Source organism: Ambystoma mexicanum, chromosome 11, assembly GCF_040938575.1.
Source record: "Ambystoma mexicanum isolate Mex_15411 chromosome 11, UKY_AmexF1_1, whole genome shotgun sequence".
NCBI classification, from domain to species: domain Eukaryota; kingdom Metazoa; phylum Chordata; class Amphibia; order Caudata; family Ambystomatidae; genus Ambystoma; species Ambystoma mexicanum.
In genome coordinates, this window is record NC_090934.1 from 486,177,284 (window position 1) to 486,249,372 (window position 72,089).

At 48.4% G+C, this 72,089-nt stretch overlaps 1 non-coding gene and 1 pseudogene across 1 annotated transcript; both read left to right on the top strand.

The window, feature by feature from the left end:
* The first annotated feature begins 31,475 nt into the window (after positions 1-31,475).
* On the top strand, positions 31,476-31,626 carry LOC138505266 (5.8S ribosomal RNA). Its single transcript, XR_011280091.1, has one exon. It is a non-coding gene; the product is annotated as a 5.8S ribosomal RNA (ribosomal RNA).
* A 462-nt stretch (positions 31,627-32,088) lies between these two features.
* On the top strand, positions 32,089-35,318 carry LOC138505206 (28S ribosomal RNA; annotated as a pseudogene).
* The last annotated feature ends 36,771 nt before the right edge of the window (positions 35,319-72,089 follow it).

Sequence of the window (72,089 nt, forward strand, 5' to 3'; positions counted from 1 at the left end):
CCCTTCATAAAAACCAAAATGTAATCCAGCCTTGAAGTGCAGCCATGTTCCCAGGATCTAAATGTGTAGCCCCGGTCCTGCCTATAGCGATCCCTCCATACATCTATGAGTTCATCTGTCGCACAGATCTGCTGCAACTTATGTGTGGCCCTAGCGGTCCCCCTATTGACTACCCCCGACCTATCCAATGTGGTGCACATGACAGCATTGAAATTCCCTGGCCACAGCACAATATTCGCTGGATGTCTCCCAAGCAGCTCCTCGATAAACTCCAACGTCTACAGCAAGTCAGTTTTGGGGCCATAGTAATTAACTAATGTAAACCCTTCATCTTGTATCAGCCCTGTAAGGGTCAAGGTCCTCCCTTCAGTGTCTCTAACCACCTCCTAGCAGCGGAATCCCAATGTGCCTCTTACAGCTAAAACCCCGCAAGTAGCGAGAGTAGGAGGAGAAGTACCTATGGCAACCCCAGGACTTGGCAAACGCTGACTCCCCAGAAGGTGAAAGGTGCGTCTCTTGCAGGAATTCAATGCCCACATGGTGGCTCTGCATATATAGCAAAGCCTTTCTGGACTTGGAAGCGGAGTTTAACCCTCTTACATTCCATGTCATACATGTGACTCTCGTGTTAGCCATGTGAATTACGGATAAGCATCCCTGAGACAAGAGTGGGGTGGGGACCCAACCATCCCAGTGAACCAGGGCTGCCAGGAGAAGCACCAGCAGCCCTTCCCCATAGCCCAACCCTCTAACCAGCAGCCACACTGGGGCACGCTGCATTTCGCTGGGCGCCCGAGGCCCATCAGCTCAGCCCCCAAACTCCCTCCATGAAATGGTGCATTTATTTTACTACCACAGCAGGGAAGAGATCTTCCCACTTCCCTCCTTATGCCCCCGGGCCTCCCAAGTGAAGATATCTGATCAGAATCCTTAAAGCCAGTGGTATGCCTGCCGTCAAGAGCAACCTAAAAACAACAATGCAACCAAATTCAAAGCCCCCCCTACCGCCTTCTCCACCAGCAGCCCCGACTTGCCAGTTAGACCCCCACCCCCACCGCAATTCCAAAAAAACACTGCGAAAGCATGGGAGCCTCTTGGGGCTTAGTCACCCCTACCCACCATACAGGTCAGTACATGTCTCGACAGAAGGCTACCCCAGCCTATAACAGAAGCCAGCATTTGAAGGAGCACCAGTGCGCTGCAAGAATATTAACCAAGGTTTCTGGTCTGAGGCTTCCCCTGGCCGTTTTGGTTCTTCGCTGTCCCCGCACCGTCATCCATGGAGTCAAAAAATGCACTTGCCTCCTCCGGAGACTAGACAAATAGGGCTTTCCTGTTATGTTCAACTCGCAGTCGCATGAGGAATAGCATGGCATATTTGAGCTCTTTCACCTTGAGTCTCTTCTTCACCTCAGTAAAGTTTTACCTGGACGCGTTCACTCTGTTGGAGAAGTCCGGGAAGAGATGGATTTGGTGACCTTTGTACATGAGGGTGCCTAGTTCCCTTGATCGCTGCAATGCAACGTTTCAGTCTAGATAATTGAGAAGCCTGGCAATGATGGACCTGGTGGAGCATCAGGCCCAGGGGACAATCCTCCCACTATGCAATGGGCCATCTCAACAATGAACACCGACGAGAAGCCAGAATCACTCAGGGCTTCCCTCAATATCGTCTCCATTAGCAGTTCAATGGGCCCTTTGTCAACCTCCTCCGGGACCCCTACAATCCTCGGATTTTTATGGTGGGATATTGATTCTAAGTCATCCTGTTTCTCCATAGCTCCCTGACTGCTTTCTTTAACTGGGCCATTTCACATGAAATTGTCACAGCCTCATCTTCCACAGTGGACAGGCGCTGTTCTGCCTCGTCCAGCCTATCACCATCTTTGTTCAACCTGACCTGCATGTGGTCAACTTTGCAGGTAAGGGTATCCAGTTTGTTACCTCGTGAGTTAATGCCAGCTTGCATCTGTGTTAGTGTGCCCTTAATGTCCTGCAGAGTGTCAGAGGAGGATTCCATCCTTGATTCCACCGCACTGAGCGGCCAACCCCCGTGCCGCCAATGAAGCTGCGGACTGTCAATGACCCCAGGCCTGTGCCTCCAAACTTAGGATCCTTGGGGCAGCACATTAAGCATCCCATGTCAGGGCCTCCTATCTCTGGGAATCTGTGATTGTCTGGTGGATTACCCCCGCCCCCCCTCGGTTCACCATGCCGGTAGGAGCAGGTCCTCCTACGACGCCGGGTACACAATCCCTCAAAGCCTGCTTCTGATGTTTAACTATGGAGGTGGAGAGGCAGGCCCCCGCCACCCCTAGAGATTGCTGAACCCCGGCCAGGCCAGATATTTTGGGGGGGCCCGCCGCCTCCCCGCCGCTCAAAGCACTTTTCCCTTGCTGGGCCACTTACCCACCACTCGGCCGCCTGTGCCTGCCACAGGCCACTGGAGTTCTGATGCCTCAGGTTCACTTAAGAGTGGGGGTTGGCTCAGTCACTGTGCTGTCTGGGCCCCTACCGCCGCTAGGGGTCCTGCCTCTGCCTTCTTCCTCGGCTCTGGTGTTAATGGCAGATGGCTGAGTATTGCAATGTGGCCCACAGGCCTGGACCGCTGACACAGGTCGCAGATGCTGGCAAACTTCAGCCTGCAGCCATCAGATCGGGTGCAGGCCGACCGGTCTACGGATCAAGCTATTCGTCCCGCCTGACCACGACTGTTGCTGTTGCGCTGGGCCAGCATCATCAGCAGGGGCTCCACATTTTTGCCTCGCCCTATGCATGATCCAACCCTAGTCCACAGGATACACTGCTTCCTGCACCGCCCGCACCAGCCCAGCTGACGCGCTTCTCAGGGCACTGTCAGCCGCTAGGAGGCCCCACACCTCCAAGCGGCTCACTCCTCCAAGGTCTGGTGTTCTCCCCTGCCAATGGGAAGTAGCTTGGTTTCTTTAGTGGTTCGCTGGCAGTCATATTATTGGCACTTCTCCAGTAGCTGCCATCCCAATGACCCTTCTCTTCTCCTTCGCCTGGCTGGGACTTGGCTCGGGCTGTTCGGCAGCTCTGCCAGTTCCACAGACTTATCTCCCCAGGCCTAACCGCATACGCGCCGGCTGCTACCAGCACACTGGCGCCCCCCTGGTCACAGGGACTCTAGTAATCAGCCCACCTGCTACTCCGATAACACACCAAGAGCACTGCTGGGTTCTCATCAGTCGATGGCATAGGATATTATCCAAATTTCTGGTGTGTGGTTTGGGGGCTCACATTAAAATGGCCCTCTTGGCGCAGCTCTCGAGTGCTCCCTCTGAAGGTCAATGTTTAAGTAATGAAGTTCTGGCAGGAAGGTACACCAGGTGAAATTGAGACAAGTGTGCAACGTCACATGGCAGAAGTATGTCCAGGTGGAGATTGATAAATGTTTAAGTAATGAAGTCATGTTAAGAAGGTAGACCAGGTGAAGGTGAGACAAGTGTGCAACGTCACCTGGCAGAAGTATGCCCAGGTGGAGATTGATATTAAGAATATTGCAAAGACCTTCAAGGAATTGGTTCAATGAACTATTAGGAAACTATAAAGAGAAGAGGGAAGTACTTAACAGAACTATGAAGTATTAAAGGAAGAGAAAGCTTGGGGAAGGGAGCCAATTCACCACAAGTGTTGAACCACTAAAAGTTAATTTAAGGAGGATACGGAAGAAAGCTAATCCTGCAGGGAAAATAATTGTTCATTAGAAAAGGACTTTCTGTTGAATGGGAACTTTTTGTGTTGAACATGAACATTTGAGCACTTAGAAAAGTAAGGAACCCATTGTTCACGACAAGAGCCTTTTTGTTGGATTGGAACTCTTGTGTTGAACTTGAACATTTGAGCACTTGGAAAAGTCAATAACCCTGTTTACACCTTTACAGTATATTTTGAGTGTGAGGTCCAGAATAGGATTAGGGACTCAGGATGGATCTTTTGTTTGGCCATTTTGATACTGGACAGACTCTGTAGTTTCGATTTGAGGTAGGGCAAATTCCTCCTCGAATAGGGATAATGAGGCATTTTCCAACCACACATATTTTTTTTTAAAACAGTTTTTATTAACTTTTGACAATTCAAACAATACAAACTGGTACGCCCCTAGTGTTAGGTAAAATTTATACAGAGCTGGTAAATCTCCCTTTCCTGGTTCAACCCCAGAACCTTTTGCTTTTCTAGTGGGATATTTTTCATTAATACCTCAGTGAGTGGGAACCTTTTTCCACACTCACCTAATCTTTAGCTCTTTTTATGGGTGTCATTTTTAAGATTTTCCATAGTGTCTTTTTAAAGTTATCATGTTTAACAACTTATTGGCAATAAGTGCCTGTTGTTGCTGGGTTGCCCTAGGGGATCCCCATTTAACTTTCTTGTGCTAACCTTGAGTGAACTACAGTTGCCAAGGGTAGAAAGGATCTTTGGATCCTTCTACATTTGTTAGGTGAAACCAGCACACTCCACCTTATGTGGAATGCTGGGGAGATACAATGTATCCCCTTTCACATTAAAACTGTAACAATTATGTTACAGTGACAAGCTTACCTTTAATGGCTGGTGGCAGTGATACCTTTTACTAATTTAGTGCTCCTTTACCGTGGGCTGTAATCACAGCTGCAGTAAAGGCACCTAAGGGTGCTCATTTTTACCAAAATGGCCCCTGTCTTCTTTTTCTGCCATTTTAGTGTTTCCTGTCGTTTCTTGTTCCTTCCCCTGACATACAGGGTGGGAAATTCCTTTGTGTACGTTTTGTCTTTGGCGGGAGTCCCGTGGACACCCCGCTGAGGCTCCAGTCAGTCTGTAAGCACAGGAAGTGGGGGAGGAGACCAAAACTTCCCCATCCTTTGTCTTACACCTTGCTTCAACTGGGATAAATCCCAGTGGGGGGCAGGCTGCCCTGATAGTCAACCAGACACCCCTTTCTCGTAAAATGCGGGGAGAGAATGCAGAGGTTGTGCTGTAGTTCCTGATAAATACTGGAAACCTGGACGCTGATGTTATGTCAACCACTGGAACAGAAAACCGAAGAGGATGACGAAGGAAAAGCGGTGGAGATGATTTCCAGAGACCGGAGAGCCTGCTGTCTAACCCAAGCCTGCTGCAGTCCTTCCTTCCAATCGACCTGGGGACTCTGAAAATGATGACCTGAACCCAGAGCCTGGTGAGACCCACTTGACTCAAGAAGTCCTACATTTTGCGCCATCCAACGGGTTGCTGCGACCTTGCGTTCTTGCAATACCCCAATACCCTGGGACCTCGAGCCACTGTGCGGTGCACGGTCTTCCGAATCTCGATGAAACTTCGTGGGCATCTTGGTGTATCTCCAGAGACACAAATCAAGTCTGAAAAGTCCCCTCACAAGATTGCTGGACCTTTAAAACGATGAGAATTCAACTGCAATTTTCTGTCTTCTTCTGTGCTCCTTGAAAAGGCGCCAAATCCACAGAACCGCATTCAGCCGCAAGAGAAATCTTGCCTAGAGCCTTTTTTATCGATCCCTGCTGCAAAGCCCCTTCTGAGGTCTTGTGTTCAGACTCCAGGACAAGGAATCCACTGACTGGGTATTTGGCTGCAGTCCCTGAAGTTCTCCTGCTGCAATCTCTTCTTCATTGCTGAGGTACTGTGTTGGCTTGGGTATATACTTACCTTAAGCCTTTTGGGATTTCTGTGTAGTCCTGGGGTGTTTTCTGTGATTGGGAGGTCTCTCGTTCAGTGCACCCAGTGCCACTGATAAAATCCTGCTGGGGTGTCTTCTGTGAAGCCCCTGGACTCTCTTCTAACTCTAAAGTAAAGTACTCACCTGTTTGCTAGTTTTCCTAAAGAAACTCTGACGTTTGCTACTAAAGAACTTATTCTAACACTTCCTGTTGGTCACTAGTCCTAGTGACCCCCTTCTGCCACTGGGAACACTCATGCTTCAAGAATAAGGGAAAGACTCTGAAGGGATTGGGACTTCTGCCTAGAAAAGAAATCAAGTGTTTTACTTACTGGTAAAGATTTGGTTGGTAACTGTAATTCTAAGAGTGAACAGTTACAAACGTTCTTACTAATCTTGAATGTGTGATGCACTATTCTTAAAAGTATGGTTAACATCTGTTCTTCCTTAGCCACTGTTTTGCCTGTCTAATAGAAAGTAGATGTGAAAGTATTTTACTCTCCTGTGATTAGGTTGTGCCTCTTTACAAAAGTAATGTGTTGGTTTCACCAGATTATTCCTGTAGGGTAATTGTATGAGTGTCCTCCAACTGTTGGAATCACCAGGTTAGTACTGCTAGGATAGCTGTTTGAGTGTCCCCCAACTGGGTCTTGCGTCCCCTGACTTGCTGCTAGCCTGTCCTTAATGCATCTACATTAGGTTGTTGCCTACCTAGAATAACTATTCAGTAAAGTGTGACATTGGGTTTTACTTTCCCCTTCACTGAGAAGTTAAAGTATGTGAGTTGTACTTACCTTGTGTTAGCTGTGTGCCATCCAAAACAAGTTACCAGAGTTATTGCTTACCTCAATCTTGGGTTCCCTGATTTCAAAAGCACCTGTAATTGTATATTACATCCTTAGGTTTTACTCACCTCGTATAACTGTGTTTTATGACAAACGTAGTTATAGGTTTTTACTGCACCTAGGATAAGTGTTTCACTATTCACCAAAAGTATATTGTCCAGTTGACTGTTTATGTGATTTGCTCCAAGAGTCACTGTACAACTGGGAGGGACTACTGCCCTTACATTACCAAATGTAATCTGAAAGTAACTGTTGGTCTTTTACTCCCAAAGATTAGGCATCCAAATTGATTTACAGCATGCTTGCTGTTGTGGGCTCCATTAAACCACGATGTCTGCACATCCTGGTAGGATGTCAAAACCTGGTAGGATGTTACTCTGCCTGTTTTGTGCAGACATCGTGGTTTAGTGGAGCCCACAACAGCAAGCATGCTGTAAATCAATTTGGACGCCGCCAGAAGTAATAGACCGGGTGCGATACTACACATCACAGTGTACAGGTGCTGAAGACACCCATGTGGTTGGGACATCATTGCAATCTACTACGATTAGTGAGAAGGCAGAAATATAAACTGGTTTTTGCACCTGTGAAAGAAGAAACATTCATAAAATAATGTCACGGACATAAAGAAGCCGTCAATAATATATGGCATTGGAAGGCACGCTGGAATAATTCCATGGTTGAAACTACCCCTATTATTTTGAAGTGGGAGATATGTGCCAGAAGACACTGTTCACCCATATATTGTTTAGACCAGACCAGAGTTGAAGTCTGTGTTGATCCTGAAGAAGGTTGTGGAACAATGGGTCCTCTATGCAAGGACCGACAAGACAACTGAAACATATGTAGATCTAACGAATAAGCTGTTGAGCTATTTGTTGTATACACACGCATAAACATTGACCACAAGTGTATTTGTAATTGTATATTGGAGTTCGGTGTTGATAAGAAAAAAAATCTTTCGTTGATATATTTTGTGAGTATGAATCAGTAATGGTATGGAATGAATGAGTTGAGATGGGTGAAGATCCTGAAAAAGTGTCCAATAGTTTAGAAGATTAATGTGTAAACAATAATATGAATGTCATTTTGAATTGATTAAAATATATATTTTTTGATAGAATTGAGTGTTCAGTCACCAGATATTGAAATTTTCTAGCCCCGTCACCAGCGTCCATATAAGCCCTTAGTTGGACTTCAGAAAAACTGTCCTAACACCTAGGGCAACAAAATCCCCCCCACCCAACTTCCTTCAGGTATTCACAGAAGAGTCCACTTGAATCCGGTACGGGAACAGTACACATAAAATACGATTAACCAGTTGACCACAAGTTGTATTCCCCACCTCCAAACCGCTAGCAGTCCCGCCCTTCAGGCAACTACAAGAGTACCAACCACATGGGAGCCGGAGGGGGGTTCTCTGGGGTATTCTGGGATGAGATATCGAGTTCTTGGTCCGGTTCCCTGGAGATGTAGCTCCTGAAGGCCGCCCAGTAGTCCTTAGGTCTGTTCCAACCACACATATTTAAATAAAAGTTTAATTTCATTTTTTTATTGTTTGCATATGATTTAATGAGACAAAAAACCTTCACAAACTTTGTTTAAAAGTATCACACAAAAGGCTTCAGATTATTTTTCATATGTAGAATGGCGGATTACATTAAAGCGCTGTTTGGTCCGTAAAATGTACAGTAGATTTTTGATAAATTCAACAACATATTGTGCAAAATAGCAATTTGTGCAAGATAGAAGGCAAGACAATTTTACAGAAGACTTCAGATTATTTTACAAGTGTAGGATAAAATGTTGCATTTAAGCATCGTTTGATCCATAAAATGTACCTGTAGATTTTGAATAGATTCAACAACATATTGTGCAAAATAGCAATTTGTGCAAAATAGAAGGCAAGGCAATTGATCTTCAACTTGATCACATAAAACTGTCTATAAAAACATTGTAAAAAAATGCAATAAGACACCAATAAGTTTTAAAAACACAATTCACTGAGAACTACTCAGAACTGATTAAGAAGAAAATAAATGTAACCTGCCATGATTAAAAAGGAATCCAAATGAACCTATCTCGTTACAGTGTACCTCTATCCAACTTTGTTTTTTTCATATCCCCACAAGACAACATCCACCGTTCGCTACCTGCCATCAAATTTGTATAACCTTAACTGTTACCCAAAATTAATGATAAAAAGCACTGTGTACATATTAAAACACCTTGGATATCAAAACATTATAAACACCTTCCCTGACATAATGATTCATGAATGCAAGTGTTGATCATGAATGTCTGATTTAGTCTTGGCCTTCCTACGATTTTGGTATCACTAACCCACCCCATAATGTTGGGTGCTTCTGCGGTCAATTCAATACATGTAGAATCATCAGATGCAGAGATCAGCGATTCAGATTGAATCTGGCCTTCCAAGCTCACTCCAGGTACTTCTTCAGGATTGGGAACAATTGTCTTAGAGGATTGTGGAATAGTGGTAGCAGGAGGCCCTTTGGGTTGGTTGTGAAATGTGTCCCTCTTATTCAATTCGATGTTACAGTTTACACATGGAGATCCTGAAACTACTTTGAGGGGAGTTAAGGATAAATCTGTGCTGGCGGGTTTTACCTGACCATCACTGATAGGTGTGAAATTAAACTCCTCACCTTTTTATTTCCTGTTGTCAGAAAAATGTGGATAAGGGAAATTGTTTCATACGGCACCACAACAGAGTCAACTAATAGGAAGTTGGCCCCCCTGCCCGTCATATTTGCTGATTGCAGAGGGAGAGTTTTGCTACCCACATTACCTGAGACAGCTAATTTAAGGTCAAGTGGCTTATCAATCGAGCGTGCTGCTTGTTGTGAGCACTTATTACTATCCGCTTTAGATTTAGAGTGGGTTTTTGCAGTAGCCATCTGATTGTTTTTTAAAGACATTTCTGTCTCCTTAATATCGAGTAGTGTCTTAGATTCCTCATTAAGTTGATTCAACTCTAAAAGCTTATCATCATTCAACAGATTGCACAAGTTTTTTATGTTGGAATTGTGACCAATAGTGCTGCTTGCTGTTTGATTTTTAGTTTGTTTTTCAAGATTAGCTTGATTGTTTTTTATATGGTCTACATTTTTGTGCTCTTAGTTCCATGCGCTTCATCTTGCGCCAGAGGTGCGTTTTGAGGCATTTGTAGACACTGGGCCTCATTACGAGGTTGCCGGTTCGGTAACAATGGTACCGGTATGCTTGCTGGTACCGTTGTTACCGGACAGGCAAACTCTGAGTTGTGCCAGAGGTGCCTTTCATTCCGCCAGGTCTGCCCTGGCGGAATGAAAGGCACCCGCGAGCACAGCATGTCTGTAGCACCGGCCCCGTTATGAACGGTGCCGGTGCTACAGGCATCCCCCTTCCCATTGAGCCCTATGGGGCCGAAATGGGAATGGGAATCTACTGGCACCGGCGAAAGGGCAATTACCGGGTCCGGCAGGGTCAGCATACCCCAGTAATTGGCCATTCGCGGGTGCCGGACTTTCATGCCGGTAGCCTCGCCGCTCTTACCGGCAAGGCTACCTCCAACCTCGTAATGAGGCCCACTGTGTCGAAAGAATCAGTAGGACTTGCGCTCACAAACAAGCTTACTTTGTTGTTTTGATCTATAATATCAGTGAGCGCAGTAGGACTGTGTGGAGTCCCTGGATAGCGAAGCAATAACTATTTCATTTGATTCCGTAATTGCTTGGCAATTTTTACATTCATGACATTTAGTGCCTTGGATATTTTAGATTTGACTCATAATGGGGGCAATTTTGTCAATATTCGTTCTCACAGCTTGTAAAATTATCTCTGCAGGTGCATTTTGTTTTACTTCGTCTTTTGGGGGTGCATTTCTTACAACGTCAGCATACGAGTAATTGAGATTAGATGCAAAGGGAGGATCCTTCCTTGTTTGTATGGACTTCATAGATACCCCTATTTTAGTTGAATTAACTGGAGTATTTCTAGAAGTAGCTGTATCACACTCATGATTGTCTGAAGATTTAAGAGATAAAAATGTCTCGTGGGCATAGAGAAAGCCTTCCAGCTTATTAAGTTTGCCTATGATGTCAGAGATTGATGATTTCATCTCACGCATTGCATAGTGGTTGATTTCATGGCAATGTCCAATAAATGAAGGATCTGTGTTAGCACCGGAAACAAATAAGTATCAGGTGCATTGAGATCATTCTATGTCAAGACGGAGGCGAGCATTAAGCTTTCTCTTCTCTTTAATTCACTCTCCAGCAGTTTCAACAAACATCATATTTTGTGAAAAACATTAAGTATATATGTATTTTTTTTTTTTTTTTTAGAAAAACTTCATATCCCATCATTCTCTGTAGTCCTGTCCTCTAGCCTCTGTGCCTTAGTCCTTCCTGTTCCTGTGTTCCTCCTCTTCTTTTCCTGCTCTCCAGATAAGTAACATCGTTTCAGTAGAGCTCCGTAAAGTTTGTGTTGTATATGCATAGATGGCGTGAACTAATGCTAGCTGTAGCAGTGTTTAGTATTAAGCTTTATTTGCTCTATTTGTATAACCAAAGCGCAGCACAAACGCTGTAGTTTAGAGGTGGAAGGACTCGGCAGCCCCGTGCCGCATTACTCGGCTCGTTGGGGGCCTGCCGAGCCTTCCCTTTCGTCAGTCAGCCCGCGGCGCTCGCTAGGGCGATCGGGGCTCGCGGCCCCCACCTTTGGAGGGGCGGGGCCAAATACGCGAGCAGAAAGTTTTTCTTCCCGCTCGCGCTACGAAACTAGTAAAGCCCCACCCTCGCGGAGGGAGGTGAGTCCTCCCCCTCCTGGGAGATTACACGATCACGTGAGCCCACAGACCCATTGGAGCGTAGCGCTCAGCTCCTCAGAGCCCCCCACCCTTGGGGGGGGAGCTAATCACACGGAGCATCGGAGGCCAACTTCGAGAGAATTTTCACCGAGTTCCGCGCCACGTAGCACAGATAAGTCCCGGAAACTAAAGAGAAAGGCACAGTTACCTTAAAAATTTCGGGCAAATAGCCTTATTGAGAAACACTGCACGCAGTACAAAACAATCAGGTGCAGCCTCACAGAGCGGAGCAGTGGACGTGCGCCTACACCTGACAAGGTTTTGAGAGGCACCTATACAGCACAACAATGTCTAACTTCGAATGGAGTGACGAGGAGGAGGCTACCTACCCAGAGGATTTAGCCTACAGCTTTAAAGAAGTGCTGGAAGACTCGCTCACTGAGGCAGTAGCGCAGGGGGTGAGACCCCTGCAAGACAGGCTACATACTATTGAGTTATATCTGAGTACTCAAAATATATGCACCGAAGACAGCACGTCCACCAAGGTCACGATAAAGGACCCCAAGGGGTGTAGCAAGGCCCGGAAGAGCAAAGACTCTTCTGACCCCCCGGGCCACTCAGAGGGGGCAATTACTGAGGCCCCGGAGGCTGTAGACGCTTTTAGTAAGCTCAGAGAAGCGTTCATAAAAAGAACACAGGTGCCAAGCCTCTAGACCCCCTACCCAGGGGATGGCAATATGGGCAACAAGGAAGGAGGTTTTCCCGAGGAGGAGACCCCAGGATCCCCTACCTCCTCGCAAGAAGAGGCGGATAACGAAGGGGACGAGAACGGCCAACCTCCGCCGAGGAAGAGGCTCAGGAAGCTCAATAACCCAGAGGAGGATGAGACATCCGATATGTTTAACCCCGAGGAAATCAGAAATCCGAGATCATCCGAATGGGTGCCATCACCTAGAGTGACAAAATATATGTCGCAGAGACTACGTAAAGCCCTGGAAAAAGAGGTCAGACAAAGAATGAGAGCAGAATGCCCGAAACCAGATTTACCAGGCAGGGTAGCAGAGGCTCCGGAGCTGGACCCGAAAATGTTGCCTTTTGTCTCGAAAGCGAACAAAGACCCAAGAAAAGGTATTGACAGCTCTTGGAAAAGCTGCCAGGAGAAGCTTCTGGACAGACCAGAAATTAGGAGATCTGTCATTTTACGAAGCGGGCGAAGCAGCACAGGGCTTGCTATTTGGGGAAACCTTCGGGAAAGAAATGGGAAGGTTCGTGGGGACATACACGTCCCTGGAAAAGGCACAGGCGTCCATGAAAAAGATCTTTCCAACGCAAATTTTTGGAGGGACCGGTCGCTCTAGAGGCCGTTCGGCCGGTGGCTACCAATCATTCAGGAGGCCTCAAGGAAACTCTGGCAAACTGGGCCCAGAGAGCAGTATGCCTGTTAGGCAATGCAAACTGCGCAATTTCTTCTGAAAGGAATAACTACTGGGATAGCAGACAACCGGATACCTTCTTCCCTCCGAGGGGTCGCACCCCGAGAGGAAGACGTGGCAGAGGACAAGGGAGAGGCCAAAACTTCCCCGCAGGTAAGAGTCACAGACTATCCTCCGGTTGGGGGGAGGACAGCTATTTTCTGGGAAAACTGGCAAGCGCTTTCCAGCGATGCATGGGTGCTGCAGACAGTAAAAGGCATGCTCATAGATTTCATAGAATTTCCCACTCAGAAACAGACACCTCGCCCCCTAGCGAAATCTCAAAAAGAGATAGACCTCCTGCATACAGAACTGCTGCAGTTAGCGAGAAAACAGGCGATAGAGCCTTGCAAGGGCCCGCCCAAGTTTGTGAGCAACATGTTGTTGGTCCACCGGAAGGACAAGGTGCGACCAGTGATAAATCTAAAAGACATGAACAGATGGGTGACTTACAACCATTTCAAAATGGAAGGAACTCATCACCTCAGAGATACACTTCGGCAAGACGATTGGTTAGTGAGGATAGATCTCAAGGACGCCTATCTAACGATACCCGTCCGAGCAGACTTCCGTCCATTCCTAGTGTTTTATTGGGGCGAGCGATTATGGCAGTTTGCCACCATGCCATTCGGCCTAGCATCAGCACCTTGGGCCTTCACAAAAATTATGAAACCAGTAGCGGCAGCGATCAGGGAGAAAGGGATTCGCATGATTATCTATCTGGACGATATCCTTCTGATGGCCAATTGCCGGGAAACCCTCCACTATCAGACCGACTGGGTAGTGAATCTACTGACATCACTAGGGTTCCTAGTGAATCGAGAAAAATCCGAGATGAAGCCAGTCAGGAGAATAGAGTTTCTAGGTTTCGTAGTAGACACCAGATCAGCAACACTAGAACTTCCAAACAAGAAAATACGAGACATAAAAAGAGAGATAAAGACATGTCTCAGCAGTACAGTTATATCACTGCGTGCTCTAGCGCGAGTAGTAGGGCTCCTGGCGGCCTCCATACAAGCCATATTTCCAGGTCCCTACACTATCGGGCCCTTCAGAGACTAAAGATAATGCACCTTCAGCGAGGGCTACAATATCATCAGCTAGTGCACATCGACCAGGAAGCCAGAACAGAGCTTGAATGGTGGTTAGCGAATATGGAAGCGTGGAACGGGAGAGCCATTTTTGGCGACCGGCCGGACCTGATAATAGAGTCAGACGCCAGCAGAGCAGGCTGGGGAGCCCGCTGCGGAAATCTGCAGACAGGAGGGAGGTGGAGTTCGGAAGAGCTCAAGCTTCACATCAATTGCCTAGAATTACTGGCAGGGTCTTTTGCGATCAAGGCGTTTACGAAAGAAAAAGTGAATTCTTGTATTCTGTTGAAAATGGACAACATTTCAGCAGTGAAATATATCAATCATTTAGGAGGAACGAGATCCAAGCTCCTAGCGGAGATAGCCAAAGATTTCTGGCACTCCTGCCTAGAATCTGGGATTTCGGTAGTGGCAGAATATCTGCCAGGAGGGCAAAATGTGATAGCGGACTGGAACTCCAGATACCTCTCGGATTCCAGCGACTGGAAGCTGGACAAAGTAGTGTTCCGACAGCTGGAGGAGCGCTGGGGGCCGATTTATACAGATCTGTTTGCGTCCAGACTGAACGCACAGACGAAGAGGTTCTTCAGTTGGAGGTTAGACCCAGCAGCAGCAGGAGTAGACGCGTTCCTACAAGACTGGAGAGAACAGATCCTTTACGCCTTCCCTCCATTCTTGATGTTGAGCAGAGTGCTAGCGAAAGCGCGCAGGGAAACGGCGAATCTGATACTGATAGCCCCTATATGGAAATCACAAGTCTGGTTTCCAGCACTCATGGAAATGCTAGTAGACTATCCGAGAATGTTACCGCGAAGAGTGGACCTGCTCACGGACCCAGTTGGGTCATTTCACCCTCTGAGAGTGAGGGGGACGCTGCCATTGATGGCGTGCAGGATAGCAGGAGACGCTGGAAACTCCCAGGTATTTCGGCGCAAGCTGCAAGTCTCATCGCCGAATCTTGGGCTCCCTCGACCAGAAGGAGCTACGACGCAGCTTGGAATAAGTGGTCAGCATGGTGCAGAAGGAGAGATCTTCATCCCGTTTCTGCACCTTTAGTCGAGATATTGAATTTTCTGGCAGAACTTCTACAAGATGGCAAAGCGTATAGAACCATTGGAGTCTACAGATCTGCAATTTCGGCAGGGCATGTACCGCTAGACGGCACACCAGTAGGGGAGAATACTGCGGTGATTAGACTTTTGAAAGGAATAAGATTCAGACAACCGCCGCAACCTAAGTACAAAGTACTTTGGGACGTATCCGTAGTGCTGAAACTGCTATCAGACTGGCCCGGCGACAGATATCTGTCTTTAGAACAATTGTCAGGGAAACTGGCCATGTTACTGTGTATGGTGTTGTGCAGGAGAGTAGCAGACGTGAAGGCGCTAGAATTGGATAGGAAAACATAAGGCCCGGAAGGAGTAACCTTTTATCTGGCAGAAAGAACTAAAACAGACTCAGCTACAATCTCATACCCATACATGCAGGACTATCCGAAATGGTGCGTGGCATCATGCATTAAGGAATATGAGAATAGGACAGCAGAAATGAGACCGGTAGGAACTACAGAGCTACTTATAGCGCGCAGGAAGCCGCACAAAGGCGTGGCAGCAGCCACGATAGCTAGATGGGTCAGAGGTATCATGAGTCTAGCAGGTATTGATGTGTCAGCATTCGGGGCACACTCAGTTAGAGGAGCGATGGCATCTAAAGCAATAGGACAAGGCGCGACCTTACAAGATATCATGAAAGCAGCAGATTGGTCTAATGATAAGACCTTTAGGACGTTTTACTTTAGACCAATCAGCACGGTAGCAAGTGCAGTAGCAAGAAGCTTTGAACAAGCTTAATGCTCGCCTCCGTCTTGACATAGAATGAAGATTCCCCCTGCTAATAGCGCAGGGAGCTCTTGATTCTATTAAAGACAAGGAGGCGAGCATTAAATTCCCGACCCAAATACACAGAAAACGGGAAGAATATTGTAATGAAAGATATATGAATTGTGCATAATCATGAGGTCCGATTTTTCTCCTGAAATTAGGGAGTGTATTTCCCAGCCCTAACATATTCCTTTTGTTTTCATTTCTGACACTAGGAGATGACCAAAAGAACGGATGAAAGCTACTGAAGTAACGAATGGTTCCGATCAGATTGCGAGTTCCGAAGCTAGAGGTCGAAGTCTGCAAGAAGCAGAGATAGTGAACTGGTTGAGCCCGTTGGCTAGTTAAGGTTACAAAGGTTTACAGTTAAGCAGTCAAAGAAGAGGAGGAACACAGGAACAGGAAGGACTAAGGCACAGAGGCTAGAGGACTGGACTACAGAGAATGATGGGATATGAAGTTTTTCTAAAAAAAAAAAATACATATACTTAATGTTTTTCACAAAATATGATGTTTGTTGAAACTGCTGGAGAGTGAATTAAAGAGAAGAGAAAGCTTAATGCTCGCCTCCTTGTCTTTAATAGAATCAAGAGCTCCCTGCGCTATTAGCAGGGGGAATCTTCATTCTCATGCTACTGCCTACATCGGACCTAAAAGAATGAAAATTAGGTTGAAGCCCTACATGGTTGTTGTCCTTAATGTTGTGTGCTCTCTCCTTGGGACAACCAGCAATTGGACATGTCAAATGAATGACTAGGAGATGTAGATTGTCCAAATAATTTGCCATGAGAGTGATTATAGAGGCATACTTCATCAACATCAGAGGCAAGCAGAGAGGCAGGTGCTGAAGGGCCAAGTGACACTCTGATGCACTTACCTAGCTCAGCTTTTACTGCAGGGGCTAGCATAGACACATCAGATTGTGGAAATCGATATAATATTGTGACCCCAATCGCATTGTTTGAATGTATGTTGGCCTACGCCAAGTTGTCTAAAGAATACTATGTACATAGGTTCCGCGGCAAGGTCTTGACCTTATTGTATTGTGTAAGCCGCCATCTTGGATCTAGCCGCCATTTTAGGTACTCTTGCAGTGTGGAAGTCACCCTGAATCACAAAATGGAGGCCGAATGACATTTTGAGTAAGACTCCGGCCATGGTGACCTCCGCACACGTGAATAAATAATATGTCCGCAGGCCACTTGTTAGGGTCACGAACTAAGACCTTGTCCTCTCTTTAACCTGTGTGTAAATATATAACTGTATCAGCGGAACTGATCAAATTATGTAAATTGTGTGTTTGACCTGGCTACGAACCCTAGCCACAGTTCCAAGAATGGTTAACTTGCGAGAGGGCTGGCCAATGCAGGACAAAACGTATAAAAACCCAAGCATCCCGATGATCGGTCTCTCCCACTTTCAGTGCGAACCTTACATTGAAGGTTCGCGTGTTAGTCAGAGGGCCGAATAGCTATTCGTATGTCAATTGACTTTGGTAACTTTGTAACTTTGAAATAAAGCGCTTTGTATGTCCTTTGTAACCTGTGTTGGTGTGTTTCCTTTTGGGCTTCCCGGCCTCATATCAATTTCTCTGTTTCCACAGTTGGCGCCCGAATAGGGACCCTCAAGATTGATGCCGGATCATTGAAGGTTGACGCAGACTATCGAATCGGGATCGGACGGTGTGATTCTGCGGGCCCGACCGATCGAGACGCGATACCTCGGCAGCGCTGCACGATCCGATCCTTGGGCGATAGTCGTGCGGTCTGACACGGCATCTTGACGAGGGTCCAAATCCGAGGCGGGCAGATTTGCCGAAACCACCGAACGCAGGTAAAAATTCGTTAGTTGAAGTCCTTTGTAAACCGTACGGTCCTCCTTAGGTTTGGTCAGGTGCAGTCGTGACCCGGCTCTTAATTTAACCCTGACAATTTGAATTTGGCGTATTGTATCTGCAGACACAATTATTGGACCAGGTAACACCAATTCTTTGAGAAATGCCTGGGAAATTGTCTAGCTGCTTTAGGGCTCTGTTCCGCAGCGATCGACAATCTTTTGAATTTAGCCGTCCGGCACCACAGGAGGGGTCGCCGACGTGTACTATGTACTGTAAGTATGGCATTGGTAGTATTGTATTTAATGATATTTGGCACAGACAGACCAGAAATGCCTCCGAATTTCAGTGGCCAATCAATGGTAGTTTTGAGATCCCCCGTATTGAATACTTAGAATCGATCTTGCTTAAGAAAAAGGCTAGGCCAGCAGCCTTTGATGTGTTACAAAATTGGAAAAAGGAAGCATTGCAGCAGCTTAAAAGTAGGGATAAACATGCACGTCGTCATAAAACAAATGCCGAAAAGGCATTGTTGTATGACAAGGAAAAACGATTAGAAGAAGCCCAGAAAATGGATAGAGCTTTCTCGCTCGGGGTCCAGAAAATTTACCCCTCTAAAGATTTCCATGTTTCCGAGGAGTTTATTGAGAAAATATTGAACGAACGGAGGCCTGATTCTTCAGCGCCACCTCCGTATGCTCCTGTTGTGGGCACCTTGCCCGCTCCTGCTATTGTTCCCGTTGCTATTCCTACTCCCCCTGCACAGCCTACTGCTCCTAGCTCTTTGGTTGTCGCTCCTCTGTCTATTACACTGCCTCTCTCCCCTGCACCCTTGTTAAGTCCACCTACACTTTCGATTCCGGGGAGTCCCGTGTTCGTTAAAACAGATCCCGGTGCAGGGTCAACAATTGTGACTCGTAGTACTGTTCCTGCGGGCAGGAAACAGGAACTATTCGCTTGGGCTAAGCATTGCATGGAAAAAGGTGATCAAACTGAAGCATTTTCAACATTATCTAATTTGCTCGATTTTCCCGAGAAAAATGTTTTTATTGAAGGACTGGGGATTCACTTAGGTGTAATGTGGGGTAGATTGCAGACTTCGGATCTCCCACAAGGGGTGAGAGATCTGAATGCTTTGGCACTTTCGAGGGATACGGAGCAGAAAGTATGTGGACATGTTGATAGGTTGTTTGAGTTTAGGAGGGATTTTGAAAAGTTACAAAACGAGGATGATGAGGACGATAGGATATATGTACAGAAACGGTTCCTTTCGTGCCAGAGATCAGCACCTGAGGAAGTACGAATTTGTACCAAAGACGCGATTCGATGTATCTCGGATTCATCGATACCGCCAGATGAGGTGTATGACACATACAGTCAATACACGGTAGAGGTGCAAAGAAAGGTAATCCAAGTGATGGTACAGCACTTACAGGAGGAATGTATAAGGAAGAAGGTTGGTTGCCCCATAGAGTTATTAGGTATTTGTAAAAGAGCTTTTTCGCCCGACACTTCTACAGTTGCTTTACCGCTCGATTTGGCCCTATTGCTCAGTAAGCGGTCGGAGGTCCCTATATCTCAGTTGCCTATGAGAGAGGTCCCTCCAACCCTTGTCCCAAAAGCAGAAATCCCCGCCGACGCGGCGGCTGGTACTCCCGCGGTGGATATCCCTGCACATTACGTATCGCAGTTTGTTCACGTCCCGTTCTCTCGACAGGAAGTGAACACGATTAGACAATCAGTCCCTGATATTAGGAAAAACCCGACAGGGTTTTATAAAGAGATAGAATCCATTTTACAGTCTTCTGTGTTCACCTTAAGTGACATGGACTTATTGTTTCCAGTGCTTTTGCCAGTTGATGTATGGAAACAGGTACGGATAGTAGATGATGTGCCGGGGCTAGGGGATACATGGGTAAATCTGATTAGAATAGATGGGGAACGGCCAGCTGGTGAGAAACCACCCCAGGTAATACTTACCTTACCCGATAGAATAGTTGCTAAACTAAAAACTATAATCCCAGAAAAAAGGATTATTTGGGACAAGCTTACGGCCTGCGTCCAAGGGAAAACTGAAGGTACTACTGAATTCTTTAATAGATTTGAACTGGCTTCAGTGGACAGGATTTAGGCACAGAGTCGGGGAAGAGGTTGTTTGTGGACAAATTTGTACGTGGATTGTTGCCCGACATCCAGTCACAAATTATGTCCTCAGAGAGCGCTTGGCAGGCAAAATCTCAGTCAGAGGTTTTGCATATGGCTCAGTATTATGAGAATCGGGTTAATAATGAAAAAGAGAAAATCGAAAAAAGAAGGGGCGACTTGAAGACTAAGGTATTGTTGCAGCAAATTGTCAGAAACCCCAGAGGAGGTACGACACAGACTAGAGGTCAGTACATTCCAAGAGGAAATACTGCTCTGAATTCTATAAATATTAATCAGTGTGCTTATTGCCGCCAGGAAGGTCACTGGCGAGCACAGTGCCCTGCCCTTCGTCAGAGGTCAGGAGGCACATTTGGAGGTATGGGTAGGCGACCAAGGGGCCGCCCCGGAGCGTGGGGCCCTGATAGGGGTCAGCTTCTACAAGATCCACAACAACCTTTTTCACGGGAAAATCAGACTCCGAGTATGGACTCGAGAAATATATTTGATCACCCTTCTGCTGCCTATCTTTCTGAAGAACTTCCCTTTGACGAAGTTCTGCCTTACTAGGATTGCCCGAAGCAGCGTCTGGAACCTTTACCTATTCCCGTTATTCAGAAGGGCCCCTACGTTGAATTATTGGTGGGGAATAGGAAACACCAGTTCTTGATTGACACTGGAGCACAAAAGTGCTCCATTGACCATTCTAGGGTTCCAAACATCCCACTGTCAGGGCAAACAAACGTTTCTATAGGGTTCTCTGGTATACCAACTGTTTGTCCGGTTTCTGCGCCGGTATCTGTTTCTTTGGGTCCTTTCACAGACCAGTGCCCTATTCTTCTTACTTCAAACTGCGGAGAAAATTTGCTAGGGTTGAATTTGTTAAAGAAACTAAGTGCAGTGATTCATTGTTGCCCTGACGGAATAAGATTAACAGTTTCACCACAGCAACCCTTTAACTCCCAGTACTTGACCCGACCTCTACCTCCCGAGTTTGACTTTGTCCCGGAATGTTTGTGGGCAATAGACGACAATGATGTCGGGATATTGCACATCGAGCCTATTAAGATAGTTTTGAAACATGGGGTAAGCTACCGCGCATTCCGCAATATAAAATTTCAATTGAAGGTGAGCGTGCTCTGAAATGCATTGTCTCCGATTTTGTACATCGTGGAGTGATCGAAGAGATTACAGGTAGCTTATGTAATAGCCCGATCTTGCCAGTATATAAGAAAGGCGACAATGCAATTCCGTACCGGTTTATAATAGATCTTCGTGCTATTAACCGGGTGGTAGCCCCACAATTTCCAATCGTGCCTGATGTAACAACGATCTTAACAATGATCCCTGCTACGGCTACACACTTTAGTGTCGTAGATTTGAAAAACGCCTTCTTTAGTATTCCGATACATGAGGAGAGCAGGTATTTGTTCGCGTTCACCTTGGGGGGACGCTCGTTTACATTCACAAGGGCACCTCAAGGGTATACTGAAAGTCCTAGTATCTATAGTAGAGCCTTAAAGGAGCAGCTCGACACCCTTGAATTGCCACCTACTTGCACGCTGCTTCAATATGTAGACGATTTGCTCTTGGCTGCAGACTCTGAGATAGCTTGTAAGGAAGGCACTATATTGTTGCTTGTTCATTTAGCTGAAAATGGTCACAAAGCTTCACTTAAAAAATTTCAATATTGTTGCCAGGAGGTTGCCTATTTAGGCTACCTCCTGTCAAAGGAGGGGAGAAGATTGACACCTGAACGAATAAAACACATTTCTGGCATGTCTGTCCCAAAAACACAGAAGGAAGTCAGAGCCCTGATAGGGATGGCATCCTACTGTAGACTGTGGATCCCGAATTTTGCCCTAGTGGTAAAACCGATGTTGGCTTTGACGAAGAAGGGCATTTCTCTGCCACTGCCATGGGAATCGGAACATCAACGATCATTTGAGCTTCTCAAAACCGCGCTGTGTTCAGCACCGGTTCTGGGTACACCAAATTACGATAAGGCCTTTGTGTTGTTTGTGCATGAATGTGATGGATGTGCTTTGTCTGTGTTAACACAGGAACATGGAGGGAAGAATAGGCCGTGCGGCTATTATTCCTCCGCCCTCGATCCTGTTGCATGCGCTTTGCCGCGATGTCTGCGCGCTGTTGCTGCTGCCGCTGCGTCTGTAAAACAGAGTGAGGGGATGGTCCTAGGCCACGATTTAATTTTGATGGTACCTCACTCTGTTGATATTCTATTGAATAAAACTCAAACGCAACACCTTACCTCTGCCCGGTTGACAAGGTACGAATTAGTCCTATTTGCTCCTCATATCCAAATTAAAAGGTGTTGTGTTCTCAATCCGGCTGAACTCTTACCTCTCCCGCAAAATATTGTTTGCGGTGATGAAGGATCACATGACTGCCTGTATGCCACCGAACAAGAAACAAAGGGCAGGATAGACCTCTCAGATACTCCTTTGGAGAATGCGGAAGGGGAGCTGTTTTGCGATGGCTCCTGCTTCAAACTTCCGAATGGCACATCTACAGCTGCTTATGCAGTTACTACTTTGGACAAGATTGTTGAAACTAAAAGGATTCCGCATAACTCCGCGCAGGCCGCGGAGATTATAGCGTTGACCCGCGCTTGTGAGCGCTCCCAAGGGCATAGAGTCAATATTTATATGGATAGCCAGTACGCCTTTGGGGTGGCTCACAACTTCGGAAAACTGTGGTCGGAAAGAGGGTTTCTGACCTCACATGGGACCAAGATTCAGCATGGTCCCTTAATAGTACAACTACTTTCAGCGCTCTCACTCCCTGAACAATTAGCGATCATGAAATGTGCAGCACATCGCAAGGTCATAGACAATGTGGGCAGAGGAAATGCTTTTGCAGATTTGATAGCTAGACAAACAGCCACAGACCTTAGCACAGACATGTACACCTCAAGGGAAGTGAGAGATGTTTGTATAATAGATGAAGGCATTGGGTCTGTGCGAGACATGCAGACTGATGCCTCAGTTGAAGAGTCTAGGAAGTGGGCTGAAGGCATGGGAAAATTGGATGATGAAGGGTGTTGGGTGGACGCATCCAACGGGAAATGGTTGCTTCCTGATTCTTATGTGTTAGCAATGGTTACAATGGCACACGGTCCAACGCATGTGTGTGCCCAGCAAATTACGAAGATATTACAGCAGGTTTGGGTGAATGATAAAATTTTGGAAACTGCAAAGAGACATGTTCAGAATTGCATGATTTGCCTGCAGCACAATGTGGGTAAAGGGACAGTGACTCCAAGGGGAAGTTTCGGGCCCCCCTCTGTCCCCTTTGAAACCATTCACCTTGATTTTATTGAAATGGAGCGATGTAATAACTTGAAATATGTTCTTGTTATCATTTGTGCTTTTAGCAAATGGGTCGAGGCTTTCCCTGTTAAAGATGCTACCGCTATGACCACCGCAAAGATCCTGGTGAAAGAGTACTTCCCTCGATTTGGGCTCCCGAGGATAATTTGGTCGGACAACGGCCCCCATTTCATCGCAGCCGTAATGTTGCAAATATGTGTTGCCCTAGGGATTGAGAAACGTTTTCATTCAGCTAGGCACCCTCAAAGTGCGGGGTTGGTAGAGAGACACAATGGTATTCTGAAAAACAAGCTTGCAAAAACATGCGCCGACACTAAGCTAAAATGGCCCGACGCTTTACCCATTGTGTTGTTAGCTATGCGCACCACACCCCAGACTAGAACTGGGCTCTCTCCGTTCGAGGTGGTAATGGGAAGGCCTGCTAATATCTGGGGTCTCCCTAAACCTAAAGCCCTGAGGGATGTGGATAATGTATTGCTCATAGATTACTGTAATCAATTGACTAAAAATCTGTATTTCATTTACCACCAGGTGAATGCTGCCTTACCTGTACGGTTTACGGGCCCAGGAGACGATATACTACCCGGTAGCTGGATCCTGGTGAAGGCCTACGAGAGGTCTTCCTGTCTTGCGCCTCGCTGGCGCGGACCCTACCAGGTATTATTGGTCACCAGGACGACAGTGCGGGTGGCAGGAAAGAAGAACTGGATACATGCAACACACGTTAAGAAGATCCCTCACCCAACGCCAGACGCTACAGAAGAAACAGAACCCCTCGCTGGTGCTACAATCTCTGATCTCGGAGTAGCAGGCAGCATTGTGAGTGCGTCGGAGAAATTCTCTGAGCCTGAGGAGCTCGGGGAGCCGTCCATTTTGTCTCCGCACTCTCTTGATCAATCACTTCCGGAAAATCTTGTTTCGAGCTCTGCGACTTCCGTCGCCACCGACACGACGCTCCCCTCAGGGAGCGACGATACTTTGCTTTTGGATTCAACAAACTTGGGTACCATCAGGTACGATCTTCGACCACGGAAATAGAACTACGGCACGAGTATCGTGCATCTGGAAGGAAAAGAGTGATTGAAGTACTGTTGTCTTTCTTTTTTCGAACAAAAGAAAAGGAGGGTTCTGTTGGCTAGGGTTGGGAAGGACTAAAGAAATCGCGCGGCCGAAGTGCCGCCAGCAACGAACATTGGGGCCGTCGATCGGGATGACCATGATGCCTGCCGCCTTCACCGCTGCTCCCCGTATTGAACTATTAGATAAGGAGGTGACCAAATCGAACAATGAACAATGTGCCTGGGCCCCGAAAACGTACTGTTGTGTTCTCGTTCTGATTATTGTTACTTTTGCAACTGCTGCCGTGGGACTTTGGTATTTTGAAGAAATTTATCCTTTGAAGCCTCTGTTACCGACCAAAATCGTACCAACTGTTTTGACTCCCTCTGTACACCTTCACACTCTGTCCCCTCGGGACTCTCGGCATAGACAGAAATATCATAATAACACTTTGATGATAGTGATGAATTTTTTAATAAGAGTAATTGTTGGATCTGCACTCACTTACCACAACATGGGAACAAGGGACTGGGATGGTATATACATCCCTTACCTTTAACAACTTCTTGCTAGGCCTCCCTTAGAGCACTCTTCTTTGGCCGATGGAATGATAGCATCTCAGGGAACTTCGATGGGACTAATTTGAATGAATTTGAAAAACGTGAATTGACTCCCCTGGGATGCTCGCTTTTCGCAAATAGAAGTAAACCTAACGTCGCTTCTATTAGGCCGTCTGATAAACTATCTTTTCCTTTCCAAAATCTAGTTTCTTTTAAGATGGCTCCGATAGGCAATAAGGATGCCATGCCTCCTTCTTATTCTGTGAATCATAGTCCTGATTCAGTTCCCTTCTGTGTACAAAGAAATGGCACTAGGCCAATGGGAGACTTCGAGCCTTGTGTAAATACTGTAAATTTGACTGGGGAAAATAGGCCTTTGTATGTAGGGGGACCCGTTTATTTTGTTTGTGATAGTTTAGCTTTTCCCTGGTTGCCCAAGGATTGGCAGGGGACTTGTTATTTAGGGATATTGTTACCAGGTGTATTTATAGCCAGTACCTTAGAGGTATCTAAGGCTCGCCCGCGACGGGATAGTAATGGAGACACCCCTGGACAAGTGTTCGGGGATATAGCCAAATCAGTAGTGCCCTTTTGGGGACAAATAGCAAATTCAGAAAACATTAGGGGATTAGCGAGGGTGTTGGAGAAAACGATCAACCGGACCACGGACATACTTTACAATATGACCTTAGAGCAAAAGGCGATAAGATTGGTAGCAGTTCAAAATCGAATGGCATTAGATGTCATTTTAGCCGAACGAGGTGGAGTATGTAAATTAGTGGGGTCCGCTTGTTGTGTTTTCGTACCAGATTCTTCGCCAACAAATTTTAAAGCAATTCAGAATTTACACACTCTCAGTTCTGAAGTCCATATCCCTGTAGGAGACTGGAACCTTAGTACTTGGTTTTGGGATTCTTTACGTTCTTGGGGGTGGGAGGTGCTTTCTGTCATTTTAGGTATTTTAGGGATTCTGTTAGTTCTTTGCTGTTGTTTTCAATGCCTCCCGAGTATATGTGGAATGATGGGGGGATGTTGTGCTCAGGTAATGAGCGCAATAGGGCATAAGATATACACCCCGAAGACAGCATCTAAAGAGTTCATGTTGCAAGAAGTTCTTATGAACAACTTTATGGCTATTGACATTTCGGACAATGATGCGGAACCTATGGATGATAATGCCTTCAGTTATTTTCGAAAGCATTAGGAAATGATGTATTAGCACTTGGCATAGGCCAAAAGGAGGGTCTGTGGAAATCGATATAATATTGTGACCCCAATCGCATTGTTTGAATGTATGTTGGCCTACGCCAAGTTGTCTAAAGAATACTATGTACATAGGTTCCGGGGCAAGGTCTTGACCTTATTGTATTGTGTAAGCCGCCATCTTGGATCTAGCCGCCATTTTAGGTACTCTTGCAGTGTGGAAGTCACCCTGAATCACAAAATGGAGGCCGAATGACATTTTGAGTAAGACTCCGGCCATGGTGACCTCCGCACACGTGAATAAATAATATGTCCGCAGGCCACTTGTTAGGGTCACGAACTAAGACCTTGTCCTCTCTTTAACCTGTGTGTAAATATATAACTGTATCCGCGGAACTGATCAAATTATGTAAATTGTGTGTTTGACCTGGCTACGAACCCTAGCCACAGTTCCAAGAATGGTTAACTTGCGAGAGGGCTGGCCAATGCAGGACAAAACGTATAAAAACCCAAGCATCCCGATGATCGGTCTCTCCCACTTTCAGTGCGAACCTTACGTTGAAGGTTCGCGTGTTAGTCAGAGGGCCGAATAGCTATTCGTATGTCAATTGACTTTGGTAACTTTGTAACTTTGAAATAAAGCGCTTTGTATGTCCTTTGTAACCTGTGTTGGTGTGTTTCCTTTTGGGCTTCCCGGCCTCATATCAATTTCCACAAGATGTGTGATTACCAAAACAGTCTGCTGAATATGGAGCCACTGCATTATTTCGTCGATTCAATGTAAGCATGTCAGCACTGTGTGTCTCTGAAATGTCCATGTCATCTACTTCGTGTCAGGCGTAGTTCATGTGCAGTGGGATAGCATCCGAATGTGCATGAATTTCTGCACGTGCAGAGGTTTGTACTTTATGAACGCCATCAGGTGAAATAGAGTAGCCAAAGACTTCAAAAACTGAGCATTTTGATCCGCAGACTGCACACTCATTACAGACTGAGGCAAAAGGTTCAGCTCCTCAGTTAAATTTAGTTCAAGAGATTGTGGAAAGCTGAAAGAGACTTCCTGATTGGGTCCAACGTGCACGTTAAGACGTTTACCACTGCGAAGTCCCCTAACCATTGTCAGTTTTTAAACGACAGACTCCTTATAAGACTACATTCAAAGAGCCACGTGGGGAGTTCTAAAAATTTAACAACCTTTCCCGTAGTTACCAAACGGGAACTTAATATACGCACTGGCGTGGATGAAACATGGTACAACCCGTTTTTACTAGAGTATGGGTTACCGGCAGTGTTTAAGCTAAGAATGCAAACACACCCAAAACTGACATACGTAGCAAACGTTTACAGCCGGTGTGGTAAATAATGATGAGATGGCTTTTGGATTTATAACTGTATTACTGCAGTAACGTTAGCAGTTCAAACAATGTAGAATGGTGCAAAAAGAGTGCATGTGTTGCCGGCCATGAACATGCAGGGTGGTGTAATATGTAATGTCCCAATAGCAATAAGTCTCTTTAAGACTCTCCAAAAAGGAGCGCAAGGATCACAAGCTACTCCGTGTCCGCTCTGCGCCGGGTAGGTAGCGACTACTTCCTTCTTTTCTTTCCTTCTTTCAATTATCGGAGGCGTGGGCGGACCCACGCAGGCGCTTCCCCATCCAGCGACTACTTCCCATCCGAGAAAAGAACCATAGCAAAGGTCAGCCCCCTCTCCTTCACGTGATCTCTGATGTCATCCGTGTCATTTCCGGAGCGGTGAAGCGTTCTGAAGCACGTTAGGTGAGCAGGCGGGGCTGAGCGGGAATTCTGAACTCTCTGGCTGCAGGTGCAGGTGCAAGTGCAACCGGACCCTGCCTGCCTTTGGCTTGCAGCGGTTGGGGTGGTGATTTTCCTTGGGATACCGGGGACGTTTCTACGAGACCCATGAGGGTCTTGAGCGGCAAGGCTCTGGCTGCCAGGTTGCAGGAACAGCAACAACCCGTGTGCTCTTGTTGGCTGTAAATATAATTTGCATTTTCTTCCTGATAAGATGAACGTTCCTGCAAGACACCCGATTTCGATAGGGGGTTCCTGCAAGACACCCGATTTCGATAGGGGAGCGGGACATTACATTTACTTTAAAACTCATGCTCAGCTATTCAACATGAAAAGTATGGAGGGCTAAGGAACAGGTAGAAGTGTGATGGTGTTTAACTGATCAAAGGGGGCTAATAGAGTGACTTAATGTTTCATTAGTTTGTGATTATTAGGATGGGGGCTCTTAGAGGGGGTTGGCTTGGGCTATCTGCGTGTGATTCGGGATTGGCACACAGGCATATGTTGCAAGCGGCATCTTGCTATTTGGAGGGAGGATGGGGCATTATGGTATTGGTCTAGACTAGAGGGAGGGATTGGGCATCTTGGTGGGGTCTGAATGGTTGGATAGGGGCATGCTGGTGTGGGTCTGGCAGGATGGGGAACATTTGTGTGGATATTGAGAAAGGGGGCACATTGTTGTGGGTCTGGAGGGAGGGATAGGACAGTGGTGTGGGTTTGGGCGGAGGGTTGGGGTACATTGGTGTGGATCTGGGAGGAGGAATTATGCTCATAGGTGCTTTTCTGTAGGGAAAGATGGGGCACAGGGGGCTTGGAGGGTGGCCTGGGTCATCTAGGTATGGGTTGGGAAGTTGGTGTGACTGGAGGGAGGTCTTGGGGGCACATTGGTGTGGCTCTGGAGGGCGGCGGTGGGGCACATTGTTGTGGCTCTGGAGGGAGGTGGTGGGGCCACATTGGTGTGGATCTGGGCAGAGGAATGGTGCAGATGGGTGTGTTCTGGGGGTTGGGGTACATTGATGTGGATCTGGGAGGAGGAATTATGCTCATAGGTGCTTTCTGTAGGGAAAGATGGGGCACAGTGGGCTTGGAGGGTGGCCTGGGTCATCTAGGTATGGGTTGGGAAGTTGGTGTGACTGGAGGGTGGTCTTGGGGGCACATTGGTGTGGCTCTGGAGGGCGGCGGTGGGGCACATTGTTGTGGCTCTGGAGGGAGGTGGTGGGGCCACATTGGTGTGGATCTGGGCAGAGGAATGGTGCAGATGGGTGTGTTTCTGGAGGGAGAAATCGGGCACAGTGGGTCGGGAGGGTGGCATGGGTCATTAGGTGTGGGTTGGGAAGTGGGACAGGGCATTGTGGTGTGGCTCTGGAGGGAGGTGGTGGGGGCACATTGGTATGGCTCTGGAGGGAGGTGGTGGGGCACATTGGTGTGGATATGGTCAGAGGGATGGTGCACATGGGTGTGTTTCTGGAGGGAGAGATGGGGCACAGTGGGTCTGAAGGGTGGCATGGGTCATCTAGGTGTGTGTTGGGAAGTGGGATGGGGCATCTTGGTGTGGCTCTGGAGGGAGGTGGTGGGGGAACATTGGTGTGGCTCTGGAGGGAGGTGGTGGGGGCACATGGGTGCGTTTCTGTAGGGAGAGATGAGGCACAGTGGGTCTGGAGGGTGGCATGGGTCATCTAGGTGTGGGTTGGGAAGTTGGACAGTGCATCTTGGTGTGGCTCTGGAGTAAGGTGGTGGGGGCACATTGGTCTGGCTCTGGAGGGAGGTGGTGGGGGCACATTGGTGTGGATCTGGACGGAGGGATGGTGCGCATGGGTGTGTTTCTGGAGGGAGAGATGGGGCACAGTGGGTCTGGAGGGTGGGATAGGTCATCTAGGTGTGGGTTGGGAAGTGGGACAGGGCATCTTGGTGTGGCTCTGGAGGGAGGTGGTGGGGGCATATTGGTCTGGCTCTGGAGGGAGGTGGTGGGGGCACATTGGTGTGGATCTGGACGGAGGGATGGTGCGCATGGGTGTGTTTCTGGAGGGAGAGATGGGGCACAGTGGGTCTGGAGGGTGGGATGGGTCATCTAGGTGTGGGTTGGGAAGTGGGACGGGGCATCTTGGTGTGGCTCTGGAGGGAGGTGGTGGGGGCACATTGGTGTGGCTCTGGAGAGAGGTGGTTGGGGCACATTGGTGTGGATCTGGGCTGAGGAATGGTGCACATGGGTGTGTTTCTGGAGGGAGAGATGGGGCACAGTGGGCGTGTGGGGGGTAGCATCGGTCATCTAGGTGTGGGTTGGGAAGTGGGACAGGGCATCTTGGTGTGGCTCTGGAGGGAGGTGGTGATGGGAAATTGGTGTGGATCTGGGCGGAGGGGTGGTGCACATGGGTGTGTTTCTGGAGGGAGAGATGGCACAGTGGGTCTGGAGGGTGGCATGGGTCATGTAGGTGTGGGTTGGGAAGTGGGACGGGGCATCTTGGTGTGGCTCTGCAGGGAGGTGGTGGGGGCACATTGGTGTGGGTTTGATGGAAGGGACAGTTATATTGGTCTGAGGAGGGATGGCTGCATATTGGTGTGGGTCTGGAAGGAGGGGATGGGGCACATTGGTGTGGGTCTGGAGGGATGGATTGGGGCTCATTGGTCCGAGGACGGATAGGGACATCTTTCTGTGTGGAGTGAGCATGGGGGATCATGGTATGGGTCTTGAGGAAGGGATTGGGCATCATGGAGTCTGGATCAGAGTGGGCATTGTTGATCTGGAATGGAGGGATGGGGCATGTCGGGGAATGGTGGAGCATGTGAGTCAGGGCTGGAGCTCTCTGATGGGAAGGAAGGGGGCAGCCCCCTCTCCTCACTGAGCCCGCCTCTGTGCTGGCCGGGGGCACGCACTCCTCTCTCTGACCTGCCAGCGGGTGGGCTTTGTTGGGCACACCCTGGTCAGCAGGGAAGGGGCATGTCGGGGAATGGTGGAGCATGTGAGTCAGGGCTGGAGCTCTCTGATGGGAAGGAAGGGGGCAGCCCCCTCTCCTCACTGAGCCCGCCTCTGCGCTGGCCGGGGGCACGCACTCCTCTCTCTGACCTGCCAGCGGGTGGGCTTTGTTGGGCACACCCTGGTCAGCAGGGAAGCCCCGAGTGGGGGCAGCCGGTAGCCAAGGGAAACCTGACTGCTCTCGAGGGGTGCCTCCCCAGGCAGACAGGGGCGCGGCACACCAGACATGAGCCCTGTGCCATGGTGCAGCTGGCTTACTTGACGGTTGGCACCAAGGTTCCAGCCGCCCACATCTGTGGGCGAGCGATGGCCAGGCCGGCTGGCACAGTGGGTGACCTTCCCTCTTGCCCAGGTACCTGGAGCTGGGCCCTATGCGACCGGGCTGGGGTTTGAAGACTCTAGCGGTCCCACCCGACCCCCCCCCCCTGTCTGTGCTGTCTCTGGCCTGCCTTGCTGTCTGTCTCCCAGCCCCCCCCAAAAGGGATGCGGAAGGGGTCAGGGAAGGATGAGTGGATCGAGCCGGGTGGGCAGGTGGCGGAGCAGCCTACCACTATCGCCCTGGGAAGCACTGTGCTAGCTGCAGGTGGCGGTCAGGCTTCCCAGGCTGAGCACATGGATTTTATTATTTTTTTAAAACCACAATGGTTTTCGGCCGAGCTAGACAGGGCGCTGGGCTGTCCCGCCACAGGCGGTGCTCCCTCCCCCGACCTCTCCTGCACCGGCAGGTTCAGGCCGACGTCTGGAACAAAAAGAAAGTTGCCTGTGACTCTTGGCGGTGGATCACTCGACTTGTGCATCGATGAAGAAAGCAGCTAGCTGCAAGAATTAGTGTGAGTTGCAGGACACATTGATCAGCACTTCGAACGCACCATGTGGCCCTAGGTTTTTCTGGGGGCTATGTCTGTCTGAGGGTCGCTTGTACATCAATCGCCCAGGGGCGTGGCTGGGGCTGTCGCAGGGACCCCACTCCATTCATCCCCCTAAGGTCAGACCCCGATCAGCACTGTCGCTGGCTCCTTGGATCTGGCGCGCAAGCTCATTGCCGACGCGTCCTGGCCTCCCCAGTTTCCCCGCCTCATGCTGGTTTCGGGAGGGCTGGGTGGCTGGCACGCCCCGGATGTGGTGGCGGCGGCAGCAGGCTTTAAAAAGCCTAGCACACCTTCACCCTACCACGGGGCACCTGGCCGTGCTGTGTGTGGCTGTCTTTGGTGTACCCCGGCTGGTCCAGGATGACCATGGAGCGCAGACCTCATGACCATGTGGGCTTCGGTCACAGATTGGGACAGAGCACACTCGCCTGCGCCAGAGGCACAGGGCTAGGGCAACACCCCGTACGGGCCCGCGGCCAGCTGCCCTGAGCTTTGTGCTCCCCGACCACGGCCTCATATCAGACGTAGTGACCTGCTGAATTTAAGCATATTACTAAGCAGAGGAAAAGAAACTAACCAGGATTCCATCAGTAATGGCCAGTGAAAAGGGAAGAGCCCAGTACCGAATCCCCATTCAGCAGCAGGCGTGGGAAATGTGCCATGCAGAAGACCGACTCCCCGGCATCGCTCAGGGTGTTCAGTTCCTTCTGATCGAGAATCACCACTCGGATGGTGTTAAGCTGATAGCGGCCGCTTGCACCCTGGGATCAGGTCTTCTTGGAGTCAGGTTGCTTGGGAATGCGGCCCAAAGCGTGTGGTAAACTCTGTCTAAGGCTAAACACTAGACTGATGGCCAACAAGTACCATAAGGGAAAGGTGAAAAGAAGTTTGAAGAAAGAGTGCAAGAGGGCGTGAAACGGTTGAGAGGTAAACTGGTGGGGTCTGTGCAGTCCACCCACAGGATTCAACACGGCAGGCAGGTTGGTCACCTGGAACGGTGGAGGCCCTTGTGGGTCTGCGGTCCGGGAACATCCAGCACCAGCAGGGCGCATTTCCTCTGTGGCGGTGCACCAGAACCGGCTGGGAAGGCCTTAGGGGGCAGGTTGCTCTCTGCTCCAGCAGAGAGTGTTACAGCCACCTGACAGCAGTTTTGCTGTGTCCACAGGGCTGAGGGAGCTAGACCGCCACCGTGCCCTTATCCGGCAACCGTCCTGGCCCCTCCTGGGGTTCGCTAGCGTGGCGACGGGAGACAGGGATGCGACTGTGGTGGACTGCCCTCAATACGCCCAGACCACGTCGTGCTGCCCACTCTGTCAGAGAGATGATGCATGAGCGTGTGTGATAGGACCTGAAAGATGGTGAACTCGGTCTCGTGGAGGTCCGTAGCGGTCCTGATGTGTAAATCGGTCATCCGACCTGGGTATGGAGCAAAAGTCTTATCGAACGATATAGTAGCTGGTTCTCTCCGAAGTTTCCCTCAGGATAGCTGGCACACGGAAACCCTAGTTTTATCTAGCAAAGTGAATGATTAGAGGTCTCGGGCCAAAATGATCTCAACCTACTCTCAAACTTTAATTGGGTATGAAACATGGCTCGCTGGCGTGGAACAGGGTATTGTTTGAAAGCGCTCAGTGGACAACTTTTGGTAAGCTGGGTTAAGGCACTTGATGCAGATTCTCATCAGACCCCAGAAACAGTGTTGGTTGATATAGACAGCAGGATGGTGGCCATGGAAGTCAGAATCCGCTGAGGAGTGTGTAACAACTCACCTGCCGAATCTACTAGCCCTGAAAATGGATGGCGCTGTAGCGTCGGGGCAATACCCGGCGGGCGCAGAGAGCCGCAGGGGCTAAGTCAGGTGAGTAGGAGGGCTGCTGCAGTACGCACAGAAGCCCACAGCGAGGGCTTGGGTAGAGCCGCCGCAGGTGCAGATCTTGGTGGTAGTAGCAAATATTTAAACAAGAACTTTGAAGGATGAAGCGGAGAATGGTTCCATGTGAACAGAAGTTGAACATGAGTGAGTCAGTCCTAAGAGATGGGCGAGCGCCGTTCGGAAGGGATGGGCTATGGCCTCCGTTGCCCTCAGCCGATCGAAAAGGAGTTGGGTTCAGATCCCCGAACCCAGAGTGGCGGGGACAGGCGCCCTTTCGGCGTCCAGTGCGGTAACGCAAATGATCCTAGAGAAGCCGGCGGGAGCCGCAGGGAGAGTTCTTTCCTTTGTGAAGAGCAGGGCATCCTGGAATGGGTTTGCCCCGAGAAAGGGGCCTGAGCATTGGAAAGCGTTGCTCTTCTGGTGGCATCCAGTGAGCTCTCGCTGGTCCTTGAAAATCTGGGTGAGATGTTGTAAATCTCGCGCAAGGCCGTACCCATATCCGCAGCAAGTCTCCAAGGCAGACAACCTGTGGCATGTCAGAACAATGTAGGTACGGGAAGTCGGCATGTTAGATCCGTAACTTCGGGTTAAGGATTGGCTCTAAGGGCTGCGTCGCTCGGGCTGAGGCGCAAAGCAGAGCTGGGTGCGTACCATGGCTGGGTGAGGAGTCTTTCCTCCCGGGGGGAGGCTCTGCCTCTGGATGCAAGCCGGGCCCTTCCTGTGGTTCACCCCCGCTGCAGTGTTCGCCTCTCTCGTTCCCCTTCCTGGGGTTCAGGGCCGGCATTCTGCCTCTGCCGACACCTTGCAGCTGACTTGGAACTGGTGCGGACCAGGGGAATCTGACTGTTTTAACAAAGCATTGCGAAGGCCTGTGGAGGGTGTTGGCGCAATATGATTTCTGTCAAGTGCTCTGAATGTCAAAGTGAAGAAATTCAAAGAAGCCTGGGTAAACGGCTGGGGTAACTATGACCTTTAAGGTAGCCAAATGCCTCGTCATCTAATTAGTGATGCGCATGAATGGATGAATGAGATTCCCACTGTCCCTACCTACTATCTAGCGAAACCACAGCCAAGGGAACAAGCTTGGCAGAATCGTCAGGGAAAGAAGACCCGGTTGAGTTTGACTCTAGTCTGGTACTGTGAAGAGACAAGAGAGGTAGGATAAGTGGGAAGCCCTGGGGCCGTTGGTGAAATACCACTACTCTTATTGTTTTTCCACTTACCCGGTGAGGTGGGGGGCGAGCCCTGTGTTGCTCTCGCTTCTGGCTCCAACGACTCGCTCCGGGGACAGTGGCAGGTGGGGAGTCTGACTGGGGTGGTACATCTGTCAAAGGATAACACAGGTGTCCTAAGGTGAACTCGGGAAGGACAGAAACCTCCCACGGAGCAGAAGGGCAAAAGCTAGCTTGATCTCGATTTTTCAGTATGAATACAGATCGTGAAAGCGGGGCTTCACGATCCTGCTGACTTTTTGGGTTTCAAGCAGGAGGTGTCAGAAAAGTTACCACAGGGATAACTGGCTTGTGGGGGCCAAGCCTTCATAGCGACGTTGCTTTTTGATCCTTCGATGTCGACTCTTCCTATCATTGTGAAACAGAAGTCACCAAGCGTCGGATTGTTCACCCACTAATAGGGAACGTGAGGTGGATTTAGACCGTTGTGAGATAGCTTAGTTTTACCCTAGTGATGATGTGTTGTTGCAATAGTAATCCTGCTCAGTACGAGAGGAACCGCAGGTTCAGGCATTTGGTGTGCATGCTTGGCTGAGGAGCCAATGGGGCGAATCTACCATCTGTGGGATTATGACTGAACGCCTCTAAGTCAGAATCCCCCCCCACCCCCAGACTGTGATACTGCAGCGCTGTCGAGCATCCGTTGGCTTAGGATAGCCGGCGTCAGGACTGGTGTGTACAGCCGCTCGCCTCGGGACTTGTGTGGACAGAAGGGGGCCACCTCTCACCCGTAGTGCACCGCATGTTCGTGTCATGATGCCTACCTCCAAGTAGCCAGGTCCGACCCAGCAACCCCAGAGGCAGGCATCATTCCCCCCAGGGAAGTGCCAGCGGGCCCAAGCTAGGGCCCTTTGGACACAGTCCTGGCGCCTTAGGCGCCAGGCTCATGTTGGACCCCTGTCCTGGCGCCTTAGGCGCCAGGCTCATAAAGCTAGACATGTGTTCAAGTGTTTTAATGTGCACTTACCTGATGCAGACCATGCTGCTACATCCAGGCCCTCTTGAGGCCTGAATGGAACTACTTTACCTGTGGGACTACTTTCCACCTGGGTGTGGTCGGGGAAGGATACATACCTGATCGGTGGAAGGATACATGCCTGGAACTTCTTCCAAAGCTATTTAAACCACGCCCGATCAGCAACTCGCGCTTCGCGTTGTTCTGCTCCTCGCAGCTGGACGCTCACCGTGTCAGCTCCTGCATCTGGACTTCAGCCACGCCTGTCAGCATCCTGGGTTACCTGCAAAGGGAGATAAGAGAGAATTGGAGAGAAAGAAGACTTTACCTGCTAAAGCTGCATCACGGGGACATCACACCGACGATCCTGAAAGGGAAGACATCATTTTAAAAGCATTTCGCTTCGATCGCTGCAGCGCTGCATTTCACTCACCTTTCCTGGGCGCCTCCATCTTCAGCAGCGATCATCCGGATCCGCACCCACTTCCCAGAGCCTAGAGAGAAAAGACAAGAAAACAAGGTGAGAGAAGGAAGGGAAATAGGAAAAGCTCAGTTTCCTTCTAAGACTTACCTGTTGGGTCATTCCCATTTCATTTCGGGTCCTGCCGCTTGCTGGCTTTCCGGACCCCGGCCCCAATGGGGAAAGAAGACAAAGACATTGAATGAGCGAATGCAAAGACATTACCTGAACGCTCATCCAGAACTTACACTTCGGGCCGGCGCCATATCTCCGGCATTCCGAACCACGGCCCCAAGGGGAAAAAGACATAAGCATTAGCGCTTGCTGCAATACGACAATGAACATTATTATTAAGCTTGAACTTTTGAACTTACAACAGAACTCTTACAGCGCCTCACCTGAATAGTCAAGCTTATTTTGAACTCCCATCAAACCTCAATCCAGTGAAGTAACTGGGTTTCAACGCGCCCCTGCATCAGAAGCAGGATGGAGAACTCATCCTTCCAGACCCTAAGGTGAGACTTCACAGGGAATCGTGGAAGGGTATCGAGGTGGGTTGGAAGGGAGTGGGAGGCTTGAGCATTATTCCGTCAGTAGGTAATACTCCCTTTTCACGCACAGGGGAATATTCCTGCGAGCCAGAAAAGCCAGAGTAGAGGGGCCCTTCCTGTCCATCATCAGAGTCCTGCGCTTCACCATTGAAGAAGCATCAGCACTCGAAGCCAGACCTGCGCCTCCGTGGGAATCAGGTGAGCGTGACAGTTCGTGGGGAATCTGGTGCTAAATCATTCGTAGACAACCTGATTCTGGTTCAGGGTTTCGTAAGTAGCAGAGTGTTAGGGAGAATTCTCATAAACGGCAAATTTCCCTTACCTACCGAGTCCCTCAGCAGCTTTGCTGGATTTCTAAGGTTTATTATTTTTTACCTGGTAAGAGTGTGAGCCTTTTTCCCCCTCTGTGTGTGTTTTTACCATTTGTGTGATCTTGGGCTCTGGAGCCTCACCTACTCCATGAGCATCATGTTTTGTGTGTGTTACCAAGCACCCTCAGTGGAGTGACACAGACTCCCCCCTAACTCCATTTTTGTGGGACTGACTACTGTCTCCCAGAAACATGTAAAGTTGCCATTTAACTTTATGTAGTCTTTTAAATCACAGACCCAGTACACCCCATCTTACCTGGAGTATTTGAAAGGGTTAATTCTTATCCCTTGTCTGTTTCTCTTGGAGCACTGTTTCGCTCCCTTTTAATCAAGACTTGGCTGGTGGCAGTGGTAACTACCCTATTTTTTTTCTACCGCGGTTATCTTTTTGTTTTAGGCTATTTTAGTAGCCTCGAACATAAACCTGCTTGACCAAATATATTTTATTTTGGCTCCGGCTGGGTTTATCTGCCATTTCTTTGTGTAAAAGTCTTTCTCGTGTTTTTACTCTGCACGCCAAACCAGGTTTGGTCCCTTTGTTCACTGTCTTTTCGCAGGCTTCTGACAGAAGAGGACCCCTACCACGACTGAACCGCACGGTGAAGCCCTGCTGCAGGTCCGAATCCTCAAACTCTAATGACAGAGAAGATCCTCCAGGAAACTTCTTCCCTTGAGCTGGTGGGACCAACCAGTTTGCCCAAACTTTAAGCCAGGACCCCTCCTCTGGTCGAATTCGCTGTACAGAACTACAGTGGGCCGGATAGCCAGGAAGGTCGGACCCTGCTTGGGTTTTAAGGAGCGCACCTTTTATTTGTTGCTTTGCTCTGCTGCTGGTTTCTTCCCTGGGTGGTGCAGGACCCTCCAGTCTTCCTACTTCGTGTCAGTCCGACAGTCACTTCAGTAACCGTGAGCCTACTGGAACTACCAGGAACGTCCGCCTCAGCTTCAGCTTCCTCTGTGTTTTAAAGGTAATGTGCAAATCTGGTTGTTTGTTTCGTTTAACCCCGGGGAAAGTTTGTGAAATCTTTCTCCAATCCGAGGGCTTGTCCTTCTCTTCTCTTTGAACTAACTTTTCTGCCAACCAACCTCGTCCGGAACCAGTGGCATGAACTTTACAGCGAGCTACCCTGAACCGTGTGATCTTGGGTAGAAGACTTTTGACCTAGTGACTTTGGCCTTAAGTCTTTTTACCCTGATTCTATCACTTTAGTTCCTCTTGCTCAATTGCCCTGAGTACGTACCTGTTGGTGTGGTTCAATTTCTGCCTAACTTTGTCTTTCCCTCCCTTTTGAATTTCTAGAGTGCCATTTTGCTCCCACTTCATTTTGTGAGCTTAACTTGTCTGGAACTTATTGGGAGTGGTGTGGTGCATTAAGCGTGTGATTTCTTTTTTTTTTTTTTAAATTGCTTTACTTTAGTGAAATGTTATTTAAGTGATGTGTAAATAAATGTATATTCTTTTTGAGTCAGTGTTTGTTTGAATCATAGTATTTGCTTTCCTTTGTGTAACTATTGATACTGCTTACTTGCTCTTAAGATAAGTCTGGCTGCTCAGCCATTGCTACCACTTTACTGTGTAGTACAGGTTTGTACCAAAGGTGAATTTGTACTGTCACTTGTAGTATTAATTGTGTGTGGTGTTCCCAAGGGGTACTGCATATAATTCTGCCTAACACAGAGCAGCTACCTCGCTGCGATCTATTGGAAGTTATCCTCTGAGCCAAGCTTTTGTTACAAGGCGGCACCTCCACCAAGGTTCTTCATCCTTCCTCCTGGGGCCCGCGGGGCGCACAGTAAAATACCACCCACCCTAGGTGCGCACCCACAGGCTGGGCAGGGAGCACTCTTCTCACATTTCCTGGTCAGCCTGGCGGACCAGATGGCCTTGGGCCCGGGCCTTCGAGATGGTGCCTTTAAGCCACCGGACAGGGCAGGGGAAGAGGGGGTGCAAGCCACGACAGGGCATGGGGTGGTACCTTAAGCCTGTGTCCCTGTATGGTGGGGTCGAGGCAGGCCCAGCCGGCTTCTGGGCCAACTGGCCTGGTAGTAGGCCCAGATGGCCCAAGTTATGGCTGGCGGACCAGATGGCCCGAGTTGCGCTGACTCCTGCATTTTTCTCCGGTCGGGTTCCTTAAGCTTAATAGTCGGCGTGGAAGTGTCTCCCTGGCCCGAGTGCACAGAGGTGGTGCTTTAAGCCCAGGGCGGGGAAGAGAGGACGCAGCTTAAGCAGCCACCGCAGAGCACGGGGGTGGTACCTTAAGCATGTGCCCCTGGATGGTGGGGGCAGTCATGGCTGCCAGGCCATCTGGGCCGGAACTAGGCTCAGATGGCCTGAGTTGTGGTTGCCGCGGCTGACTCCTGCATTTGTCTCCGGTTGGCATGGAAGTGCCACCCTGCGGCCTCCAGGGTGGCTGTGGGGTGGCTGTGGCGCAATTACCGGCTTCAGTTCAATGCCGTCCGTGGGTTGCTCCCGGTCCTCTGGCAAGTATTAATCACGTGTGGTTTAAGTCCAAGATAAGGTGTGTGTGTCAAGGGGTGCCCTGAGCGGGTCCCTTTCCTCTGCGTGGGGGTAAATGCGCTTGCAGTGGCCGCCCTGAGTTCCACAGTGTTTGTGGGTTAGTCCAGGAGGGAAAGGCTCTAATATGGTGGGAGAAACTCTGAGGAGGGCCCGGCAAGAGCTCCAGGGCGAAAGCCCCTGAACCCAGTGGTAGTCGCAGGGAGCCCTGGTGGGGTTCCCATCGCTCTCCACAGGGAAAGCTCTAAAGGGGGCTTGCTAAAGCTCCAGGGTGGCTGGCAGGGGAGTGGGGGTCCTGGCCTTGGGTGCCTGTCTCACGTCTGGGTTGACTGTCCCCAAGCCTGGTGGTGATCGTGGGTAGCCCTGTCCTTCCCTGGAGGGTAAAGCTCTAATGTGGCGGGAGAAGTTCTAAGGTGGCCTTGGCCAGACCCCCAGGGTGGCCGGGGATGCTGCCCCCACTGGCCTTGGGTGCCAGCCTTGTGCGTGTGGATTGAGAGTCCCCAAGCCTTGCGGCAGTCACGGGGGAGCCCCGGAGGGAGAAGCTCTAAGGGGGCCCTGCTAAAGCTCCAGGCTGGCTGGGGGTGTGCTGGTTCTCCCAAGCACCCAGCCTTGGGTACCTGTCTCACATGTTTGTTGACTGTCCCTCCCCGGATGGATAAGCTCCATTGTGGATGGAAAAACCTCTTAAGTGGAGGGGGGGCTCTAAGGTGGCCTGGCCAGACCTCAAGGATGATGGTTGGTGCTGGCCCATGCCTTTGAACACCTGCCGGTCCCCTGTCCTTTGTAAGGCGGGGGGGCCAAAGGCCCTTCCCGTCCAAGCCCATTGGAATGGCCAGAGGAATGTCTGCAAGGACCAGACAGCTGGGCTGCTCTGGACATCCTTATGGGGGCATCAGTTTGACATTTTTCTCCAGTTGGGTTTAGAAGAAGCCTAACGATTTTGCCGAGAGGTCCCGCTCTGTCACTCTGGGTACACAGATGACAAAGCTTAGTCACCTTCCTCCGGATTACTATAGACTGGGTGAGAGGGACCTGTCTGCACTCCTCTTGGTTCTTGCTGCCCAACCCGAGCTCCATGGTGAAACCACAGCACCTCCCCAGGCCGGCTGGGTGCGTGCCCCACGCAATGCCCCAGCAGAGACTGGCCTGCTGGGGGTGCTCTTTCGAGCAATCCATGGGATCGATTTGGTGCACTTAGTCCGTCTAGGGTTGGACTGCTTGGCCAGCCTCACCTGTTTCAAGCAATTTTCTTCCACCCGCCCTGGGACCGTGTCAAGGGTGTGCTTCCCTCAGGGGGGCCCCTCGTCAATATTCAAAGGTTATGTACACTTATCACAATAACTCACTTTGTGCTCAGGAAAATCAACAATGGTAAATATATACAATTCTAAAGTGGTACCACAAATATTATTAGACTTCATTAAAGTGCATCAACAGTAATCTAAAAATGTCACACAGATCAATAAAGAGGAAACCAGCAATGGAGAGAGGAGAGAAAGCAAGATAGTTGAAACAATAGGCAGAATACTGGCCCCTACCACTGGACACAGTTCTGTGTGGAGATCCCCCCCCACCTGGGCAACCTGTAAAATAAGATGTATAGCACAAGCCGAGTCCATATATTGTTCTGCAAGTCTTATTTCCCCCTACAATAGTTCTACAGCCCCAATGTACCTGGATTTCTTGAGTGCCCTCCCTTTAAGGCAGGAGTCACGGGTCGTCGAACGTCTGACGGAGAACAGGTTGAACTACGGCGATGAAGTGGCAGCTTCTTTCCTAGCGGTGCTCGTCGACGACAGAGCGTTGGTGCCCTGCAAGGAAGAGGCGAGCGGGGCACCTCATTGATGATAGTTCTGGACTGCAAAGAGATGATGAAGAACTGTGGCCCAGCAAGGGGGTCGAGTCGTCGGCGTCTCTGTGGTCTTTAGTTGGCGGGAAACCCACCGGCGGATGCTCCTCGGCGCGTCGACGGCCGGGCCTTCTCCAGCGGGATAAAGCGGGCGACGATGCAGGCGAGAGCGTCCGTTGATCAAATGAAGTTCTTAGGCAAGCAGGAGCACGGCGGCTCCGGTCGGCGACGGCGGTCGTCGACAGTGGCGGACAACAGTCCGGGCGCTTCTCTTTGGGATTCTGCGGCAGTCCCCATCTCTGGTCGGCAGCCTGTCGTAGGCCTGTCTACCAGGGAGCGTTGGCAAAGATCAGCTGTGCATGATGTTCCCTCGTAGCTCGGGAAGAGGGCGCCTTACCAGGTCCTCTCTGGGTCAGTCCTTGGAGACACAGCAGCTTTCAGAATGTGAAAGAGAGCAACAGCAATTCTTCTCTTCCAGCAGGGCTTCAAGGTCAAGCTTCAGTTCCTCCAGTTAATCGTCGTAGTGGACTTCAGCTTCTGAACACGATTCCTAGCAGTGAGAGGTCCCCAGATATACTGTTGATCTCCCATTCATTCCGCTGGGTCACACTAAAGCATCCAATCACGACTAAGGGCATTCATGCAGGCAGGCATCCAATCAGGCACACAAGGTATTCAGGCCATTCACTTCTCTCCAGACACTCACAACAAGTTATGTGTATTGGGACAAGTACCGAGCCATTCAACACTCCAAACTGCATTCATACCGGTTTCGGGCAGGGCTGTCTCAGTCATTGTGTCAACCACCAGATACTAGACATCCACAACACAGAATGCATATTCGTCACACACTCTATTCACCCGGGTCCCACCCACAGGAGGTACCCGCAACATACATCACTGGGAAGGCTCCAGCTAGTCTGGCCGGGCCTTCACAACAACACCATATATGGCACTTCCATCCAACAGCCAGTCAGGGGGAAGGGACAGAGTCAGGGCTTCCCAGGACTTTGGGAAAACAAGGTAACAGGTAATGGAAAGCAAGAGGCCACAGGGGCCATCTTGTTTTCCATCAGGAATCAACTGATTCCAATGGCAGGGCCTGGGTATCCCAAAATGGAGGATACCCAGAGCACCTGTCAAATTCAGCATGGAGCTGCCACCAGCCCATACCCTGCTCTGTGGGCCACCCACAGGTGCCCAAAAACATACACTAGGGGCGCAGGGTTGTACCCCCCCAACCCATGGGTGCCATAAGGGTATCCCATGGGTCTGTACACCAAACCAAAAGAGAGAGCTGCACCGCCAGAAGTCCCACATGAACTCCTGCACGGAAAACACGACAGAACACACGATAAAAAGCAGTAAAGGACAAGGATAAGGAGGCCCTGTCCCTTCGATGCATTTCCAGCATCACACAGAGAAACTGCAAATGGCTCAGTAAATCAGTTATGATTCCTTTGATCGCTCCATCTGTTACTTGGATAACTGTGGTAATTCGTCCCCTTTGCTTTTGCTGCCCAGGGGTCTTGTAACACTGCTTATTGCTCCTTTTTCGGGTGGCCATGGAGGAGTGCGCTCCTCACGGTGGAGTGGTCACGAGGGGCCATCTTGGAATCTTCTTATGAAGCTTTTTGAAGCATTCGCCTGCCCTTTCTTGAGCAATCTTTCTTCTTCCACACTTCTCAAACCATTTTACGTCCAGGATGTGGCACAGAGGGGGTGCTGGTCTCTTAACGATGATGATGTGGCTTGGCTTCATGACTCGGGCAGCGTTGGTGCTTATTACTTGACTTATCTGCTGCCTTTATACTGTTGACTATGCAGCCTTGCTCGTGTGGGCTGGCCTTTCTGGTGCCGTTCTTGCCTGGTTTTCTTTGTTTCACTCTAACCAAACAGTCAATTTCCACCCCCCCCCTTTTCACTCGGTACCGTCTGCCTTGAGATGTGGAATCCCTCAGGTTTCCACCATCTTCCAGGTTTTGTTTAACATGTACATGTAACCTCTTACCAAGCTTATCTGCTCTCATGGCTTCAACTGTTACTCTTAACAGATGACAGATCCTGGTCTGTTTACATCTCTCTTGTCGAGACAGCAACCAGATTTAGGTCCTGTCTCGAAGCTGTGGGTGCATGGCTGTGTAATAGCTGGTTCAGGGGAAAAAAATGAAGAGGAGGTGGTGGGCCCTCCTTCGTCTACTGCCTTTTGTACCCCCTCGTTTGGCCATCTTTAGGGGTAAACATGTCGGCTTTTCTGTCTGCAGAATCTCAGATAAGTCCAGTATGTGAAAGGGGCTATCTTCAACTGATAACCCCATAGTAAGGTTCTTTGTTTACTCCTTTCTCAGTTACGTGCCCCTGTGGTGTCCTTACTTGTTATGTCCTCCATGGACCACTGCAACACCCTATTTCTGGGGCAAACTGTCTACTTCTTATGGCACCTTCAGGTCTTGCAGAACTCTGCAGCCAGAGTAGCCACTTACACACCTAGTTGTGCTCACATTACTCCATGTGTGCACCATCTTTATTGGCCACCCATGGCCAAGCCCATTCAGGTCAAGGATTAGCCTTGGGTCATTAGTCTAGTTCATCATGCCTTTTATGGAACTGGGGAAGAATATCTATAAGCCGGCCAAATTCTGTTTGTACATTCCTGCTTGGCCACTCCGCTTGGTAAATGGCTGATATTAAATACTGACAAAACTGCCTTGTACATATAAATCCATTATACATCCACATAAAAGTGCTGTGTGCAAAATGCGTCATAAAGTCAAAGCAGAACCATATTACTTCAAGTCAAATCGTAACTATTGGAAATGCCTGACTAAAGTGCAAAGAGTATAATGGATTCAAAAAGTGCCAGGTGCGCTTCAGAAAAATGTTTCTGAATTCCTTCCACTCTAATCGCGTTTTTAATTTTAGGCAGTGTGAGTTGCTTTTCATGTTATTTTAACTCGCTGTCCTAGAAATCCATGCTTCGAGTGACATTTTTAACTTGGAAATGTTCTGAGACCTTTAGTTGTCTATAGTTTACCTGTACTTGTTCACACTACAACACTACTATGAAAAGCAAATAATTTATAAATCGATAATTGTGTTACAAACCTCCGGCACAGTGTATCAGCGTGCCCCTGCTGAATGTGAGAAGTCGCGATATCTGTTGAGGCCTTACAGGAAATATTGTGACAAAAGATTGTGAATATTTGCAATAATAAAGTTTACTTTTTCTGTTATCCAATTCTTGCAGCTATTCATGTGCAGTTATGAGAACTGTTTTTTCCATAAATGTTTCACTATTCTGTTTCTTTTTCTTCCAATCCCAAAGGTAAAGCAGGTTCACTCCATATGGCTCCACCAATTTGATCTTTGGTTTACACATGTATATGTATTATTTGTTGCTTTACAGTGTAAGCATGTGTCATAATAAAACATTTAAATTACCCAATTGTCCATTTCTTTAAGCTAATGTGTTATTTGTTTTTAACCCCTTAACTGCCAGTACGCACCCCCGCACCAAGCCCTTTTTGGTGGTTTGGGTAAGTCACCATTCATTCCCTGGTAACTTTTTTTTTACGTGCGATATCTCGCCCAAATTTGGCCCCTTTCTTCCCACATGCAGGTGATTTTAACACCACATAGGAATCCTATTACATAGGAATCCTAGTTTGCTGTATGGCGGGGTGAGAGAAAATAACCAAAAAGGGAGCACATTTGTGTTTTTTAAGGAAATGCCAATAAAATGATGTACAAAGAAGCCTGTGGTTGTTTCCTTGTAAGAACTAGGAACAAATGGTTTGCTGTGCCGAATTTGCCATTTTCCAGGCTTTCAAGAACAGGTTGAGTGGAAACTAAAAAAAATAAGATTACCATCAATTTTGTGAGAGCTATGCAAATTTACCCCCTCCCCCAATAGTCCATGCATGGACGGAATGGAAGAGGAGGGTAGGAAAGCTGAAAGGGAAGACAAAGGCATACATTTCTGAAAAGTAGACAAAAATCCAAGTTTAGGAAAGGGTGATTTGCGCAGGTCAGGCAACATCTATGTAGGGAAAATGCCCATAATATGGGTTAAAATTTGAAATATTAAAGTTAAAAAAGGTATATGCTGGACATGGTTGGAGCTGTAAGGTAATTTCTTCTTTGAATATTGAGCAAAGCCATGCCCTGCTACATTCCCCTGACTTTTCCAGTTGGGAAATCGCATATTTTTATGTATTGTTTCACAAAACAAGCAATACTACAAGCCAGAAACTGAGCCATAGTACAAAGGAATTTTTATGCTGACGGCCTAAACAGATATACTTTTCCTTTTCTAAATAAGGGAAATAAATGGGAGCAATGGCAAGCATACCATTTTTGAAAGAGCACAGGCAGACCTTTTGAAGGGTAGGTGACTTGAGCAGGTTACAAAAGCATGGAGTGCCTAAATCAGCAACTATATGTAGTTAACGTTTTGGAATTTAAAGGGTTGTGTAACAAAGCGCAGTAGCACATTTATGAACATGTTAAACCAAGAGAAAACAACAAATGTCCTACCTTCCCACATTCTCACATGTGTCCTGATGAAAACTGTACCTCATGTGTCGGTGCACCTACCTGGGTGCAATTGGAAAAGGCTAAACCACTGGTAACCCAAGTGTTTCAGGAATTTATTACCCAAAAGCCCAGCAAAGTCTGAAATTCAGGCAAAATAAACACAATTTTCAGACATTTCCAACCTGGAAACTACTGAAACATACTGCCAACAACACATGGCCTACCTCCCGGAGGTGTCTGGATGAAAACAGTACCTCATGTGTGGGTGTACCTACCTGGGTGAAAAAAAAAAAAAGTGACGATCCCCATGTCCAACGGCAGTCCCAAGGAGCACCAGCAGGCTCTCCATCCGTTCCCTGAGGGGAAATTCTGTAATGCTGCCTAGCCAGAGCCCCAGGATGGTTGGGGGTGAGGTCCCTGGCCTTGGATGACTCCAGCATTTTGGTCCACCATCCCCGAGCACAGCGGCAGTCCCAGGGAGCCCCAGCATGGTCCCGGACCTTTCACAGAGGGAGAAGCTGTAACACAGGCCAGCCAGAGCTCCAGGATAGTTTGTTCCTGGCCTTGGGCAGCTGTCTCCCATATGGAGTGACCATCTCCAAGTGCACTGGCTGCCCAGGGAGCCCTGACGGGGTCACCTTCCCTGAGGGAGTAGGACCCATCTGAGGCTTCCTGGAACCGCTGCTGGGCTTCGGGATTGTCAACCCACATGGTAGACAGCTGCCCAAGGCCGGGGACATCACCTCCAACCATCTTGGAGCTCTGACTGGCCTCTTACAGTTTTCCCCCACCAGGGAGCACCGGCAGTGTGCCAATACCTCCACAAAGGGAAAAGCTGTAATGTAGCCCAGCCAAAACTCAAGGACGGCTGGAGGTGATGTCCCCGGCCTTCGGCATCTGTCTCCCATGTGAGTCCACCAGCCCCAAGTGCAGTGGCAGCTGAAGGGGCCCGGCAGGGTCCCCCTGACGGAGTGAAATTGTAGAAAAATAGGAGAGAACTGTGACCATGTTTCTAGGTCACTCTGAAGCAGCTATTTCCCATTAGAGAAACGGCCCTCTGACCTGGAGAGGCAGAAAAGTCAGAGGGCCGATTCTCTAATGGGAAATAGCTGCTTCAGTGTGAATGGGCTACTTCACATTAGACCAGAGGGCCGTTTCTCTAATGGAAATAGCTGCTTCGGTGTGAGTGGGCTAGTTCCCATTATAGGAGAGGACCTTTCTGCCTCTGCAGGTCAGAAGGCCGTTTCTCTAATGGGAAACAGCTGCTTCAGTGTGAGTGGGCTAGTTCCCATTAGACGAGAGGACTTTTCTGCCTCTGCAGGTCAGAGGGCCGTTTCTCTAATGGGAAATAGCTGCTTCAGTGTGAGTGGGCTAGTTCCCATTAGACGAGAGGACTTTTCTGCCTCTGCAGGTCAGAGGGCCGTTTCACTAATGAGAAATAGCTGCTTCATTGTGAATGGGCTAGTTCCCATTAGACGAGAGGACTTTTCTGCCTCTGCAGGTCAGAGGGCCTTTTCTCTAATGGGAAATAGCTGCTTCAGTGTGAATGGGCTAGTTCCCATTAGACGAGAGGACCTTTCTGCCTCTGCAGGTCAGAGGGCCATTTCTCTAATGGGAACTAATGGGAACTGCTTCAGTGTAAATGGGCTAGTTCCCATTGGACGAAAGGACCTTTCTGCCTCTGCAGGTCGGAAGGCTGTTTCTCTAATGGGAAATAGGTGCTTCAGTGTGAATGGGCTAGTTCCCATTAGACGAGAGGACCTTTCTGCCTCTGCAGGTCGGAGGGCCGTTTTTCTAATGGAAAATAGCTGCTTCAGTGTGAATGGGCTAGTTCCCATTAGACGAGAGGACCTTTCTGCCTCTGCAGGTCACAGGGCTATTTCTATAATGGGAAATAGCCGCTTCAGTGTGAGTGGGCTAGTTCCCATTAGATGAGAGGACCTTTCTGCCTCTGCACGTCGGAGGGCCTTTTCTCTAATGGGAAATAGCTGCTTCAGTGTGAATGGGATAGTTCCCATTAGACGAGAGGACCTTTCTGCCTCTGCAGGTCAGAGGGCCATTTCTCTAATGGGAAATAGCTGCTTCAGTGTAAATGGGCTAGTTCCCATTGGACGAGAGGACCTTTCTGCCTCTGCAGGTCGGAAGGCTGTTTCTCTAATGGGGAAATAGCTGCTTCAGTGTGAATGGGATAGTTCCCATTAGACGAGAGGACCCTTCTGCCTCTCCAGGTCGGAGGCTGTTTCTCTAATGGGAAATAGCTGCTACAGTGTGAGTGGGCTAGTTCCCATTAGACGAGAGGACCTTTCTGCCTCTGCAGGTCAGAGGGAAGTTTCTCTGATGGGAAATAGCTGCTTCTGTGTGAGTGGGCTAGTTCCCATTAGACGAGACTACCTTTCTTCCTCTGCAGGTCAGTGGGCCGTTTCTCTAATAGGAAATAGCTGCTTCAGTGTGAATGGGCTAGTTCCCATTAGACGAGAGGACCTTTCTGCCTCTCCAGGTCAGAGGGCCGTTTACCTAATGGGAAATAGCTTCTTCAGTGTGAGTGGGCTAGTTCCCATTAGACGAGAGGACCTTTCTGCCTCTGCAGGTCAGAGGGCCATGTCTCTAATGAATGGGAAATAGCTGCTTCAGTGTGAGTGGACTAGTTCCCATTAGACCAGAGGACCTTTCTACCTCTGCAGGTCAGAGGGCCGGTTCTCTAATGGGAAATAGCTGCTTCAGTGTGAGTGGGCTAGTTCCCATTAGACGAGAGGACCTTTCTGCCTCAGCAGGTCAGAGGGCCGTTTCTCTGATGGGAAATAGCTGCTTCAGTGTGAATGGACTAGTTCCCATTAGACGTGAGGACCTTTCTGCCTCTGCAGGTCAGAGGGCCGTTTCTCCAATGGGAAATAGCTGCTTTAGTGTGAATGGGGTAGTTCCCATTAGACGAGAGGACCTTTCTGCCTCTGCAGGTCAGAGGGCCGTTTCTCGAATGGGAAATAGCTGCTTCAGTGTGAATGGGCTAGTTCCCATTAGCCGAGAGGACCTTTCTGCTTCTGCAGGTCAGAGGGCCGTTTCTCTAATGGGAAATAGCTGCTTCAGTGTGAATGGACTAGTTCCCATTAGACGTGAGGACCTTTCTGCCTCTGCAGGTCAGAGGGCTGTTTCTCCAATGGGAAATAGCTGCTTCAGTGTGAATGGGCTAGTTCCCATTAGACGAGAGGACCTTTCTGCCTCTGCAGGTCAGAGGGCCGTTTCTCTAATGGGAAATAGCTGCTTCAGTGTGAATGGGCTAGTTCCCATTAGCCGAGAGGACCTTTCTGCTTCTGCAGGTCAGAGGGCCGTTTCTCTAATGGAAAATAGCTGCTTCAGTGTGAGTGGGCTAGTCCCATTAGACGAGAGGACCTTTCTGCTTCTGCAGGTCAGAGGGCCGTTTCTCTAATGGAAAATAGCTGCTTAAGTGTGAGTGGGCTAGTCCCATTAGGTGAGAGGACCTTTCTGCTTCTGCATGTCAGGAGGCCGTTTCTCTAATGGGAAATAGCTGCTTCAGTGTGAGTGGGCTAGTTCCCATTAGGTGAGAGGACCTTTCTGCCTCTGCAGGTCAGAGGGCCGTATTTCTAATGGGAAATAGCTGCTTCAGTGTGAGTGGGCTAGTTCCCATTAGACGAGAGGACCTTTCTTCCTCTGCAGGTCAGAGGGCCGTTTCTCTAATGGGAAATGGCTGCTCCAGTAGGTCAGAGGGCCGTTTCTCTAATGGGATATAGCTGCTTTAGTGTGAAGGGGCTAGTTTCCATTACACAAGATGACCTTTCTGCCTCTGCAGGTCAGAGGGCCATTTCTCTAATGGGAAATAGCTGCTTCAGTGTGAGTGGGCTAGTTCCCATTAGACCAGAGGACCGTTCTACCTCTGCAGGTCAGAGGGCCGGTTCTCTAATGGGAAATAGCTGCTTCAGTGTGAATGGGCTAGTTCCCATTAGATGAGAGGACTTTTCTGCCTCTCCAGGTCGGAGTGCCGTTTCTCTAATGGGAAATAGCTGCTTCAGTGTGAATGGGCTAGTTCCCATTAGACGAGAGGACCTTTCTTCCTCTGCAGGTCGGAGGGCCGTTTCTCTAATGGGAAATAGCTGCTTCAGTGTGAATGGGCTAGTTCCCATTAGACGATGGGACCTTTCTGCCTCTGCAGGTCAGAGGGCCCTTTCTCTAATGGGAAATAGCTGCTTCAGTGTGAATGGGCTAGTTCCCATTAGACGTGAGGACCTTTTCTGCCGCTCCAGGTCGGAGGCCGTTTCTCTAATGGGAAATAGCTGCTTCAGTGTGAGTGGGCTAATTCCCATTAGACGAGAGGATCTTTCTGCCTCTGCAGGTCAGAGAGCTGTTTCTCTACTGGGATATAGCTGCTTCAGTGTGAGTGGGCTAGTTCCCATTAGATGAGAGGACCTTTCTGCCTCTGCAGGTGAGAGGGCCGTTTCTCTAATAGGAAAAAGCTGCTTCAGTGTGTGTGGGCTAGTTCCCATTAGACGAGAGGATCTTCCTGCCCCCGCAGGTCAGAGGGCCGTTTCTCTAATGGGAAATAGCTGCTTCAGTGTGAGTGGGCTAGTTCCCATTAGACAAGGGGACCTTTCTGCCTCTGCCGGTCAGAGGGCTGTTTCTGTAATGGGAAATAGCCTTCTCAGTTTGAGTAGGCTAGTTCCCATTATTATGCAGGACTTGGCCACTAGGGGCAAAAAGAGCCATTTCTCTAATGGGAACTAGCCTTCTGTCATGATGCCTAGCCCCGGGGACCCAGACCACGTCCAGCAACCCCAGAAGCAGGCATCACATTATTCCAAGCAAGCCCAACAACCCCTGCTAGGGGCTATTTGGGTGCAGTCCTGGCGTCTATGACGCCAGGCTCATATGGAGAGCCAGTCCTGGCGCCATAGGCACCAGGCTCATAGATTTAAACTTACCTGATGCAGACCATGCTGCAAACTTACCTGATGCAGACAATGCTGCAAGAGCTCCAAGCCAAAAGAGGCTTGGAAGGGACTACACTACCTAGGGACTATTTTTTACTCGGGTGGGGCTGGGGAGGAATACTTACCTGGGACTACTTTGGAGGCTATTTGAACCACGCCCGAAGAGCAGCACACGCTTTGCGTTATTCTGCATCCAGCAGCGTACCGCTCACCATGCCTGCAAGTCTGCATCCAGTGTTCTGCCACGCCTGCCTCGAGTCCGGAGCTCTTAGAAAAAGGGAGAAAGAAGGAGAAAAGGTTACAACAAGAGCAATACCTTCGCTCCTTACCTGAATTCCCGATCCATCGCGCCTTCGAGCTGGAAGAAAGAAGTTATTTATGCGCATCGCCTCGCCTGCTGCAGCGCTGCGCTGAACTCACCGGCCTTCACAGCATCTTCACATTCCACCGCATCCTTCTGCATCTTCCCGCCGCACTCCGGCACCTATGGGGAAGACAAGAACAGCAAGGTGAGCCAAGGGAATACACAGAGACAATATTAGTTACCCCCCATAGACTTACCTGATTTTACCACCGGGGGTACTATTCCTCTTCACGGGTCGGCGCAGCTTCCACTTCATCCTCGCTGAACCCCGGCCCCTAAGGGGAAACAAAAGGACAGCAAGGTGAAACAAAGGGACAAACAAGGGGAGACCTCATCACCACAATAGACTTACCTGATTTTACCGCCGGAGGCATTATGCCCCGAGACTTCATACTTTCTCTCAGCGCCTGAATAAGGGAGAAAGCAACAGGTTACATATTGACATTCTTTTATCGAACTGTGTTGGATAATACAAATCCTTACCTGAATATTACCGGTTGCCACGAGGAACTCTTCGCTAGGGTCAAGCTGCAACCTGCAAGGAATCGGACAGAGTGAAAGTCAGACATTTGAACTCTTACAAACTACATACTTACGGCGTCTTGCCGGGAATCTCAGAGTCAATATTGTTCTGGAACTCACCAATTCCATCGAGCCAGTGAAGCAACTGGTTATCTACGCGCCTCTGCGCTCAATGCAGGATGAAGAGCTCATCTTTTTAAACCATCACGTGAGACTATAAGAGGGGACATCAAAGGTGATCAGTGGGGAGAACAGCGGGAGTGGGGGAGGTTTAACGCTCAACTTCACGGGTGGTTAATTCCATTTCTCCATTTGCAGAAGAATATTTCTACGGGCCAAGCAAACGAAGCTAGGTGGGCCAGTCCAGTCCGTCATTTCGGCACTGCGCGTAACATTGTTGGAGACCGCAGCTGTCCAGTTCAGATCGACGCCCCTGTGGGAACCAGGTGAGTGTAACACCTTCTCAGTGTGAGTAGGCTAGGTCCCATTATTATGCAGGACTTGGCCACTAGGGGAGCAAAAGGGCAATTTCTCGAATGGGAACTAGCCTTCTCTGTGTGAGTGGGCTAGTTCCCATTAGTATGCAGGACTTGGCCACTAGGGGAGCAAAAAGGGCCATTTCTCTAATGGGAACTAGCCTTCTCAGTATGAGTGGGCTAATTCCCATTATTATGCAGAACCTGGCCACTAGGGACATAGCTCTCAACCATTTGTGTTGCAAAGGTGGTTGAAATCACCCGATTTTGTTTTTGGCGGGTGAGACGCCCATTGGAATGAATGGGCATGCAGGAGGATTGGTGGGTGAGTCGACCCTTTACAAGGTGGGTGACACCCAACGAAAGCGTGTGAGTTGAGAGCTATGAGGGGAGCAAAAATTGCCATTTTTCTAATGGGAACTAGCCTTCTCGGTATGAGTGGGCTAGTTCCCATTATTATGCAGGACCTGGCCACTAGGGGGCAAAAAAGGGCAATTTCTCTAATGGGAACTAGCCCACACACACTGAAACAGCTATTTCCCATCTGAGAAATGGTCCTAACAATCAATGGTCCGTTTCTCGGATGGGAACTAGTATCAACCGTCCTAATGGCGCTCTCGCACTCTTTCCCGGCTCTTCTGGGTTGCCTCCTGAATTCTTGCGAGATTACACATCCTGTGAGATCTCAACAGCCGATTTTCAATATCCAATCAGCCAAGAAAGTAGATTTCAAGCAGCTGTTGCTAATAAAGAGCTGCGCAACACCGCCGCTCACAGCTACAGATGATACAGGCTCACAAGGCGCTGTCGCACAGAATCAGCAGACACAGTAAAGGTAAAGATGAAAGCTTCTCATGTGATTGGATTCACTATGGCATGACATTTATTTGCTCGGTTAAATATTTACTGTGTCTAATTGTGATTTAGAACATACCTCCTGCAAGTGTGTCGAGCAGACACCAGATAAAACACTGTTTTGTCCGCACCCCGCCACCCAGGTCAAACAGGCTCAACAGGCACTTATGAAAGCACTTCTGATGCACGCTGCTGTGCCTAAAATAGGGTTGCTGGGAAGTAGTGGGCAGGGCTCTTTGCCAACTGTTAGATCAAATAGAAATAACACATATTTATGCCAAGAAGAGTGTTTTTAAGCATTATTAGTGTTCAGTATAATGAGGGCTCCGCTTGATTGCAGATCGCACTTGCAGATTGCACTTCAGCGTGTAGTAAATAAATCCAGGAGAGGTCCAACAGCGTCTGCAGGCTCAACGGGCACTTATGAAGGCACTTAATAAAAGTTTATAACCAAAAATATGTCTCCTGTGTCCACGTCTCATTCCTGGCTCCTCACATGGGCTTCTATCCACCAAGGGATGTCATTACAGATGAAGTGGGATTGTGTTGTGATTGGAGGGACCTCCGCGTGCACCTCTGTCCCTGCTGGAATAGCACAGGACAGTGGTTCCCAATCTGGGGAGCATGTCCTCCAGAGAAGGCAGCCTGCAAAAGACAGGAAGATAATTGCAAGGCCACGGGCTCCGGAGAAAACGCATGAATACACTAGGAACCAGCGGGAGATGCAGGGAATGAAAAGAACAGGGAAACACAGATCAAACATACTGTTGAGAACCCTGATAGTGAGCAAAAACTTCAAACCCCCCTTGTAGTTCTCCTACCTGATTTCCAAAGGACAAATGGCGATACACCTAACTGTATTCCTACCAGGAGTTTAAGTTCATGGGTAAGAGGGGCCCACCTGACACAGATGCCAGCAGGCGAAAATGTCCACAGAAGAAAATTCAGGGACCTGACCCAGACAGAACGAGGGCGAAAATAAGGGAAGCTAATTCCAGGTGTCAAGGGAAACAATCCAATAGACCAGTAGACCGAAGCAGTTCAGCAAACAACCATAAGCAATCCAATAGGCAAAACGAGGTCGAATTCCAGGCAAAACACAGTTCCAAAGTACACAGCAGATGAGGCTATCCAAAACGGCAATCCAGAAGCAGAAGCAGAAGCAGGGTCGAAAACCAGGCAAATCTCAGTTCCAGGTGGCCAGCAGACAAGGGTATCCAAAAAGGCCAATCCAGAAACAGAAGTCAAGGTCAGGAAACACAGTAAACAATCCAACAGAAAAAGAAGCTACCCAGAACAGGAAAAAAGCACATTTGAGGAGCACATGCTGAAAATTGTGAGATTCTTTTATGTGCATCCTTCCCGAATGCGTGACTCAATATGCGTGTGTTCAAGCCACATGTCATGTAGCAGCTGCTGCTGGGGGCTGTAGTGCACCTGATGTGGGAAACGGTGCGGGAGGAGTCTGCAGGCACTCAACAGACTTCAGCAGCATGCTGTGCGGGTATCGCAGAGAAAGGAGGAGCAAAACGTTACTGACACCGATCCTGAGCTGCTCAGTCCACCAAGCGCCATGGGAAAAGCCATCTCAGTGTCAGAGTGCGGTACCGGTGAAGCCCGCCACAGGTAGAGCGAACCCTGACAGTACTCCCCCCACAAAGGACCCACACCACCACCTGCACCTGGTCGAGAATCATGAAAAGAGCGCAAAAGACGGGGTGCACTGGTGTTTGAGGCTGGTTCGCAGGTCTGGTCCTTGGGGCCGTAACCCTTCCAGTCTACTAGGTACTAGCATTGTCCCCGACAGATGCCATCTACAGAATGGATTGTACCAGGTACTCTTCACCACCGTCCACTGTAATCTGTGCAGGTTTATGCAGCAGGCGGGTTCCTGTCTGTCTGTCTGTGGATGTATGAGGAAGAAAAAAGTGCTTCTACACCTAATGAACCCGTCCGAGCACGCCAAAAACGAGATGAAAATGGGGTGCCTCGATCTGAAATAATGATAGAAGGCAAGCCAAAGGGACAGGTGATATGTTAATAAAATAGAGCAGCTAACCCTGTGGCTGTGGGTATTCTCTGACAGGGTATGTATGAATTGAGCCATCTCGGTGAAAGCAACGACTGCAACCAGAATTGTAGTCATCCCTCACACAGGTGGCATCTCGACAGTGAAATCCATCAATATTGTGTACCAAGGTTTATATGGAATGGGCATTAAATGCAGAAGACCCATTTGTTTATCCGACAATGTTTTACATTGGTTACAGACAGCACAGGTCGTGAGGTAGTATACTACATCCCGCTTAATGTTAGGCCACCAGCACCACCTGCATAGCTGGAGAAAAGTTATACGCTGGCCTGGGTGAGCAGCCAATCTGGCATTGTAGGACCATTGAAATTGCACCAGGTGAATGGCTTCTGTAGGGATGTACAGGCAGTCTTGCACATACGTCAATGCATCAATGATGTGAGCATTTACACTTCCCAAGTCACTGGAAGGGTCTTTATCTCAGAACCGAATGGTATCCAACAATGGGGTGGAGACAGCAAAAACACACCCCACTACAGCTTTTATGGGCAGAATTGGATACTTAAAACGTGGAGATTCAGCTGTGGTCCCTAACCTAGACATGGTATCAGCCTTGCCATGTAGATGATCTGGTCGCTAAGGGACTGTAAAATTGAACATGGCAAAGAACAAATGCCAACGATTTGTTGTGCATTGGTACACTTGGCATGGAAGAGCGCCTGGAAGATGCGATGGCCCGAATACACAAGGACCGGATGTTTAGCAACCAGGAGATGGTGTCACCATTCTTTGATGGCTGCTCTGATTGCTAGTAATGCCTGCATCGTTTTAGTGCAACTCTGTTCACAAGAGAAGAGGTTGCAAGAGTAGAAGGCTACTGGCTGTAAGTGCTGCGTTGAACAGTAGAGAGGGATCTGGATGTTGTATAACTGGAGCCATCCTGAATGCCTCTTTTAGAGTCTGGACCTCTGGAATCCATACAAAAGCAACAGATGGACGAGTTAGTTTTGTCAACGTGACAACTATGCTGCAAAACAAAGCGATACATTTCTGATAAAAGTTGGCAAAGCCTGGAAAAGGCTATGCTGCCTTGATCGTAGAAGGGATTGGCCAATCGAGTACCTGTTTTACCTTATTTTCGCTCATTTGAATACCATGTGGTGTCAAGACGAAACTCAAGAATTCCACTGATGTTGAATGGAACGGTTTATGGTCTTTTCAATGAAAACATTTAATTGAAAAGGAAATCCATTGATGGAAATACATTGAATGTAAATGCATCGAATTGCTATCTTTTACATGTAAAAGTACATATCCATTGAAACTTGTCCATTGAATTAAGGAATGGACAAGTTTCGATGGATATGTACTTTTAAATGTAAAAGATTGCATTTACATGCATTTATTTTACATGTTAAAACGTTACATGGAGCTGTCCAGAGCTGAAAACTTCAAAGTATTTCCGCACTGGCCAGCTTCATGCAATATTTTAGTGTTTATTATTTAATGGGGGGTCCCCCAACCGCCAAGGGCACCCCCAACCCAAACCCTAACTCAACCCTTGCCCTAACCCTAATTCGAACCCTTTCCCTAACCTTAGCCCTATTTCTAATCCTTGCCCTAACCTTAATCCTAAACCTAAAATCCATCGAAATCCATTGAATTTTATTCAGTGAAAATGCATTTTGATGGAAAGAATTTGCAATGAATAAAATTCGATGGAAATGAATTCAATGAATTAATTTTCGATGGAAAGTCCAGATACCGAATGGAACTCACATTTTTCTGCTTTAGCAAAAAGGGAATGCTCCCATAGTCTCTGCAGCACCTGACAAATGTGTTGGATTCGTTTTTCAAAGCAGTCAGAATAGATCAGGATGTCATCAAGATATACCACCACATAACAAACGTGAAACAAATCATTGATGGAGTTCTGGAAGGTGTCTGAGGCCTTGCAGAGACTAAATGGCATAACCAAGTACTTGAATAGGCTCTGTTTTGTTTTGAATGCTGTCTTTCATTTGTTGCTGCATCTCATACGTACCAGGTTGCATGCCCCTCTTAGATCCAGCTTGGTATAAATGACAGATGCCCACATATGAGCCAACAGCTCAGATATTAAGGGCAAGGGTACTGTTTTTTTTTATCGTCACTGTGTTTAAAGCTTTAAAGTCCATTCATGGTCGCAACTCCCTGGTATTTTTTTGCCACAAAAAAGATAGGAGCGGCAGCAGGGGAGTGAGAAGGATGTATATGACCAAGCTGTAATGACTTCTCAATGTAGTCCTTTAGTATCTCTTCCTATCTGAGCATGAGGGAGTAAATGCGTCTATACAGGATAGCCACCTCAAGCTCTAAATCTCTGGGGCAGTTATACACCCTGTGTGGAGGCAACAGCTCAGGTTTATTTTTAATGAAAGAGATCCAAATAGTCATGATATGCCTCGGGGACAACCAAACCAGAATGCTTCGTTGGTAGTGCATTACCACTAGGAAGAGCGGACAAAAGAGCTAGGCAAGTAGAACATGTGGAGTCAAGACACTGTTGTGTGCAATATGGTGACGAGAAAGTAATGGGCTGACCAACCCAGTCGATAACAGGTTGTGAAGCAGCAACCAGTATAACCCAAATTGGGTGTGCAGCAATGAGATCAAAAGATACAATTTTTTTGTGTCCCTGAAAATACGCCATCTGAACCAGACTGGTTTGTTTGACCACTTGACCAGACGTCAGAAGGGAACTGTCCAAAGCTCAGACGGCTTCGGGAGCAGCTATGGTCTGGACAGGAAACCCATTGGCTTTAGCCAACTGCACAGCCATATAATTACTGGTTGCTCCTGATTCGATCATTACTCGGGTGTAAGAGACAGAAAAGGACATAGGGACATATGTATGCCAGCACAAAGGGGATCAGTTGAGCCAACATCAGCAGGGCTCGTCCACATGGCTCTCTTTATGGACAAGTCTTGGTGGTTCCTGAACGCTTGATGGGCCTTTTTAGACAGACACAAATAAAATGGCCCGTCTGACCACAATACAGGCACAGATTGAGTGACATACGCCTCTCCCTTTCTTCTTTGGTAAAAGATGGCAGAGTAGTGCCGAACTGCATAGGTTCTGGCTCCCCAGAGACTATAGGAGGAGTGGAAGGGGTCTTGCCGGAATGTAACTCGGGACCCTTCCTCTCACCATGTCTCTGTGACATGTGTGCATTAACTTGTCGGACTAGATCCAGTAAGTCTGGAAAGGTTTTTGGGAGTGAAGGAACCACTGATAGGGCATCCTTCAGTTCGTCCGATAAACCACGATAGAAAACAGCCACCTTTTTCTGCTCAGACCACGTGGTTTCAGATCCTAATTGAAAGAAATGGGCCAGGTGGGTCAGTAAGGGGATTTTAGCCTATGTTAGAGCCAGGAATTCAAGATTCGACGGTTGCACCTCATATCGCGCATCAAATACTGCATTCATGGCTCGTAGTAGAGTGTCAATGTTGTACAGGGCAGGGTCATTTGCCTCTAGAAGAGGATTCGGTCAAGCAGCCATACTGCCCCTAGATGAGAAAGAATAAAGGCTGCCTTGGTGGTAGTATCAGGAAACACCAAAGGTCGGCACAGAAAGTGTAGTTTGCACTGATTGATAAAGGTCCTGTATGTTTTAGTATCACAGAGAAATTGCTCCAGTGGAGCAAGATGGTACAGGCCTGGTAGGACCACCGGCATTACACAAGGAGCAGGAGGCACAGGTACTGGAGTTGCAGTTGCTCCGTCTCCAAACTCATCATCAGCAGGTAATGGATGAACCAGACTCTGGCCCACATCCAAATGCTGATGCAAAGATGCATGAGCGGCCGACATATCAGTGCGCAGGCCTGCAAAGGCCTGCATCACAGCAGTCTTTGGATCGGGATTACTTGCATGGCAACAGTAGGAGGCATATGTAACACTCACCTGATTCCCGCAGAGGCGCCGGTCTTGACTGGGTGAATGCCGTATCTTCAAAGGTGATGTGTAACACACGGTTGGCTCTTTGGGCTGGACCTCTGTGCACTGTATGCCTGACTCGAAGAGTAAGATGTCTGCAGATAGAAAATATGGGATTAATGAACTGGGGTTATTGGGTGCCTCTCTCCTCTTCCCTTTCTCTTCTCCTGTAGAACCCCAAAGGTTAACACCCTCACCTTAGGTAAGTGAACGCCGAGCTCTCCATCTGCCTCGGGGCAGGGTGCCGTAACCAGTTTCTTCACTGGATAAGGGTGCAGGCCTCTTGACCTCAGAGGACTGCTGTCCGTCGTTAACTGCACGAACGGTAAGTTCTGGGCACTTCAAATGTCTTAAAAGTCTTTTGTAATGATATCTCTTGTTTTGCAGGGTTCCGGCGATGGCGGATGGCGGGCTGATGAGAGTTGAGGATCGAACCCGCTTGAGGAATAGAAGTGCCTGGAAGCACGTAAGTAAGCGCTTGTAGCCTGCTTCACGATGCGCACTAACTGTCCCTTCTATCTTGCAGGTACAAGTTCGGAGCTTTAGAGAAGCTGAAGGGTGCTGGAATACCCACTGGATTCGGCGTGGGAAGGAGTAATGGCACGTGAGTAATAAAGTTGCCCAATGTCTTTAAACGCACCTTCTTTTGTCTTTCAGATGCAGATGCAGCGCCGAAGGCCTCCGGAGCGTGCAAAGAGCTGGTAAGCTTTTGTCTTTCAGATGCCGGAATGCAGTGCGAAGACCTCCGGAGCATGCGAAGAGTAGGTAAGCCTTTGTCTTTCAGATGCCGGAATGCAGCGCGAGGCGTTGGTGACAGCCGATGGACCAGGTAAGAGATGCGCTGCCACTGAAGACCGTAGTGCTAACCTGTTCTTTCTTTGTCTTTACAGGTGCTGCTGAAGACTGGATTCCAGGATGGTAAGCCTTTGTTCCCTTAGGCCCAGGATCAGAAGCAGAAGACACGATGAGCGTTCTGCTGCAGAGAATGCAGAATAACGCAAAGCAAGATTCATCCATCGGGTGTGGTTTAAATAGCTTCCTGTAGTGCTTAGGTGTCTCCTTCCACAGCCACGCCTAAGAAAAGAGTTCCTGCTTTCCAGAAGAGTTCCAGTGTTCTGAACCTAGGGAGTGGCTCCTGCCCCACCCAACAGGAAAAGTAGTCCCAAACAGAAGAGGATCAGGGGTTCAACTGGCAGGTAAGTAAGCAGCATGGTCTGCTGCAGGTAAGTCCACCCAAGCATTATGAGCCCAGCGCTTCCAGCGCTGGGACTGGGCATCTTTATGAGCCTGGTGCCACTGGCGCCAGGACAGGGTCCAAAAGGTCCCAATTGGGACTGGCTGGCACTCGGAACCGGGGTTATGGGTCTGCTTCCAAGGGAGTCGGGCAAGTCCTGATCTTTTGGAAGCAGAGATCATGACAGCACCCCCCCTCAAGGCCCCTCCCAAACCGGGCTTCTCCGGGGGTTTGGGCTTGTTAGGAAATGTTCGATGAAATCTTTTAATTAGACGAGGCGCGTGGACATATTCTGCAGGTTCCCAGGATCTTTCTTGGGGACCGTAGCCTTTCCAGTCAATCAGGTAAAATAGTTTAGATTTGGAGATCTTGGAATCCAGGATGCTTTTGACTTCAAACTCGAGTTCTCCATCAACTAGAATAGGTTTTGGAGATGTAGTTAGTCGGGTTTGAGGTTGCACGGGTTTTAATAGAGAGACGTGGAAGACCGGATGTATCTTCATGTGAGGGGGCAAGTCCAACTTGACCGCTACTGGATTTACTATGGTAGTGATGGAATAGGGACCAAGGTATCTTGGGTTGAATGTGCGTGGTCCTTTTAGAGGTAGATATTTGGTGGATAACCAGACTTGATCTCCTACTTGATATTGGGGGGCTTCCTTCCGATGTTGGTCTGCTCCTTTCTTGTATTGTTCTTTAGCCCTTTGAAGGTGAGAAACGGCTTCCTTAAAGGCTTGGGTGATTGTAGAATGCAGGTGGTCTACTGCTGGTGTTCCAAGATCTTGGAGTGGATCCAACTCCGAGGTTCGAGGGTGACTACCGTATAAAAGAAAAAACGGGGTCTTCCCAGTTCCCGAGTGGACAGAGTTATTGTAGGCATATTCGGCAATCCAAAGGATATCTTTCCAAGTTTTTTCAGTTTGTTGTAGCATGCAGCGCAAATACTGTTCCAGAGTTTGATTGGTCCTCTCGGTTTGTCCGTCGGTTTGAGGGTGGTGGCTGGTCGAAAGTCTCACATCAATTTGAGCCGACCGACAGCAACTTCGCCAAAAATGAGAAATAAATTGACTACCTCGATCCGAAATTAGAACTGAAGGAAAACCGTGCAGTCGGACGATGTTGTCGAGAAATTCTCGGGCCAGAGTTGCTGCTGTTGGTAAGCCTTTGAATGGAATCAAATGCGCCATCTTGGAGAATAGGTCCACGATTACTAGGATCGTATTGTATCCGGAGCATGGAGGTAGATCGGTGATGAAGTCCATAGAAAGCGTATGCCAAGGGCGAGGCGGGATGTCAATAGGGCGTAAGAGGCCGGCTGGTTTTTCCTTTTGACTCTTGTTTTGGGCGCATACTCCACAGGACATTATAAAGTCTCTGATATCTTTTTTCCAAGACGGCCACCAGAAGTAGCGCTTGATGTTTTCCGAGGTCTTGGTCATACCGGGATGTCCTTCCATTAAAGAATCGTGATAACAAGAGATTACCCTTTTCTGTAAATCTGTGCTGGGCAGGTATAACCGTTCTTGGAAATATAATAGGTTGTCCTTCACCGTAAAGTCCTTTCCCTGCAGATGCCAATTCTGTATGTCTGCTGGAGTTACCAGTAGCCTGGCTTTATCCTTAACTTCCTCTATGGATTGTGTGGCGATTACACCTAGAATTCTTTGTTCGGGAATGATAGGTACAGGTTTAGGATTGATCAAATGTTCTTCCACTCCCATCCGAGAAAGGGCATCAGCTTTACCGTTTTTTGTACCAGGTCGATAGGTAATTATGAAGTCAAACTCGGCAAAGAATAGTGCCCAACGGAGTTGCCTAGAGGATTGAGCTTTTGCGGTTTTCAGATATTGCAGGTTTCGGTGATCTGTAATCACAGTAACGGTGTGTCGGGTCCCCAGAAGATAATGCCGCCAAGCCTTAAAGGCGGACTTGATAGCTAGAAGTTCCTTATCAGTAATAGTTTAATTGATTTCAGGAGGCGAGAATTTGCGGGACCAAAATGCCACGGGATGCAACTGATTGGTTACTGGGTCCTTTTGTGATAGAACTGCCCCCATGGCAAGGCTCGAAGCATCAGTTTCAACGATGTAGGGGAGTTCTGGGCGAGGATGTTTTAAGATCGGTGCAGAGATAAATCTAGTCTTCAAATTCTGGAAAGCTTGTTCCGCCTCGGTAGACCATTCAAAACGTTTGTTTTTCTTTAACAAGGCGGTGATGGGCTGGACTATTCGAGAGAATTCGGGGATAAACCTGCGGTAAAAGTTAGCGAAGCCTAACATGCTTTGAACACCTTTTACGGAGGATGGCGATGGCCATTTGAGAATTGCATCGACCTTCTTTGAATCCATACGCACTCCGCTAGGTGATAATATGAATCCCAAGAATTCAACTTCAGTCACGTTGAAAACACATTTTTCCAACTTAGCGAAAAGTTTGTGTTGACGCAATCTCTCGAGGACCATTTTCACGTGTTTCCGATGTTCAGTTTCCGATGAAGAATAAACGAGGATGTCGTCAATGTAAACAACAACACACACATCTATGAGCTCTCTGAGGACATCGTTCATAAAATATTGAAAGGCGGCCGGGGCATATCAAAGTCCGAAGGGCATGACCTGATATTCAAATAGCCCATACTTGGTGCGGAAGGCCGTCTTCCATTCATCGCCCTCTTTTACTCGTACCAAGTGGTAGGCTCCTCTAAGATCCAGCTTTGTATATATGCATGCTTTTCTGACTTGGTCCAGGAGTTCAGGGATCAAAGGTAACGGATATCTATTCTTAACGGTGATCTGGTTCAGGGCGCGATAATCTATACAAGTTCTAAGGTCCCCTTCTTTTTTTGGAACGAAGAACAAAGCTGAGGAAGCAGGGGACTTGGAAGGACGAATAAACCCATTCGCTAGGTATTGATCCAGGTATTGTCGGAGGTGAAGATTCTCAGGCTCGGTGAGGGCATACATTCTACTACAAGGAGGAGTAGATCCAGGTATCAGGTCTATCTGGCAGTCATAAGACCTATGAGGAGGTAGAGAGTTAGCCTGATCCTTCCGGAAAACATCTTGGAATTCTAGGTATTCAGGAGGTAACTGAGGAGCCTCCGAGGAAATTGCTGCCAGTGCAACACCAGGTCGAGGGTGACAAGTAGAGACACATTCTGGAAACTGAACCGTTCTTGCTCGCCAATCGATCTGAGGATTGTGCTTCTCTAACCAAGGAATTCCTAGAATAATCTGGAACTGGGGGGCCTTGATCACATCGAACACGATCTTCTCATGGTGTCCATCTTGACTTACTAGCGTCACTTCTTGGGTGGTATGCGTTACTGGTCCGGAGGCTATCTCCGTACCATCCACCGTAGTAATGACGTCCTTTACAGCCTTTGGACAAAGAGTCAGATTCATCCTCAAAACCATTTCATGATCCACATAATTGCCGATGGCACCGCTGTCGACGTAAGCTTCAATCGCATGTAATCGATCCGGATGTTCAGGGCTAATGAGGACCATAGGTATCACGAAATGCGAGGTCACAGAACTGGTTTTAACGCTCGGCAAGAGGACCTCTATTCTTGTCGGGCGAGGTTGTTTCCCTGCTCAGAGTTTGTGACCCTGGTAACTGCAGCCCCTACTGCCTTCTTGGCTGGTTTCACCGGACTGTCTCGAAGAAAGTGCCCCGAGTTTCCGCAATAGAGGCATAATTGCAGCTGTTTTCTCCTTTCCCGCTCCTTTTGTGTTAGTGGTCCTTTCAGGCCCCCTATTTGCATGGGTTCCCCGGAGTCTACTCCTTTGGTAGGAGTTGGTGGTTTGGAAAATACTCGAGCATCAAACTTGGAACGATCGGCCTTCCTGTTCTGCAGTCTGTGGTCAATTTGAACGACTAAGTCAATATAGTCCGAACAGTCTTGCGGGGGATTCACTACTTGGGCTAACACATCTTTGAGCTCTCCACGTAGACCTCTATAAAACAGCGTAATCCTTTTGTCCTCAGGCCATCGAGTTTCCACTATCAGTCTGTTGAAAGACGCAATATAAGCCAAAAGGTCTTGATTACCCTGTCGCAATGAAAGGAGCTCATTGTCCAAGGCCTGCCCCTGTGAATGTCTTGCAAACAGTTTTTCCATACTGAGCTGAAAAGCTCGAAAATCATGGAGAACCGGATCATCTTGATTAACTAGAGGGATCGACCAGTCTGCCGCATTGCCACTAAGGTACGAAAGCACGAAAGCTACCTTAGCTTGATCAGTTGGAAAGGCTGCTGGCCGGCATAAGAAGTGCAACCGGCACTGATTAATAAATACTGCAAACCTCTTTGGGTCACCAGAAAATCGTTCGGGCGGAGCCAGAGGTACATTCCCAGGTAGGTTGATCTGCACTGGGTTCGTAGAGGATGTTGAAGGAAGATTTGCCCCTGATGCGGGTAACGGAGTTTGTCCGGCTTGTGACTGTAGCAATTGTCTAGCGAGATCGTCTGTTCGCTCCTTGGAAATAATCAGTTCCGTTCTTAGAGCATTCGTTTCCTGACGGGCTGCATGCACTTCTGCTCTTAGTTCCCCAAGTAACTGGGCTAGCTGGTCGGTATCTGAGGTTTCCATAGCGCCTGGGTGGGAGTTTTGCGATAGGCTTTGCGTTCTGTAACGCTCACCTGATTCCCGCAGAGGCGCCGGTCTTGACTGGGTGAATGCCGTATCTTCAAAGGTGATGTGTAACACACGGTTGGCTCTTTGGGCTGGACCTCTGTGCACTGTATGTCTGACTCGAAGAGTAAGATGTCTGCAGATAGAAAATATGGGATTAATGAACTGGGGTTATTGGGTGCCTCTCTCCTCTTCCCTTTCTCTTCTCCTGTAGAACCCCAAAGGTTAACACCCTCACCTTAGGTAAGTGAACGCCGAGCTCTCCATCTGCCTCGGGGCAGGGTGCCGTAACCAGTTTCTTCACTGGATAAGGGTGCAGGCCTCTTAACCTCAGAGGACTGCTGTCCGTCGTTAACTGCACGAACGGTAAGTTCTGGGCACTTCAAATGTCTTAAAAGTCTTTTGTAATGATATCTCTTGTTTTGCAGGGTTCCGGCGATGGCGGATGGCGGGCTAATGAGAGTTGAGGATCGAACCCGCGTGAGGAATAGAAGCGCCTGGAAGCACGTAAGTAAGCGCTTGTAGCCTGCTTCACGATGCGCACTAACTGTCCCTTCTATCTTGCAGGTACAAGTTCGGAGCTTTAGAGATGCTGAAGGGTGCTGGAATACCCACTGGATTCGGCGTGGGAAGGAGTAATGGCACGTGAGTAATAAAGTTGCCCAATGTCTTTAAACGCACCTTCTTTTGTCTTTCAGATGCGGGATGCAGCGCCGAAGGCCTCCGGAGCGTGCGAAGAGCTGGTAAGCTTTTGTCTTTCAGATGCTGGAATGCAGTGCGAAGACCTCCGGAGCATGCGAAGAGTAGGTAAGCCTTTGTCTTTCAGATGCCGGAATGCAGCGCGAGGCGTTGGTGACAGCCGATGGACCAGGTAAGAGATGCGCTGCCACTGAAGACCGTAGTGCTAACCTGTTCTTTCTTTGTCTTTACAGGTGCTGCTGAAGACTGGATTCCAGGATGGTAAGCCTTTGTTCCCTTAGGCCCAGGATCAGAAGCAGAAGACACGATGAACGTTCTGCTGCAGAGAATGCAGAATAACGCAAAGCAAGATTCATCCATCGGGTGTGGTTTAAATAGCCTCCTGTAGTGCTTAGGTGTCTCCTTCCACAGCCACGCCTAAGAAAAGAGTTCCTGCTTTCCAGAAGAGTTCCAGTGTTCTGAACCTAGGGAGTGGCTCCTGCCCCACCCAACAGGAAAAGTAGTCCCAAACAGAAGAGGATCAGGGGTTCAACTGGCAGGTAAGTAAGCAGCATGGTCTGCTGCAGGTAAGTCCACCCAAGCATTATGAGCCCGGCGCTTCCAGCGCTGGGACTGGGCATCTTTATGAGCCTGGTGCCACTGGCGCCAGGACAGGGTCCAAAAGGTCCCAATTGGGACTGGCTGGCACTCGGAACCGGGGTTATGGGTCTGCTTCCAAGGGAGTCGGGCAAGTCCTGATCTTTTGGAAGCAGAGATCATGACACATATGGTCTCTTCAATCAGTTGCAAACGGAAGGATCTCCGCATGCACCCCTGTCCCTGCTGGAATAGCAGAGGACAGCAGGCCCCAATCTGGGGAGAGTTTCCCCCTGAGTACACAGCCTGCAAAAGGCATGAAGATAATTGCAAGGCCACGGGCTAAGGCGAAAAGGCAGGAATGCAGCAGGAACAAGTGGGGGCTACAGGGGAGGAAAAAACAGGGAAACATGGATCAAATACACTGTTGTGAACTGTGATGAATCCTGTGGCGTCATCAATGAACCCAGGCCAGGGATCTCCTCCCATGTGGCCAGAGAATGGCAGCCGCTAGCTGATCCTGTCCCTGGGGGTGGCATTCTGAACGAGGATCAAACGGGTGGAGACGGCTGTCGGGGAGAGGTAGTGACCCCATCAGGAGGGACACAGCATTCTTCCCTTCCCATAGTGGAAGATCTTATAATTCCAGAATTCATGATAACCTGTTGTCACTATACAAGTCTCTCTCGTGGTAAACCCTATAAACCCTTTCCTGCAAAACATTCTAAGCAGAATACCATTCATATATCACATACATGTAACACACACCTAACATCTCCTGTCTCTGATGTTTTTGTGCTAACCAGAAAGCCTAAAAAATGTCACCTTAGAAGTCATGTAAAAACTATGGACTCCACTCCCAAAAAGCCTCAAGTACTGAGGCGAGGAAGAGGGAGACGGAGTTAATGTGGATCAAAGGAGCAACTAAGCTGAACATGCAGGTAGTTGTTGTGAGGAGGTCCAAGTCTGTGGGACATTTAAAAATGCTGTCCGCATTGGAGGAAAAAGAGAGAAGCAGAACGAAAGAAGAAGGAAGCAGAAGCAAGGGAGAAGGCAGCAGCACGGGAGCGGACCGTGATGGAGAAGGCAGACACTTTCATACTGCTGCTTGCAAGAAGTACTTACCAGAGGTGCGCGAGGTCACATAGGACACACCAGGCACTGTGGGGGGGACCGGTGAGCGTAGTTGTGTCCAGAAGTAGCAAGCTTACTGGTGAGTGGACGCGGAGCTGGCCGGGGAACTGAGAGGAGGTCTGCAGAGCGGGGGACACCATCCCAGAGTGAAAGCTTCACTGCAGCAACGTGCCACGGATCAGAAATACTACCAGACACCAATGTGTCGGCCCAGAGGTGTTGGGGACCCCGGGACGTACAAACAGAGAGGTTAGCCATTAAGAACTTATTCTGAGTACCAACCAAGAAAAATGGTAAGACAGAATTTGGCCAAATTCTCATGTATGAGATGTATGACATGAAGGTTGGAGCAAGTATTGCCACAAGACAATGAATACTGGAGAAGGATTTACAAGACAACACTTCAAGAAGTCTCCATAAATGGGATGTCAATATGGGGAAAGTTGGAACATGTGTTACCAAAAGCAGATGAATTCTACGAAAGAAGTAAAAAGGCTGCACTTGATCAAGTCTCCATATATGAGATGTCAATGTGGGGAAAGTTGGAACAAGTAGTAACTCAAGCAAAGAAAGTATAGACAGTGAAGGATTTCAACTGTGCTATACTGAAAGACAGTGAGAACAGTGAGCGAAGCACATCAGGCAGTGAGCATTTTGGGGAGAAGATACCTGGCAGAGAAGCATACCAGGGGATCTGTAAGCCCCAGAAAGGGATTCCTGGCAGGGGAGTACACCAGACAATCCATTTGAAATACACAGAGGAATAAGACATTGTGGGCAGATACCTGGCAGGAGAGTATACCAGGTGATGGATCTAAGTGATTATTGCGATGGCCCAAAATTGTGACTTTTCTTAACCCTTTACACCACATATATATGCGGGGGAGACCCCCCGTAGCACCGCCATATTAATATTATACTCTAAACCCCCCCCCCACATATATACGTGTGTAAGGGGGGGTTAAAAAAAAAGTCTGCATTTTCGGCTGTTGCAATTCCCAGGTCGACATTTTTGTACGATTCCCAAGGTGATCTGTAAGAATCAGATGAAAAGAAGTCCTGGCCATCCTAGCACCAGGCACGTTGAAGTTAAATACGCACGTTAACATTGTGGGAAGATAATTGGCAGGAGAGTATACCAGGGGATCTAATAAGCCTACTATAGGATTCCTGGCAGGGGAGTATACCAGGAAGTCAATTAAAGTCATAGTAAGAAATTGACTTACATTTGCACAACACATGGCAAAACAAGTGAATCACAGACTCTAAGAAAACAGGCAAGTGAAAATAGGTAAGTGGACGCTGTCAAATGTAACAAATACCCCTTTCTCTGTTAAAATCAAAATACCTGCCAGGAAGATATAAGCAGATACCCAAAGAGCTAACAGGAGGATTTCTGATGGGCAAACAAAGCAGGTAGTCCGCTAAAATATCAAAAAGGTTTATGAGAAAACTCTAAATGGAACATCTCATTGTGAACAAGACCTCTTTGGTTTGTGAACTCAGTACCAAGAAACCTAGAAAGGGCTGAATGGTGTGAGACATATTGTTTGTACAGACACTTCCTGAATCAGGTATAAGGAACCAAAGAAGTGATTGTTTGAAAGATATATATTTTGCCATTCTACCTGAGACATCCAGCGAACGGGTTCCATCCTATGGATTCAAAGATTACTTTTCTTGGAAATATCTACTTGTTTTTGAATACTCTTTATCAAACCTACATCAGAGAGACTTTTGTTACACCTTTATTTGTTTGTTTCTAGCGTCAAGGTCAGATTAGTATGTTTGGACAAAAGGACAGTGTATATAATTTGGATGACGAGACACAGACTAATCTTTAGTTTTAGTGTCCTAGGTAGGGAAACTCTCTTTAGGATAGGGACAGAGAGGCCTTTGTCCAACCCTTTTATTTTAATAAAGATGTCTGGTGTTGAAAACAATACCACTTTGTATCCGGCTCCCATTTCTGACCCCTCACAGAACCCTGACTATGGTCAAAACCTTCCACCTAGCCCTTGTAGTTCTCCTACCTGATTTCGAAGGAAAACTGGCCGATTCACCTAACTGCATTCCTACCAGGATTTGGAAGTCCATAAGTCAGAGGTGCCCGCCCAACGCAGATGCCAGCAAGCGAAAATGTCCACAGAAGAAAACGCAGGGACCTGACCCAGACAGAACGAGGACAGAACTAGGGGAAGCTAATTCCAGGTATGAAGGGAGACAATCCAATAGACCAGTAGACCGAAGCAGTTCAACAAAAATCCATAAACAATCCAATAGGGAAACGAGGTTGAATTCCAGGTAAAACACAGTTCCAAAGTACACAGTAGATGAGCGTATCGAAAAGGGCAATCCAGAAGCAGAAGCATACTCGAAAACCAGGCCAATGTCATTTCCAGTCACACAGCAGACAAGGGTAGCCAAAAAGGGCAATCCAGAAACAGAAGCCAAGGTCAAGAGACACAGTAAACAATCTAAAAGAACAAGAAGCTACTAATAACAGGAAAAAAGCACAGTTGACGAGCGCAGACTGATCATTGTAAGCTTCTTTTATGTGCATCCTTCCAGGTTGCGTGTCATGCCACACTTCTCCTGGGAGCTGTAGTGCGCATGATGCAGCAAACAGTGCAGGAAGAGACTGCTGGCGCCGGATGGACTGGAGCACCACACTGCACAGTGGTCACAGAGGAAGGAGGAGCAAAATGTCGCTGACACTGGTCCTGAGCTGCCCAGTGCGCCAAGCGCCATGGAGGCACCAGTGTCAGGGTGGGATACCAGTGAAGCCTGTCACAGGTAGTGCGAACCCTGACAGATTTGTTCAGAATGACCAAGAAGCAGCAGTAAGTCTTTCTATTGTAACCGACATTCTAGATAGAATGGAAGTTTCAGAATGGAATGTGATTTCATGGCCAGAATAGATAGTTGCATTTAACTTGTCCACTATAGCAAAACACCAGGCAATGTCAGGTGTTGCGGATAAGAAGAAGGACGCAAACACTCTGAGGACATATGTAACATATTTTTAATAGAGAATAAAAGAATGCCTCTCTTTCCCTATCACTATGGGGATTACCTACCTATTTTACTAAGTAATATGCTTGTCAGTTGTGGATACATGTCCAAAGAAAACAGTCCGCCATCCAAAGCTAACCTAACTTACCCTACCACTTTTATAATCAACTAAGGTCAGGACAATGAGTTCCCTTCTCCTGTTGGTTGTGCTTCTGCACTTGTCTTCTTTTCTTTCTCTTTTCCTGATTAGTATGCAGTACTCAAATAGTCTCTCGTGATCCCTTGTATTAGTTGTTGTAACTCCCTGACGGGACTGATAGTCTTTCTATCTCCTTGTATTAATGGCTGCTTGGTTCTGGTCAGAATCCTTTTCTGTTTCCTATAGGATTCTAAGATTTCTGATGCAGTGTCTTTTCCTCTGAGACTTTGGATTTCTAAACAGTTCTGATTCAACTTTTCCTTCTAAGGATTTCTTTGTACACAGTTTATTCTAGGGACCCTCAGGTCTTTGGTGCCCAATTATCTCTCTCGATTGTGTTCCAATTTGCGCTACTTAGACTCTGGGTCATTTTCCCCTTTTCCCAAGATAACAATGTTCCAGTTTTGTTGTTCTCCCACTCTGTAGATTCTAGGCTTCTCTTTATCACATTGATACAGTTCCATTTAATTAACTGTCTCATCATTTGTAATGTGATGAGTACCTCTGATCCTATAATGAGTACCTTTTTCCTTCCTGGGGTTCCTGTTCTCCCCGTTACCTTTCGTCTCGAGGGAGAACATCTCCGGTACCCATAGGTGTGTGGGAGCTTCTTTTTCCCTTCGTTTCTATGTTTGCTCGCCGTGACATCTGCTACTGATGCCTTTCCTTCTCCTTCCCGGTGTCTCAGTATCATTAGGGGCACTCGGCCCGTGAGTCTGTTCGTCGGGGAGGTGGTATCAGCCTGTCTACCATGCTGCCTGCATGGTCCAAGCTCTCCGTTCCGGTCTTCGCGGCTTCTGCGCCTCACACATGCTGATACTTCAGCGTCTCTTAATCCTCTCTGAAGCAATTCTGAAACTCGTGGGCAGCGCGGCCTGCATTGGCTCTGCTTTCCATAGGTGTTTTCTGTAAAGGGGCCCTCTCCTGATTGCCTCTCTCTCTCTCTCCCTCTCTTCTCTCTCTCTCTATCTCCCTCCGTCTCGTCCTCCTCTTTAAGCTTCTCGGCCCAGTTATTGGGAGTTTTTGATTTAAAGAGATCTGCTCTTTTTCTGTTTGGTAATGTACAAGTTCATTTTCTCTTCGTCCCAGTTATGGAAATTGTGCTAATTTGGAGTGTTAGACAATTCCATTTGGGCCATAACATGAAGGGCATCTGGGAGTTTCTCACAGGAACTGCAGTCCTTGTCCCCAAAGGGGATGTCTTCCTGTGTGAGGTCTCACTTGCTTTGAGTCCCAGGGAGGGTGTTGCGGAGCGGGTTCAAATTCCTAGCCTCACAGGGGGGGCTCCCCCTTGGGGAGTAGGTCTGATTTCCCTTGATTCGTCATAGAGGTTGTATGTTCCTTTTGATCATCGTGCTTAAAAAATGTTTTGTGGCATCATCTGCCTGGGTACTTGAAGTGTTCACTTGGATTTTACATGGTGTTTTAAACATACACCTGCTGTGGTTTGTCAGCAATTACATTCCTGGGGAAATGTGTACTTGATTAATAACACTTGGGTTAGGG